General features: G+C 34.1%; 2 protein-coding genes and 3 pseudogenes across 3 annotated transcripts; 1 reads left to right on the top strand and 4 right to left on the bottom strand.

The window, feature by feature from the left end:
• Nucleotides 1–4,831: 4,831 nt before the first annotated feature.
• On the bottom strand, nt 4,832–6,623 carry LOC143582011 (palmitoyl-acyl carrier protein thioesterase, chloroplastic-like; annotated as a pseudogene). The gene is made up of 6 exons (XR_013143912.1): nt 6,303–6,623; nt 6,073–6,206; nt 5,589–5,701; nt 5,342–5,513; nt 5,175–5,243; nt 4,832–5,069 (listed from the first exon to the last, which is right to left on the bottom strand). The product of XR_013143912.1 is annotated as a palmitoyl-acyl carrier protein thioesterase, chloroplastic-like (transcript).
• A 2,897-nt stretch (nt 6,624–9,520) lies between these two features.
• Nucleotides 9,521–12,088, bottom strand: LOC143581999 (palmitoyl-acyl carrier protein thioesterase, chloroplastic-like; annotated as a pseudogene).
• Nucleotides 12,089–24,860: 12,772 nt separating this feature from the next.
• Nucleotides 24,861–30,269, bottom strand: LOC143582000 (palmitoyl-acyl carrier protein thioesterase, chloroplastic-like; annotated as a pseudogene).
• A 7,276-nt stretch (nt 30,270–37,545) lies between these two features.
• Nucleotides 37,546–47,641, bottom strand: LOC143582012 (palmitoyl-acyl carrier protein thioesterase, chloroplastic-like). The gene is made up of 6 exons (XM_077064672.1): nt 47,276–47,641; nt 47,060–47,193; nt 38,274–38,387; nt 38,023–38,185; nt 37,865–37,933; nt 37,546–37,794 (listed from the first exon to the last, which is right to left on the bottom strand). Exons 1-6 carry the CDS (start codon nt 47,639–47,641, stop codon nt 37,546–37,548), a joined length of 1,095 nt encoding a protein of 364 aa, XP_076920787.1.
• A 9,263-nt stretch (nt 47,642–56,904) lies between these two features.
• LOC143582001 (uncharacterized) lies at nt 56,905–57,903 on the top strand. Its single transcript, XM_077064666.1, has one exon. It carries the CDS (start codon nt 56,905–56,907, stop codon nt 57,901–57,903), a length of 999 nt encoding a protein of 332 aa, XP_076920781.1.
• The last annotated feature ends 8,442 nt before the right edge of the window (nt 57,904–66,345 follow it).

Raw genomic sequence — 66,345 nt, forward strand, 5'->3', positions numbered from 1 at the left:
CTGCGGGAATATCAAAACACCAAAAGTGATCAAAAATCATATTTTTTTGACTAATTAAGTAAAAACGAACTTTTCTATAAGAAACCAGGACAATCCGAGTGGATTGTGCGCGTTTCTTCTTAAATCAAACTGAATAAACGGAAACGGGCCTCGTAGCTAATCCGGGACCCCAATATGTGATCTTTCTTTATAACTTATTCATTTTATTAACCAACGCATTTACCCAAGCTTATTTCCCCATAATTTTTTTCTGAACGCGTAAACGAACAACTTGGCCCAGCTGGGAAAACGAGAAACTGAGCCAAGTTTGGTTTTAAGTATTAGACATTGAACAACATCACAACCTAAGCCTATTGCCACATTCTGGGCGTTCCACCTATACCCAGATTAGTTATACAGCCCAGTTTAGTATTGAGATTATAATAATATTAAAATATTAATATTATTATAATATAGATTATAGGAACTACTGATAGTGGACCGAACAAACTACGAGCTTATACAGTATTGATTATCTACTAAACCGTGAGTTTCATGACCCACCCTTTAAACAGTTTTACGAACTTTTGGGGTGAAAAACATGTTTGATTACATATACATACCTGAAACATGTAATAATGTGAATTATCTAACTGCTAACACACGAAAGTCCCCACGATCACAGTGATTAACTTCGAGCCGGTGGCTTGTGAATGGTACTATTGGTTTGACAAACTCAAACGGAATCGGCCTGGTTGCCGTGTCACATAGCGCCGTTTGCACATGACCATATTTATATATACAGGCTATGTAGTGTTAGACATAGCTACCGAGGAATGTTGTGGGCGGAAAGGGGCCATAGTGGTTGATTGAGCGTGGGAAATGGATGCACGCAGCACATACAGTCATGGCTTCACTGTAGCTTAGCATAATTACATCATTTACATACATGCATACATACTTATTTCATGATTACAAGTGTTAACTTGTGAATACTCATTACTGTTTTCTTGAAACTCGTGAAACTCACCAACTTTAGTAGTTGACCCGTTTTAAACTGCTTTTCAGGTGTACCTAAATCGGAATGGTTTGGTGATATGTTACTTGCCCAAGGTGTGTGGTTGATGCTATGTGAATAGAAGCAAGGGTGTTAGTAGTAAGATTGTATAGTTAACGAACTAGTTTTGTTTGTATCGCCTAGACTGTAAAACAATGATAGAACAATGAATTGTAATATATTGTAAATTAGTTTGTAATGTTTCTTTATAAACAATGTGTTGATATCAGAGGTGTCTGTTACATTCCCGTTTTACGCTTCTGCATTGTGCTAGTCGGGGTGTGACACCTTTTAACATATATATAGTTAAATTAATCGAAAAATAAATGGATAGATTTAAAGCACGTAATTTATGATTTATAAATTTATATGACAATTTATAAAAAAAATAATAGATAAATGAATTGATTTATTAAAAAAAGGACAACTATTATGCATATATTTATAACTCAGTGATTAAAAAAATTGCTTCGTAAGCATGTTCGAGTTTTTTTTTAATTTATTTACAATCTTCAACTATATAATATGTTAATGATAATGGCGAAATTATATTCTTTTCAATCTTTAACAAACACAGTTTGTTGTTGATTTTTGAATTTCACAAAGTTAGTTTTGGAATATATTCTAACAGCATATAGTAGTATAATATGTAAATATTTATATTTATAAAAATGTATAAATAAAATATAAATAGAGTTTAAAGGAAATTGAATAATTAAATCATGTTATAGATATAATTAAGTGGAGTGCAAAAGAAAAATGAATAATTATTGATGTATGACAGAGTCATTAGTTTAGGAGGGAAAATAGTTGAGAGGTTTAACCACAAAGCGACATGCGTCTATAATTATTTTCTTTTATTAGAATAGGCAGATAGATTAATCTATTAACTATAAATTGTCTGTAGTTTTTTTTTGGTTACTCCTGAAAATCTCGTCTAAATCCGTCACTGCTCATGAGCAAATATTAAGATACCCATAGGTCCAAAATGTTTTTTAGGATACACTTGAATATTTCTTCTAGATCAGTCTCTGCACCCAAATCACTCATCGTTTCACGGTTGTTTTTTTGTTTATTTTTTAACTTTCGGTTGATTGGTTTCAAGAAAATTAAAACTGTAATGGACGATTTGATTTATGTTAAAAGCCGACCATATAAAACCCGACTTTACCGCACCAATTGACAGTATATTTTAATTTTTTAAATAGTATATATTGGTTATTAATACTTATATTTAACTGTCAATGCAATTAAACTTCATGTATATGTGGCTAGACTTTGGCAAGTTGCTTACTTATATGTTTATTACACCTACAGTCTTACACTACGAATGTTGCTGCTTAAAATGTCATTCATATTGTATACATACAAATGCTTGGACAGTTAACAGTAATTTGTTCTCAGGATTTTTTTTATATATATATTTATAAGTTCATATTTTACATTTGGGCAACTTATATTAAAACCTACTAAACTAAACCGAGAAATCAAACCATAATTAAACCGTTGGAAACGGTTTGGTTTGGTTTGGTTTAGTTTTAAATTTCGAAGGTTAGAGCCAAAAGATATACGATGCAAGGTTTTTAAAAGGTAATTTAAAATTACCAAGCAGAAAAGGAAGATTATTTATATCTTGAAAGGTTTGTATAAGTTATGTTACATTTTTTCCCCAAATTTAACATGTTAAGCGACTTTAAGGTGCAAAAATTTGTTGATGGATTTTAACAAGAAAAAACAGAAAGTATGTTGGTTTTTTATGACATTTGTCTTAAAACATACTAGGACGATATAATTTCTAAATGCAAATAATATCTAATAACTTTCTATTGATATGTAAACGAACATGAAATGCTATAGAAATGCTGATATCTTACTGATACCGTGATGAATTAACCAGTATCGTAACGAATTAAGCGTACTGATCAATCGAATTTCCACCACAATAGGTGAGCTGAATACCACTAGTTTATATAAATAAAGATGGCATATGCTTCACTTTTGGTTACCTTATTCAGTTACTCTCCATGATTGACTTTTAGGGGGGGGTTTTGGGATTGAATTTGAAAAATGCTTATTAGTTTATGGCTTTTTTAAAAAGCTATTTTGAAAAGTCAGGATTTGAGGCTTTTGGAAAACTGTTTTTTAAACATTTCAAAAAACTAAAATAGGAAAAATTTTTGTGATTGCCAAACACATTTTAAACTATTGGCCTTTTGAAAACATCAATAAGGCCAATAAGCATTTTTCAAACTCAATCCCAAACATGTTCTTAATTATTGAATTTTTTTACCAAACTAGTGTTGGTGGAAAAAGTATTTACCATTTTGGTGTTCTATGGAAACTATTTACCAAACTAGTGTTTTCCTTTATTTTTTATTCACCTTTTATTATTAAATCATCATATTAGAGTTTCTTTTTTATTATTTTTATATTAGTTAACCTTTTTTCATATTTTATCAACAAAATTTTTCTTATATTTTTTTTATCTCGTTGCTATTCTTTTTATTTCTTTTTTTTTAAATTGTTTTCAAATGTATTTATTTTTTGCTTTTATGTAAATATATTCATTTTATGAATTTTATTTTTTAGGTTTAGTTTCGAGACTTTGACGAACCTAACCGATACCGATCAAATCCACGTCGAATAATCACTGCAACGTCTGGGTTTTACCAAATTATATTATTTTTTTTAAATATGTTCATTTATGAATTTATTTTTGGGTTAAGTTAAAGTACGGTAACGAACCTAACTGGTACTAATGTTCTGGATTCTTTTCGTTTTAAATATGTTCAGTGTAGCATATTCATTTTATTTTACACATTTTTTTTAAATTTGTTTATAGTTGTAGAGATCGGTAGCGACTCAACTTCATTTGGCATTTTTGCCTTTTTGTTTTTGTTCTTTGAATTTCATATTTTCGTTTATATTTGATATTGAGACTCGTGGCTCGTAGCAGGTTAAGTTTTAATATTTGGTTATCTTTTCATGTTTCTTATTTCATTTTGAATTTATTTAGATGATTTATTTGTTTTTATATTTGACAATAGTAGATAAAAAATAAAAGAAGAAGAAAAGAATTATAACAATTAGTGAAAATACTAAAAAAAAAAAAGAAAGAAAGAAAAGAAAAGCTGACTGATAAGAAATTATATATAGAAAAAGAAGATACTGGATTAATGGATAAAAATATACATAAGCATTATGCTATAAAAAATAAATAATCGATTAACTAAATAAAAAAAATTAAAAGATTCCAATAAAAGAATTTAAAAATAAAGATGAATAGAAAATAAAGAAAAACACTAGTTTGGTAAATAGTTTTCATGAAACACCAAAATGGTAAATACTTTTTCCACCAACACTAGTTTGGTAAAAAATTCCTTAAAATTTGACAGAACTGAGGAAACATTATTTTTGGTCCTGTAGGCACAATAAAATTGGTAAATCCAATCATGTTGATTTTATATGTTGATTGTATGAAGTTTGATGAATTCCATCTCATTAATGTATTCTACCTGGATATAAACAAATAGAGCTCAAATTAATGTCTTACAATAGACTTTTAATCTACAAGACATGTTGTGCATAAGATACATTAGAAATGTACAATAGAGACTAGACAGAAAGGTAACACAAACGATGCACATTTTGCCTTTCTTAATTTAAAAATAAGACGTCTCCCATGGTTTTTAGGGTTTGTGTCTCGATCAATAGAACGTGGAAAAGAATTAAGAATGTGACATTTACCATATTATATGATATTAGTCACTTACAATAACAAAACTAATTATGCTCTCATGTCCTAATTCTTTTTACCATATTTTGGCCGCCATCTAGTTTTACCTTTCATGATCTCACCACCGTCTGCTCCAATCTCAAGTTGAAGCCGATGTTCGCAATCAATATGGTCTCCACTATCGGTCCCTACTACAAAAGTGCGGGATTGTAACACACTATCCTTCCTACACTCTCGACAATACTCTAAAGTCATGCTGGCGAGCTCATAGTTTTCCTTAAGCGGCTCTGGAATACTCTACAATAACAAGTGTCTTAATTGATGCTAGTAACTATATAACAATAAACGATAGCTGTTACACATACTTCATACTTAAACCAGAATGCAAGATCGATAGATTACCTCTAGGACCCATCCGATATATTTCACATTGTTAACATGTTGGTTAATATCCAAATCGCTCCATCTTGGCTAAACATTTGTGTATTCAAAAAATCAAGAAATTGATGTAAAAGAAATCTATGATAGTGTTTCTTTCATATGTATGGAAAAACATTTTTTGGACCAACCGTTAAACCCTTACGAACGTGGTCAACAATGTTCTCATCTTGTTGTGACCATTTTATAGCATCTTGTTCGACTAAAGGTGGTGTATCCAGAAAGTATTGTTCTAATTCAGCTCGAACTTCATATGGGAATTTGGATAACCTTCTTGTCTCTTTGTTCATCATCACCCAAATACTGCAACATTGCACACAAACGTATTAATTGTTGCAATGAAAGATTATATATTTTCTTACATTAGGAGGCTTTTACCTTGAAGCTCTTATTAATATCTCGCCTGTTCTGCAATCGGAAAACATCCAATTACAACACATGCCGGTTTTCCCGGATGCAGCTTTCGATGTTCAATTTGAACAACATCACCCCTGCATTAGATTTGAGAATTTGGCAAGATATATCAAGTTTACAACCTTCTACTAATTAACTGTGTGTGTATATATAATATAAGTTTGAGAATTAAAGATGGGAGTCAACTATACATACACGTCTGACATCTAATCTCACACCTTTCAAACGGTTGTCTAGATCATTCTGACAATTTGACGAATAATTTTCAAAGTTTGATTTTTTTTTTGTAAACGGTCGTCTGAATGTTTTATAGACGGACATTTAATGGTGTGAAATCAGATGAGGGTGGTGTCGCTATAGCATGACCTTTAAAGATGAACGTATGAAAACTTTACAAGTATCGGTTATCAATTATGGACTAGCAAGATAGAGGAAAAGATTATTATACCAGGCTGGAAATCGGTCCACTACCACTTGCATCTTAGCCATCACCCAGATTAGGTTCTTCTTGCACATCTCTGGTGTTAAACCAAAGCCATCTTGCAAGATCCCAATTGTCTTTAAATGATTAAGGGATGTTTCCTATGAATTTGGTTAAAAATTGTCATTAAGAGCATGCATATGCGCATGCAAACATGTATATCACTAACAATCTACTATATACATATATAAATATACCTGCAAATAATTCATAATTGTTTCTATAGAAGTTGTTTGATCTGGACCAACTTCATATGATCTAACATAAACTTTTTGTCGAAAAACTAAGCCATCGTTAACCATTCTCCCTAATTCAAGATCCAAAACCATCTTTTGAGTCGTATTCTTCTGGTTGATCATTGTCATCATCGGCTTTAGGGACATAATTCTAATTGTAGGAAGAAGGATGCTCCGATCTCTAGCGCTAACTCTGGTAGCATTTACCTTTGTTGGATATTTAACTTGCAAGCCCCAAAAAGAAGAAGATGCTGCCTTTATAATAATATCATGCACATCCATGGTCCCTGGTGAAAAGTTATAGATTTTGAAAGCTGAACTACAATAGATGTTGCCTTTTATTATTAATTTAACTATTAATAGAAACCGTATTTTGTAAAATTCTTTATTCTACTCTCAGGCACATATAACACATATGCTTGTGAACTTATAACTAATTATATACCCACATTACAAGATAGCTAGGTGGAATTTTATATATGACATATTGGCATAAGTGAAACTAAACAATATGCCTGTTCTTGTCTATGTGAAGCTAAATGTTAGCTGGATTTTTATTGTCTATGCAAACTAAAAAATGGCAATGCCTATGCGAAACTAAGCGTGAGCGTTAGAATTATAATGCAAATCAAGAATTATTGATATTGATCACTAATGTGTTAACCAGAAACCCTTATCAATTAACTAGCAACAAATAACATGACTTTCATCCATGCATCAATTATCCCTCAATGAAGGTAGAACCCTCAGTGAATTAAGTTACATTAAGAAACCGGGCGTACGGATGACAAAATAGAACTTATATATTAACATTTGATCTTATATTATAAGATGCAATCTGTATATAGTGTTTTTAAAGTACAAGAAATCTTTTAAGGCAACAGGAATTTTAACTTAAAGATTATGAGTGTGCCATGTGTTTTGGTTAACATGAAAGGGAAGGAATATTAAAATTTATCGTATTGAGAAAGAATTATAAATATAATTTTTGAATGATACTAAAAGTATTATATTATTATAATAAAATAATAGTAGTAATTTTTTGACGAAATTAATGTATACTTGTTTTATTCTCATTTAGAGCTTCAGATACGCATTGCAATCCCCGAGGTTTGTATTCACAAACTCCTATGTGGCGGACTTGTTCCCATTATAGAGTTGGTTTAGATGGAAAGTTTGCATTGACAAACCGTGCAACAGACTTCTTGGTGGGACCCCTCTCTCACATCAAATACACACATATACACACATTATATATATAAAATATTTTAATTAGGTTTGTGATGTTTGGTGCTATAGAAGAAAGAAAGTGTTTTTAAGAAAAGTTTGAAACATGATGTTGCGTATCTGTTTCTGGACATTCAATTGGATGCTTGGATCTATTTTAGTGAATTTCAAGGGACCAAATATACTCATTTCATAAAGTTGAGACTTCCTAATTCCTATATATGTGCATAAAGGTAATATTTTGTCTCATCTTTATAATTTGTTGACATGACGATAAAAATAATAAGTGGTAGTTACAAAGTTGACGTCTATGTATAACTGTTTTGTTCGATACTAGTCATTGTATTTCAATTCTATGTTGTTTTAGTCACTATGTATGATATGTTTTTTATATATATTAAAAAAACGCAATATTATAATTATTAGTATCATCCTTATTAGATTCTAATATTCATATATTGTCATAGTAATGTGTTATTATGTGAAGATATTGATTAGAATTAGCGTTGACCTTATTTGTAACCTAGTCTGATATCCAGTAATAATCCTATACACGTCAAACACATGTTATACGATACGTATACGCAATGGTGTTTTTTGAATTAAATGAGCCAAGCCCATGTTATGTTAAGGGGCCGTGCCCAAAGATCCTAGCCCATATCAAGTAATCCAATCACGTGTAGATTATGGTACTGTTTGTTTTTTGAGAGGTAAAATGTCCGCAGTCTGCGGATCATATCTGCAGGCATCTGCAGCAAAAGAGGTGGACCAAATCTCTGCAGTCTGCAACAAGAAGACTGTTTGTTTTTTAACGTCTGCATACTGCTATAATAAATGGAAAATTAAATAAACCAATTTTTTTAAACTTTATTCAACAACAAACTAGTAATAATCGTACAATTTTAACAATAATCAAACAGCAAACATTCATAAACCTTCTATAAATTTTAATCAACAACAAACTAGTAATAATTATACAATTTTAACAAAAAATCAAACAATACATTCATAAATCTAAACCTTCTACAAACTTTATTCAACAACAAACCAGTAATAATAGAACAATTACAATAATGATGAATAGACTGTCAAATCTTGAAGAAATAAGCATGCCAAGGTAGATGATGGTGAAGGTGGCAGCTAGGGCAGGAGGTGGCGGAGCAGTGTGCGACGGCGATGATGTAGGGAGAAAGGAAGGCAGCGACGGTCGGCTGGGGGTAGGTGGAGGAGCAGTGGCGGTCGGCTGGGTTATGTGGAGGAGCAGCGGCGGCGATGGCTATTGCGGCGCCGAAGGTGGAGGTCGCGGTGGTGCGGTGGTGAAGGGGAGGAGATGAAGGGGAGGAGAAGGTAGAATGAAAGGGGGCTATAATTTGGAATAAGGTAGAAGATGTAGAAGATCTGAAAAGAGGAATGTCTATGTCTTCTATGATAAGAGGGCGCGAAGACGTTTTTTAATGAAATGTCTTCAGAAAAACAAACAGTCTGCAAGCCTAAAGGTCTGCGCGACGCAGACATAAAATGCCAGAAAGATTTTCAGACAAAAAACAAACACCCCCTATATTTATCTTTGTGCATCTTCATATATTTATGCATGTATATCATGACGCATATGCACATACCTGTAGTTGTACGATAAAGAAAAGCAGTTTAATCATATTCAACGAAAAAACATATTGATGATTTATGATTGAAAATTTTATTGATTATTCGTGATGGGAGTTTTTATTTTTTTACTTTTTTTTTTGTTTTAACTTTTAAGATCAGTTTAAGAATATGTAGTTGATATTATTATCAAGGCGCACTATATTGACATGAATCTGGACTTTGTCAAACTATTAAAGATTTGTATCGTATTAGTATAGTATCATATTATTATACAACACATATTTTATAAGTTATTACGTACGGGTCAAAGCATAACGAATGTGACCATATACTTAATTACAGAAACTTCACATCAAAGAACTAGCGGCTGTTCCATCACATCCTAATCTTTTACCATGTTTTGACCACCAAGTAGTCCAACCTTTCATGATCTTACCACCTCCAACCTCAAGTCGAAGAACATGCTCACAATCAACATGATCATAATCGACTAATTTGCCATTGTCGGTTCCCGTTACACAAGTGTAGGATTGCAACACATTGTCCTTCCTACACTCTCGGAAGTACTCTAAAGTCATGCCGACAAGCTCATAGTTCTCCAAAATTGAATATGGAACACTCTGCAAACCAAATGTCTCAAAGTATGAATATGACACGTACATAGAATGAAAGATAAGTGAGTTACCTCGAGGATCCACCCAAAATATTTCGCGTTGTTAACATGTTGGTTGATATCTAAATAGCTCCATCTTGGCTATAGGTGTATATATGTGGTATATTAATCAATTGATTAATAAGGCCATGCAAGAATTAAGAAATTAACCTAGGAAATAACTCAATAAGACCCACCTTTATACCATTGCGAGTATAATCCGTGATACTTTCATCTCGTGTTAACAATTTGCTAGTGCCCTCTTTAATCGTCGGTGGTGTAGTATTCGTATAGTATCCATCAAATTCATTTCGAACTTCATCTGGGAATTTTGATAACCTTCTTGTCTCTTCATTCATCATTAACCAAATGCTATGAGATTACACAAGAAAGTTACCACAATTGATGTTAAGTAAAGTAATTCTATGAACATATTTTCTACTTTGTGTAGCAAGATGTTAATACCAAGAAGCTCTTAGTAATTTCTCGCCGGTTTTGGCATCGCAAAACATCCAATTGGAGCACATTCCAATCTTCCCATACGAACCATTCCAATTATCAATTTGAATAACATCATCCCTAAAATAAATCATTTAGGCATGAGAAAGTACATGAACGTCAAACTAGTATACATACATAAATACAAATACGTATGCGCGTATATAGGAGCTGGTAAAAGTTTGACTGATGGGTTAGAGACAAAAAAATTCATCGATGCAATTACATATACAACAAAGTGTAGTGTAATTACAACATAGTGTACGATGTAATTATACAATACATTACTTGTAAACATAATTACACTGTTTGATTCTCGCAGTTAGTACGCTAATTTAATTTGTATGTTAACTTTCCTATGTTATTAATTAGTCATTATTATTTAGCAGAGTTTAGTTGCCTACAATCAGTTACAGATTTGTAAGATTTCTGGTTTTCTACGTATAATTGAGGGTTTCCTCTCCATTGATATATTATTCTTTCTAGTGCCCTGCTTACGGACCGCACATATAAGGTATATATATGTGAACCCTTGGATGGGTAAAAGTGAAATTGCACTAATTTTGACGTTATTTTACTAATCTCGTGAAAATAACATTAAAAGTGGTGGAAGATTAATCAGGCATCATGTGGTGGCGTTGATAGTCGAAAGACAAGGGTACATACACCAATCGGCCGGCGTCCCGATGGTTGAGTGTTATGTGCCTTAGTCCAAGGCTTGATGCAAAACTACTATCGAGTTGGGGGTCTCACCGGAAGCAGCATCTCTATTCCTACGGGATAGAGGTAATGCTGTCTATATCTTACCCTTCTCAGACCCTACCATAGCTTTGCTATTGGTGGCATATACTGAGTACGATGATGATATATTATTCTCTCTCTCTCTCTCTCTCATACAATACTAAAACTTGTTACAAGTAAAAAGATTTCCTACACAAGCTTTTGACCTTTATGAAAGTTTTTATTATTTAAGACATCTATGTGCGTTATTGCTTCAACATCAACTACATATGGATATGAAGAGTGATACCAAATTGGATAACGATCCACTTCCATTTGCAGCTTTGCCATCACCCAAATTAGGTTCTTCTTGCTCCTCTTGTGTTGAACCTAAGCCACCACCCCAAACTCCAGCTGCCTTCACATGATTAATGCATGTTTCCTGACCATGCGCATCATGCCAATTATATACATGAAATTACAATAGCCAATTAAGGGGGGTGTTTGGGATTGCTTACTTTCATCAACTTATAACATTAACTTTTTGAAAAGTTATAAGTTGTTTGGTATTTCTTTTTTTGTGAGAGGAAAAGTTCCATAAGTCACAAGAGGTATAAATAAGGAATCCCAAACACCTCCTAAATCACAAATTTACCATACACGCACACACCTGCATTAGATTAATAAGGGTTTCCGTAGTAATCGTTTGGCCTGCCCCAACTTCATATGATCTGACATGAAAGTTTTGTCGGAATACCAAACCGTCTTTAAGCATTCTGCCCAAACCGAGATCCCCAACCATGTACGGGTAATTATTGTTTTGGTCGAGCATCATCTTCGGTTTCAAGAAAATAGTTCTAATAGCACCATTTTTGGTGGCATGTACCTTTGTAATATCTTTAACAACCAAACCCCAAGAAGAAGCATCTTTGTTCTAAATAATTCCATGTTCATCAACGGGTCCTCGTGGAAGATTGCTGTGAGACATGCAATGATATGAGAAAGAATTCGAAAATAAAAATGCATTGGCAGTCATAACAACCATTGCTAATAATGCATGCTCTTAAAATTGAATCCCAGTGTACAGTAAGCTAAGTTTTATTAACTATTTATAATGACACCATATTTATTGATTTTCTTTGTAACAGTTTTTATGGTGCATTATTTTCATGGTGAAATGCACAATCGCACATATCTAACTTATAGATCCACCTTAGGTGAAGTAGGCTGCATCAAAAGTTGGGTATAAACATCCATCTATTACTCTAGCAGGATTTCTAGGAGCATTCATAATGGGTGTGGTGACGGAGTCAGGAATTTTTTCTTATGAGTTCGGGAATTTTTTGGTGCTTGATTTTTTTTCCAATATCAAAGTTTTCGGGCCCGAATGGGTCGGGTCGGGTCGATCATTGGGTCTGATAAATAAAATACAATATCACTATCATAACAAAAATAATTACACAAATCCCTCTTCACATACAAGCATCATTCATATAATTGTCATCCAAATAATTACGCAAATTCCTGTTCACATGCTTCATTGAAAAAAGAACATTTCGCAAACGATAGACCAACGGATATTTGTTGTTGGCGATCGTTGAAACCTTGAGGCGAACCGGCAAAGGTGATGAGGCAATGGTCGTTTGGTTGACAGAATGAAGCTGATTGGTTGCTGAGGCGATGACCGATGTTTTTGTTTGTTTATTTATTTATTATTTAGGTATTATGTTTAAAAATGTTAATTGGGTTGGGCTTATTGACCCATTCTACGAGTAATTTTGGGCTTTTTAATAATCTATATATGGATTATTATTGGCCCACATATGATGTTTGTTAATAAAATTTATAGTTTTTTAAAAACTTTTTGTATTTTATAAAAAGAATATTCATTACTAAAAGAATATAACTAAATTTTTCACAAACAACGGGTTCGAATATATCTTTTTAGAAAGATACTGGGTTCACTCACTGGAAAAGAATGAGTTCGCTCGTTAGTGCGACACCATAGGTTATATATAAAACCGAAATATACCGGGTTCGGCCGAACCCCGTGAGAATAATGTGGCTCCGCCACTGCTCGTAAGGTTGTATAAATATGTTATGCACTCAAACAAATTAAATCAAATCATTCGTATCAATGTAGTCAGTGACGGAGCCAAAAATTTTTCCTGTAGGTTTGCCATTTTTCGGTGCTCGGTTTTTTTATGGCGTCAAAGTTTTTGGGCCCCAATGGGTCGGGCCTAAGTCATATTTAATAAAAAGGATACTACATATCATAATGTTTCCTGTGCATACTCATGCTTTGTAAACGATTCATAACATCTTCAATCGCGAATCAAAAAAAGATCTCATATTCAATATAACAAATGCACACATCATATATATATATATATATATATATATATATATATAGCTGTCGTGCATCTAATCACGCAAAATCAAAAAAATATTCTTCGTGAGGTCTGGATCGATTGAAGACTCATCAAAGAAAGAGTCAGTCGACCGACCGTTATCTGATTGAACTGCGGCAGGTAAGGCGATGATTGAAGCCTTTGAGGTGAACTGGAAAAGGCGACGAGGCGATGGTCGTTTGGTCGATAGAAACATGATTATCGGTCGCTAAGACGATGGATGCTGTTTTTGTTTTTTGATTTAATTTTCATTTAGGTATTATGTTTTAAAATGTTAATTTGGTTGGTTTACTGGATAATTTTATGAATAATTTGGACATGTTTTCTATAATTTATGTATGGGTTATTATTGGTCCGCTTATAATGTTTGCTAACAATTTTTAAAGTTTTTATAGTTTATAAAAAAAATATTCATTACTAAAAGATTTTAACTAAAATTTTCATAATTAATGAATTCGAATACTTTTTTTAGGATGACACTGGGTTCGCTCTATGTCTCGATACTATAGGTTATATATAAACCGAAAAAAGATCAGGTTTGGCCGAACCCGATGACCATAAGGTGGCTCCCCACTGGGTGCTCATTTCTTTCCATATACCTAATGCACAAGAAAAATGTTACATTTTGTTCAATTTTTTTACTTCTACGAATGGAGTCCTCATCCTTTACCCTATTTTACCCTATGGGAATTTAAAATAATCCCCCATATTTGAGAATTCATTATTCATCCCCCCATTATATATTTTATTGCGGTTGTAACTTAGGAGTAAGTGAAAAAATATACTACTTATTTGATTATGAGCATATATGACTACGAGGAATCAGATAAATGGATAAAGATGATGATTCTATTATGAATGCTCTAATTGCACATATATGGCCTTCATATTCATTATCATTATTTTTTTTTCTATTCTCTCTATGTTATTCAATACATCCTTTTCTATTTAATATGATATATTTTTAAAGAATATACCTATAACTATATCTATTAATACACAACACATTTATTTGCCAATGAGCTAGTGATGAAGTGGTAAGGAAGAGAATTGGTGTTTTATATGACCCAGGTTGAATTCATGCTCCCAGTATCTAGTTTGAGAGGCACCAGGATGGTGATGAGAGACTAGGCAAGTAGTTAGGTGGCTTTCACTAGTTGGATCCTTATCATTGTGTTTTGTGTTTAATTTAGTCATTGATTGTGTCTTTTTTCTTGATATTGTGTTATATTATTCAACATTATATTATATTTTGCGATCTAGTGCGCCTTTTTATTTATTTATTGTTGTGTTTGTTAATTTTCGACATTGTGTCTTTTCGTCGTTTTTTTGTACCTGGAATGACGGGGGAATACTTTGGTTTCTTTTAGTTTTTTATTTATATATTGAGTTTTATTATTATTTTTTTTATTTTTTTAGAAGTTTTTTGTGTATCCTCAAATCCTTCTCACAGTTTTTATTTTTGTCTCCATTTGCATTTTAACTTTACCCATAATCAATATTATTAGAAACCCAATATGATGATACCAATCTTGCACTAGAAAATATAAGCAAATTGCAACTTTTATCTAATACCATAAAAAAAGAAATAAATCAATCAATTGTCTAGATATTTCATTGAGATCATATGATATTAATAATAATCATTAAAATTCAACTTATTATCTACCCAAACGAAATAAAAAATAAATTAAACAAATTAACATATTTATTAAAGAAGTTAAATACTATTTTTTACTGAATTAGGTTTAAACATCCACTAAATATGTGATGATATGCTTTAATGGATATTGCAAGAAAAAGTTTTCGATCTAACGTGGATGTTAGATCACATCTTGATAGGCTATTAGCCTTCATATGGCATTGATACCCAGATATGGTGTGGTCTCCAGAAAATGCAATATATATGCCTCAATTGTTATGTTAATAGCATTGAACAATCCATGGTAACAAACATAGAGTTATTCTTTATTATGATTTTTATCCTATGGTGACAGCAGATGTTTGTAAGTCAATTGATAGCATTCATGATTAATAAATGTAGAACATTCATCTACGACATATAAAACACTACTTCATAGTTCATATGGCTATGCATTAAAACTTAACGGCCGAAGGATAACACTAGTCTTGAATTAAAGTTTTAGCAATTTAATACTTATCTATTATTATTATTGTTTTTTTCTTTTGAAAGGCGGTATGTTATTAAACTGAAAAGAACCAACCAAACGCTAGGACTAACAAACAAAACCAAGACCAAGTAAGGCCATTACAAGAAATCAAAGTTACACCTAACCAGTTTATCAAAATATTCAAGTTTTGCTTCAGATCCAAAGAATTAAAGCCACACACCTTGATCACCACCGCCTTTTTGCCTTCGAGATAGTGTGTTCTGGGAATATTTTTTTCTTCAATTCTAAATGTAATTCTATAAAATATAGTTAGATTATAATATATTAGGACCCAAGGCAGGCCTTTCGGTAGGAAGTTTCAAAATTGTTTTTATTCTTTTAATTTTTAATTCTTCATCCTCCAAAATCTGCTTGCACAATTTTTAGGATTTTATTTTGACGTTATCAAAAGATTCTTTCATGCCTAATAAAACTAAGATCAGTACATATCAAATATCATTATATCATATTATATAATATAGCATGATATTCATGTACATGCACATACGGTGAATATAGTCTAGATTACATATATGACTTGAAATTTCGAATTACTCTACAACTACCTTATTACCTAGACACAATATTTTCATACCCGACCCGGAAGCCTTACCGGGTCAAAGGCCGGACTGATCCGAGAGGGTGGACTGGTGTTTAACCCGGATGACGTCATATGTAATATAAATATAATTTATATAATATGTTTTCCATCTTAATATCAAAACATGATCCATTCTACATAACACCTTATGTTATGGATAAGCCCATTCAAGGCCCAGCAATGATAAGCTAAAAATCAGCCCAAACTAATTACCTTATGAATCTAGGGCTTGGTTTCTTTACAAAAAGAGGCAAACGATTAAAGAGGATACAACGGATCAAACTTTAAATACCTCTTCTCCAGCAAATCTGAATTCCTACCCCTTTCATTTATGGTATTTGATTTCATTTGAGTGTAATCGTTTTACTCAAGCAATAGAATCATCAATTTGACTACATAACACCTTTTATTAGAAGCTCATGTATCAGTCTCGAAGATAAGCAGATGGAGACGAAGGCTATGAAGATGACTTGAAGGTTAAAGACTGCCAGAAGATTAAGCAGAAGAAAGACAGTCGAAGATTTCTAGAAAAAAAATATAAAAAATAGTGCTTTTACCGGCTGAACCGGCGGGTCATCGGGTCCTCTCGGGCCGTCAACCGGCAAACCCGGCCGGGGTTTTAGAAAACGGGCTAAATACCATGAACCGGACCGTCATTTGTAGCGGGTCCCGATTAGACCGGTCGAACCGGCCGGTCTGGTCCAGGTTTCAAAACACTGCCTAGACATTACACACGATAAAATTAAACATATACAATTCGAAATACAACCAACAAAGTACATATATGAACCTACACTGCAAATAAATGATCCTATCTATGACAAAATTTACACATACACAATTCGAAATATCACCACAATACATAGATGTAACATCCAACTTTTGTTAAATAATAAATAACATAAAGTTTTGTTATTAACCGTGTGTCGTTAAGTTAGTCGGGTGTTAAAGTGTTTGGATAAGAATTGGAATTGTGAGTGGGTTGTGGGGCCCATAGCCCCTATATATACAATCCAACCCATCCTTCCTTTCACCACTTTTCTTTCCTTTCATCACACCCACCCACTCAAGAACACACACTTTCTCTCTCAAGACCCGAATCAAAATCCGGGTTAAAGTAAGAAAGATCTTGGTGTTCAAGTGTCTTCAAGTAACAAGAATCACGTCCAGATCCTCGAGTCGTCTCGGATCCGAACCGAACCCGAAGCAAAAGGTAGGTTTCAGTTTAAATGGTTAAGTTTTTAGTCAGTTTCGACATGCAAACTGATAGGATGATAGATTAGGCTGTGAAATGTAAGAAAAACATAAACTTGGTGAGTTATAACCTCACGGGTATGTTATAGGACAAAAAGGTGATGTTCGGACCTCATAAAACACGGGTATACAAAGTTGGTACAACCCAAAACCCATAAAAAGGGTAAAATCAGGTCCTAATAAAGAGTCACAGAGTAAAATAGCTTTAGAATGGCAAAAAAAGAAGAGATGTAAAAAAATGGATTTTTTCCATGAGAAGAGAAATTCTTCCATGAGAAGAGAAATTCTTCCATGCGAAATTCCATGACCCCGTTAGCTGAGGGTTTCATTAGCATAGATATAAGAGATACTAGTAACAGATAATTGACACGCGTAATGTATTGTACAGTTAGCCGTGCACAACTAAGGAAGGGCATTACCATCAACGGCGAGAGAAACCGACTCCAGGTGAGTTTCTAGCCCCTTATCTGTTATGTGTTCGGGGCTATGTGCATACCCAATGTGATAGTTGTTAATACACCTACCTTAAGTGGAGAGTGTATGATACGCGTATGATATATGTATGATTAAGTATTGAATGTTATGATAGAATGTTTATACGAATGAATATGTATGTATGTATGTATGTATGTATGTATGTATGTATGTATGTATGTATGTATATATATATATTTATATACATGATTAGAAGATATGTATAGTATGCACGTATGAAAATGAATGCATGAAAGAGTGAAGAGACATGTATGGTTAGTTGAGACAGAGGGACTAGACCCTAATAATATCTGAGACAGAAGGGACCAGGCCCTAATAATATCTGAGACAGAAGGGACCAGACCTTAAAAATATCTGTGATGGTAGAGATGGTGTAGCCTATGTTATACCATAGGGGATTAAGAAAGAAAGTATGAGAGCACGAATGAATGTATGTATGTATGTAAAGCAAGAATGAAAGAAGTAATAGTAAGTAAAGTCCGAAATACGTATCTCCGGACACGTATGAGTAAGAACATGAATGTATTGTACGTTAATTGATTAACTAGAACTCACTCAGCGTAGCTAACTTTTAGTATGCACGCAGGTGAATAGGATGCGACGGGTTGCTTGAGGGAAGACACGTGGCAACAAAGTGAAGACTGGCATCGAAGAAAAGAAGATTCACGTGTCGTTTACGTTACCTTTTAAGACTTAATGTATTTTGTTTAAAAACAAGCACTTATGTTATGTAAGAATGTTTAATATTATGTATTCCGCGAAAATTTTTTTATTAACTCTGATTTTAGAACTGTGTTTATGAGTAAATCCAACGCCAAAGTAGGGCTTCCGGGAATGGGGCCTTACTATAGATAAACCTACACATGATAAAATTTACACATACATAGTATATATATGAGCCTACACAAAATATAATTTACACATAGACAATTCGAAATACCACCTATACAATACATATATAAGTCTACACACCCAACACACCCTAAACAGTAAAGGTTTTATCTTACATACCCTACTTAGTAAACAAAATTATCATACACATCCAACATATAAAGTATGTTATTCTACATACCATACATAGTAAGCACATTTATTTGACACGCACGCAATATTAGTTACTTGTTGGTGAAAATGAAATGAACTAAAAATCCCTTAACATTGAACTAATCGTTACAAAGTATAATATATGAACCTACACAATACACAATTCGAAATACCATCTTACACCGTAAAAAATAATCCCTACATATAAGACAATACACTACTATATAAACATTTATTCCGCCCCACACATACAAATTTGAATTCAAGTTAACTACACTTTCACAAAACTCCCCGCACGTAACGGTATGTTTATAGTTTTGCTACGTAGGTACCATATGAACAAAATTCATAATATACAACGTAATGTTGATAAAATTATGAGCTTTATAAATAAATCCCAAAACCAATAAACAGTTTACACAATCATAAATTCCAAAAAAAAAACTGTTTTTGCAAAATTTTAATGAGAAAAATTAAATAGTATTAATCATCTTATAAGCATTGTTACGCATAAGAAAAATAACTGCTGAATACATTAATGCCTGGTTTAATGAGGCCTACATCACAAAAAACATGTCTATCCCTTTAATTAAAAATATAACATAAATATGCGTTTTAATTACGTAATGCCATTTCTGTTGTAGATCACTGATTAAATACAATCAACGGTTCGGATTCATTTATCGCACTTCTCACTAGCTATAATATCACTTCTCGCATAAACCATCCCATATATATATATATATGTATGTATGTATGTATGTATATAGGGTAAGAATCATAAGAGAACCCTTTGCAAATTGAGAACTTTGAGAACCATTTTGATCAACTAAAAAAAACCTCTAAAAAAATATTTAAAAAATTATAAAATAAAAAAGAACGCAAATTTTAAAAAAGTAAAAAAAAAAATTCTTATATTTCATTCCGGTTTCATAAAAAAACAAGAAAAAAAATAATTCGTATTATACCTATACACATGTGTATAATTTTATTTAATCTTTAGTTACGTAATGTGCATACATATACATTATCATTTACCTTAAATTATACATATATGTATAAAAAAACAAGTGTGTACACATATGTACATAGTATACATATATGCATAATTTAGCTATAATGAGATTTTTTTTTTGTTTTTGTTTTTTTATGAAACCGGGATGATAAATAAGAATTTTGGTTTTTTTACCTTTTTTGTGTGTTTTTTGTTTTATAATTTTTTTTTTATAATTTTTGGGTTTTTTGTTGTCCAAAATGGTCTCACGGTTCTCAATTCCCAAAAAATTCTCACATGATCCTGATATAATATCTACCTATTCTAATATAGTAAAATAGCTGTGGACACGTGTCAGTTGATGGTTAACCTTATAACTTTTTTCCCTCCAAACTAATAATTATGTCATAGATAAATAATTATTCACTTTCCTTTTACACTCCATTTATATTATATCTATAACATGATTAAATTATTCACTTTCTTTTATACTTTATATTATTATATATACTAACATTTTTATAAAAATAAATATTCTTATAAATTATAAATATATGCTTTAAATATATCCATTTATTTTTTCAGTTAATTTACTAAACTATATATATGTTAAAATGTAAAAATATATAGCATTCACTTTCATATATAATAAATTTTATCATAGTCAGTTTCTTGATTTTTTTTTTAATGATTGTTTTAGGTTTTTTGTGGGACTTAAATTTGATTGTTACAGATCAAAAGTTGGTAAATATATTGTATGGTACAAGTTAACTACATTTGGCTCAAAATTTGCTACGGGTCAAAAATGGGTAATATGAGTGTTTTTAAAAGTTTTAGAATGCAAGTAGACTTATCATCAAATTTGTTACGGGTTCAAAGTTTTGACTTGAAAATGCCAAAAAAATGAAAGTTAGAATTTTAAACGTGATTTAGGTTTTGAATTTATTTTCAATGACATTTTTTGAAATAATAAAAAGTTTCGGGATTTGGCTAATTAACTATTTTTCCCACAACTATTAAAATTTAAGAAAAGATGGCAAACACTTTCGACATGCTACCTTCAGGCCTATCAATGCTTATAACTTTTATCAAATTGAAGCATTTGTGTCAGCATTGACTTTTCTTTAATGGTGATTAAAATATAGTGTGTGAAACATGTCATACAAAATTATGCTCAAGTGAAGCAAAGCATTCACAAAGAACAGGTTAACATGCTATTTTTATGTTTGTCATTATGGCAAAGTCAATAAGCCCCGTCAAAATTATAAAATCATTTTATGTTTGAGACCATTTTGGAGCACAAAAGAAACTCTTTTTAAGAAAAATAAAAAAAAACTATAAAAAAAACGTGAAAATAAAAAAGTGAAAATAAAAAACCAAATTTTTTTTATCTTTCATCCCGGTTTTATAAATAAATAAAAAAATATCGGTTTAGAAAAATTATATATATGTATAATATTCTTTTTAATTTTATACTTGTTATTCTTTATACACATACATACAATTAAGGTAAATGATAATTTAAATATGTATACATTATGCAAATGGTGATTAAATAAAATTACACATATGTGTATAATTAGGGTTTTTTGAAATAGGGATGAAAAGTAATTTTTTTTGGTTTTTTAACTTTTTAAAAATATTTGTTCTTCTTCGTTTTATAAATTTTTAAATATGTTTTTAAAGGGTTTTTTTGTGTTCCAAAATGATTTTTAAAGTTTTCAATTGCAAAAGGTTCTGAAATGATCCTCACCCTTTATATACATATATATATATATATAGGAGATTTCAAATGAGAACCACTTTAAGTATTAAGAACTCGAAAGAACTCAGTGTAACAATTTCTTTAAAATTTTTTTTACACATGCGTAATATATGTAGGTTACATATACGTAAAAAAATTACATAATTTTTTACGCACCGAGTTGACTTTTTACATATGTGTAACGGACGTAAAAGTTAGTGTAACCATTTACATCTTTATTCTCTCTCATACTTTGACTTTTTTGCTAGATTTAATCTCAACCACATATTCCAATCCATTTAAATAAATGTATGGCCTAGAATGGAGTTCTTAAGTTATTAAAACTCAACATGATTCCGAAAATAAAAATTTATTACACTGAGTTCTTTCGAGTTGTTAAAACTCAAAGGGGTTCTCATTTGAAATCTCCCATATATATATATATATATATATATATATATGGGGTGGGTTCTAGTAAAAACTCTTCTTAAAGAGTAAACTTAAAACTCCTAAAAACTTCCAAAAAAACTATTTTTAGATTAAAATTTTTTTTTTTGAAGTTTCTTTTTTTTTTTCCCATTATTTTTATATGTTGTTATTGGTTCAAAAAAAAAATAAAAAATTGTCAGTAACCTCGTCGGTATAGTGCGCATATGTAATAGTGTGTATTGCATATATGCAAAAGTGTTTGTATTGCATAGAATACAACACTATTACACATATTTGATACACACTATTGTATATATGCAATATAAGACTAATACACACATCGAATACACATTAGTACGTATGTGTAATACAACATTAACGCACATGTGCAGCACATCAATTTTTATTTATTTATTATTATTATTTTTCCATATAATAAAACACTACTACACATATACAATACATAAATATTGAATATATGCAATAAAACACTATTAAACTAAAAAATACATAGTAATACACATGTGTAATACAACGGTATCGCACAGTAATACGTATGTGCATTACAACGGTTTTTTTTTTTGTTTTTTTTATATTTTTCAAGTGAAATATAAGAAAATATAAGAATATTGGCTAAAACAGAATTTTAAAAATATTTTTTTATTTTTAATTAAAAATAATTTTTAGGAGTTTTTTAGTTTTTTCTCTAAATGTGAGTTTTCTCTTGATCCTCTCCATATATATATATATATATATATATGCTAAGTATAAAATGAAAACCCACGTAAGTTGTGAAAACTCTAAAAACCCATTCTCAATCACATGTTTTTAATTAATGTTTAAATCTTGTGGTCCACAATTAAAGTGAATAAAAAATGTAAATATAAATATAACTTTTTCTCTCTCCTGAAAACATATATAAAAATTAGTAAAAAAATGTTAAAAAATAGCAAAACATTTTTTTTAATGTTTCGATGTTTTGTATTAAATGTTACAACATATATTACATGTAACAAAAAAAAAAACGATGTTACATAGGGGTTTCGCGGGTTTTCACAACTCAAATGGGTTTTCATTTTAACCTTACCCTATATATATATATATATATATATATATAAAGGATAAAATACAATAATCCTTTATCGTACATTACGTACGCGACACTTCTAACCCTTGATTCCCAAAATCACAATTACACTAATCTGTTCGTTCCTCTCCCTCAATTCGTCTCCACCACCCCTCACCGACATCAGCACACCTCCGATCGTCGGTGCCATCAACACTCTTCGTCACCATCATCGCCGTCGACAATGAACTCATCGGAAAATCGCAAAACTTGTCACAGGTTTGTTTAGTTGAATTGAAATTGAAATTGAAGCCAATTGATCGGTTAATCTTTGAAATCGATTCAATTAATCATCAATTTGAAGCTTCAATCGATCAATTTTGAGTTCTGGATGATGGGTTTTTGACATTGAACGTTTAAGATTTGAACGTATTAGCTGTACGTTTAAATTTTGCTTGTACTTTTAAATGTTTGAATGTATTAGCTGAACGTATTAGCTGAGCGTATTTCGCGTACGTAATGTACGTTAACCTTCCCATATATATATATATATATATAGAAAATTATATGGACAGTTATATTTTTTCTCTCTATTTTTTTATTGAAAGATATTTTCTTTTTCTCAACTTTAATTTTAGATGGTTGTTAGTGTTTTTAAAATAACTTATGTTCTTCATCTCGACCCGACTCAAACAACCAGCCCAAAAATTTTAATATTTGGTTGTGAAAAATTTGAACCCCAAAAAATAAAGACCATATTGAATAAAAATTCTAGATCTGCCACTGCTGTGTCTCAATTGTTTAAGGTATGCCTTTAAAATTATTGTGTGGTCGTGCCAGGATACGAGAAAGAAGAGAGTGGTTAAAGGCTGAGGTGGTTGGTGGGTGACGCACTGACATTCCTCCATCCACAAAACTCAATTTTATACTATTCTCACTTAGCTCTATTTCAATTAGGATAGTATTAAATTATTAGGTAATTTATTATACTACTTCATAAAGATAATGATATTTTTTATACAATTTATAATCTTGTGTAGCAATATTTTTCAAAACAGTTTACAGTTCATTAAATAGCAAGGAAAAACTTAACTAAATACATTGCAACACAACCAGTAAAAATTCACTCATAGCAACATGATTGGTAATGTGTAAGAGTTAGTTAAATATACCAAAAAATCAATAAAAGTTCTTAGTATAATAACTTTGAAAATAATACAAATAGTAGAAATACTTGTCTATTTCATTTTCAATAATATTGCTAAACAGAACAAGGACAATAATACCACGCCTATAGTCTATAGAATCTAATTAAACTCAAGTTTTGCAATGCAAACCAGGATTATGTTTGTCTTTTAACGGTAACAAAAACCCTCAACTAAGTTGATCAATCTTGTTAGAAAACGCAAGCCCTGTTTCACTATTTGATTCACAATTGATATTTTTGAATAATTGAGTCAATTAATAGTGTGTGCCATTCTTGTCATATTTTTATAACTTAATGTTACGGACGGGCCAAAGTATGATAGCCAATGTAAAACTTGAAGATAAGTACGTTATTTTATAACTTATTTTACTATTTGAAACTTCCAGTTAAAGAACTAACAGCTAGCTTTTATTGAGTCTTGACCCATTTCCATTTTTTGACCTCCATGTAGACCAACCTTTCATGATCGCGCCACCTCCAATCTCAAGTTGAAGCATATGCTCGCAATCAACTTGGTCATAACCGTCTAGCTTGCCATTATCGGTTCCCATTACATAAGTACTGGATTGCAACACGTTTTCCTTTTTACACTCTCGGTAGTACTCTAAAGTCATGCTCGCAAGCTCATAGTTCTCCATAATTGAATATGGAACACTCTACAATGTACAATAATCAAATGTCTTTAAGCTTCTTCTTCTGATGCATACTTATACGAATGAAAGATAAGAGAGTTACCTCGGGAATCCACCCAGTATATTTCGCATGGTTTACATGTTGGTTGGTATCTAAGTCGCTCCATCTTGGCTTTAAGAGCATATTTGCACATGAAATGAACAAATAAGATCATGCAAGGATTAAGAAACCTATAGAAAGCGCATTTTAAACATACAAGACTGACCTATTGCAGTGGGCACTATATGGAGGCGTTTGGTTTCTAAGGTGGCTATGAAAGGGGTTGGCAAAGAAATGACCAAATACCTTAATGATTTCCAGTTTAGGGTTGGTGTGTCGGGTGGTGCGGAGGCCATATTACATAGCGCCAACAGGGTATTGAGTGAGCGCCACACTGATGGGTCTCTTGCAATGTTTACAGTTGATTTTTCTAATGCATTTAATATGGTGGATAGATCAGCTTTACTTCATGAGGTAAGGATCAGACGCCCTTCTATTTCTTTGTGGGTGGAATTTTTATATGGGCAGCCATCAAGACTATATCTTGGGGATGATAATATTTGGTCCACCACGGGGGTTCAACAAGGAGACCCATTGGGACCACTTCTTTTTTCCCTTGTTTTACACCCCCTTGTGCATCAGATTCGAGACAATTGCAAGCTTCTTCTTCATGCTTGGTATCTTGATGATGGGACAGTCATTGGAGATTCAATGGAGGTGGCTAAAGTGCTGGATATCATTAAGGTGACATGTCCAACTTTGGGTCTTGAACCGAATATTAAGAAAACTGAGCTATTTTGGCATTCTTGTGATGGTACGAAGTCTCGTGACTGTTTATTTCCTGCTGACATCGGGAGACCATTATTAGGGGTGAAGCTTATTGGGGGAGCTGTTAGTAAAGACACCGGGTTTATTAAGGGTTTGGCAAAGAAGAGAGCTACTAATGCTGTTGATTTGATGCGTCTTCTCCCAAAACTTGGTGACCTGCAGAGTGAGTTACTTTTGCTTCGATCATGTATGGGTATTGCTAAACTTTTCTTCGGTTTGAGAACATGCCAACCTGTACACATGATGGAGGCAGCAGTGTTTTTCGACAAGGGATTGCGTGAGGCGATCGAGGACATTGTAGTTTGTGGAGGTCCTTTCTTTGGAGACCTCCAATGGCGACTTGCTTCCTTACCCATTAAGAATGGGGGTTTGGGGTTGTATTCGGCAGTAGAGGCTTCCTCTTATGCGTTTGTGGCCTCGAGAGCCCAATCGTGGGTGCTTCAGGATCACATTTTGCGAGACAGTGGTATATGTGGGATGGATTCTGATTATTCTTGTGCTCTGGCTTGTCTTCGTGATATGATTCCTTTATTCTTTTTGCTTTTGACACTTTTGGTTTCCTTGCGCCTGAAGCTGTGGAGCTACTTACCCGTGTTCAGCGGGTCATGCATAATAATGTTATGACTCCAAGATCAACAAATATAGTTTTTAAAAGATTGGGTTTTGCGATTCAAAAAGGGGGTAGCGGCGCAGCTTGTTGCCCGCTTGCCTTCTGTTTCGATGTAATTAAAATTTAAGCTTAAAAAAAAAACCGTTAAACCTTTACGGACATACTCAACAATACTTCCATCTCGTGTTAACCATTTTCCAGTGGTAGGCGGTGTAGTATCTGTAACACCCCGGCTTTAAGCGGAATACGCCCAGGTGTAACGTACAGATCATTCAAAGCTCTTAACACTATTAAAGCGACAATAATTATATTTAATGCATTTCATATCATCAAAAGTACACATATTGTTCATAAATAAAAATAAAATATAACACTTCATCGAAAGTAAACAAGTTCTTTATTTTAAATATTCTATGGCAAACTAATGATCTTCGTCCTTAGCACACCATCGGTTCAACCTGTAACACGTTGAAAATAATATATTTTGTCAACAATTAAGTTGGTGAGTTTTCATAAGTTTTTGCGTATACATATATATAGGAAACTCGCGATTCAACAATCGTAATGCAATAAGTATTCAAGCGTAAAGTAAATGAAATCAAATAATGTCGTCCTCCCGTTCATTTTTCCGAAGCCGTTGAAGTCGCGGAAATGAGAACCACCTTACGTAAACAACCGAGGTCGTAATGTTAGACGGCGCTGGTACGTCCCGTCGGACCCTCCCACTATGTGTATGCGTTTGCGTAACTTCCCCCATAAAAACAATAAACACATTGCAAGCAAGTTCACGTATAATCATAAACAATATGCACGAATAATATTAACATGTACGATATAAGTGACTCAGTTTGTAAACAATCACATAACTAACGAAAGAAAACTTGTAACGTGCTACCCCCAAAATATCATAAAACGTTAAAATGGGGTTATGAAGAACTCACATGGAATGAGGAATACGGTAACGAGAAGACAATTAAGATTAGAGCAAACTAGTTGCTTCCGCGAGAATTTCCGACAATTTTCCTAATTATTAAAGCGTAAATATAATAAATACTTGAACGAAATAAACGAACAAGACACAAAAAGATGGGTTTACAACGGGTTTGGGATCGTTAACGTATTAGTTATATTTTATAGAATATCGATAAAAGTGTAATTAAATTCTATTAATTTTAACGAAGGGTTATATTTGTTTATTAAAGAAAAACATTTAAAATATAAATACCGTCTTATCTATGAAAACGTTTTAGGTGATAGTTTAACGAGGTTCCATTTAAAAAGATAAGAAACACATTTATTATTATTGTTATTATTATCGTTGTTATTATTATTATTATTATTATTACCTTTGTTATTGTTTAGGTAAAAATAATTATATAGATATAAAAGATTATATATGTTTATACATATATGAATTTGAAGTTTTATTTTAGAAATTTATCAAAACCGCTGTTTGCTTAACCAGTGTAAACAATATAAGGTTTTTATATAATTTAGTTTAATAATATTAATTAAAACAATAAAACAATTTAACTAAAAAAATAAACAAAACCGGACAAGGGGAAATCGAACCCACGCCCCTAACCGGTTCAGGTGTTTTTGCGTGATCTGCACTGGCCATCTGAGCCAGTGTTTAACTCGTTAATCTTTCAGAAACGACTACATATAACAAGTTGTCGAAACAAATCCCCAAATCATATAAACCCTAATCAAAATAAATCCCAAATCGAAGGTCCTTTACCCTCTGTTGATTAAAATTGACAGAGGGGTTTTAATAACCATAAAAAATCCGACCAAAAACCATGTACTAATTACTTGTTACAAGTAAGAATTGAAGGAGAACAACGAGCTAGGGTTTCGGCTTAATGATGAACTTAAATGAGTCCAAGAACGGGTTCAACGATGCAATTAAGATGGGGCTTAGTTTCGCAGTGTGATAGGGAGTGTGAGGTACAAGTTAAGTGCGTTTTGGGTGAGTATTTATAGGCTAACAAGATCAAGTTCAGTCCGCAGCTCGAGTTAACGAATTTGATTATAATTGATTCGATTAGTTGGCAATCACGCGTTATTTCCATATGGGCGACTGGCGTGGAGGTTAAGCCTTCATAAACTCCTGATTTTACTGGTCAATTGAATCAAAAAGACGGAAGGGGGGGGGGGGTGGTGACAGGAAGAGAAGAAAAGGGGGGAAAAGATTTTTGTTATTTTGCATTAAGGTCCCTTAGGTTTGGTTGTTGGTTAGAAGACGTAAAATCTTTGTTGTAGGGGTTAAATTTGTATATAATAAATACATTGAAAGCCTCGTTAGCAAATGACAAATGCGAGTGACATGTAAAGAAAAAGAGAAAAATAAATAAATAAAAATAAATTCGATGATTCGTATTAATTATGAAAATCTGATTACAAACGGATAATAAAACAAATACATTTATTGAAACGAAAATGACGAATGTCACAGTATCCCTAAATTGTTTCTCTAATTCATCTCGAACTTCATATGAGAATTTGGATAACTTTCTTGTATCTTTGTTCATTAATAACCAAACACTACAAGATTACACAAGAATATACGACCTTTAATGCTTTGAAACGATATTTTATTAACACATTTTTTATACTTGTAGCAAAACGTTGATACCATGAAGCTCTTAGTAATGTCTCGCCTGATTTCCTATCACAAAACGTCCAATTGGAGCAAAGTCCAATTTTCCATATGCACCTTTCCAAGTATCAATTTGAATAACATCATCACTGTACGTAGTGTATTATTTTGGGATGACAAAGTACATCAACTTCAAACTAGTATTCATATAAATACAAAACACCAATGGACTTGTAGCCTAATAGTACCTAATAGTTCCATTTTAGGCAATATGGTGTAGATGAGTTTTCAGTGTTATGTGGGTTCTACCGTTTACATATTTCTTGTGTGTGTGTGTGTGTGTGTGTGTGTGTGTGTTTATTAAGGGCTTTTTATAAGTTTATAGATGTCTAGTAGTAGACTTATAAGAACCCCTTAAAACGAACATAGAACTATTTGGTTGTCAAACATGTCTTCTCGAATAGAGCCCGATTGTTTTATGTAATACAATCGGAGATGAAGAGTGGTACCAAATTGGACAGCGCTCCACCACCACGTGTAGCTTTGACATCACCCAAATTAGGTTCTTCTTACACATCTCTCGTGTTATAACACCTATGCCACCACCCCTGACTCCAGTTGCCTTCACATGATTATGGGTTGTTTCCTGAGCAGGCACTACTAATTATTTGTATGTAATTCTATAATAAGTTCAACTACAAATTTAACACCTATACCTGCAATAGATTTATAAGGCTTTCCAAGGAAACTGCTTGGTCTGGCCCAACTTCAAATGATCTGATACGAAATTTTTGTCGGAATAGAGAACCATCTTTAAGCAATATTCTCCCTAAATCAATATCTTGAACCTTGTACGAATAATATTTGTTTTGGTCGAGCATCATCCTCGTTTTCAAGAAAGTAGTTCTAACTATAGAACCATATCTAGTAGCATTTACCTTTGTAATATCTTTAACAACCAAACACAAAGAAGGAAACTTCTTTTTCCTTGGTAATCCAATGTGCATCTATGGGTCCTGGTGTGACTCGAAGAGTATTGCGTGTCATGTCATGGTACGAGAAAGAATTCGAAACGTTAAAGGCGAAGGCAACCATTGCTATAATAAAACTCCAGAAATTGAATTCCACTATACATTATGCCATTTTAACTATTTAAAGAAACCTATTTTTAAAGTTCTTTATAGCAAGTTATAACAATTATTATGGTGGGATGCACTTGCACATTTCAAACTTATATATCCACTTTAGGTAAAGTAGGCCGGCTGCGCATTTAAGTCGGTTTGGCCTGCATGGTAATTTTTAAAAGAAATGAGAGCATTCAACAAATTACTTACGAGTTTTAATTCCTAAGGGAATTTGATTACAATGTGTTCTGGTTAGATTGAAATTTGTAAAACGTCAGTACAATGGAAGTGTATGTGTTAACTCTGAAAAATGTTAATACCAAAAGTTCTTTGTTGTATTATTCTGATAATCATGCATCATTACAAAGTCATATAAATAAAGAAAAAAACTATCGAGAAAAGGAAACAACCAAGAAAAAGGCTAAACATAAAGATGGTAAAAGGAGATTATTATGGTAGGTCAAAGGAGTGAATTAAGAAAGTAATATATGGTAGAAAATAATCTTCAATACTCTCCCTTAAGTTGGAGCATGCAAGTTTCGTGTGCCCAACTTGACAAGTAGAAACCTGAGTTGTTGAACTCCTAACCCTTTGGTGAATAAATCTGTGATTTGCATCTTGGTGTCGATATGATAAGGTTGAATTTCTTGACTTTCGACTCTTTCACGCACAAAGTAGCAATCCATCTCTACGTGCTTGGTGCGTTCACGAAAAACCGGATTATTTGCAATGTGACGAGCCGCTTGGTTGTCACAAAAGAGAGGGGTCGGTTTGGTTAAGAACACATCAAGGTCTTTCAAAATCCAACATACCCATAGAATCTCACTGACGGTAGAGGCCATTGATCAGTATTCCGCCTCAGCCGATGAACGGGAAACAACAGATTGTTTCTTTGTCTTCCAAGATATCGGAGCTCCACCCAAAAGGAGCAAGTAACCGGTTTGATTTCTACGTGTATACGGGCATCCAAGCCAATCCGAATCACGAGATGCTGTAAGGTTGCATCCTCCCCCTCGAGGGAGAAGAACTCCTTGTCCGGCCGTGGTCTTGAGATGACGTAACACTCGATAAGCTGCATCTAGATGGGGTTGTCTAGGATTGGCAACAAATTGACTTAGAATGTTGACCGAGTAGGCAATATCGGGTGGGGTGGCTTGTAAGTACAACAATCTTCCTATCAATCGACGATATTGCCTGGCATCAACTTTTGGTTCAGTTTCACTTTTATCGAGTTTTAGGTTTTGTTCATAAGGAAAATAACTTGGCCTGCATCCTTGTAAGCCACTATCTTCAAGTATATCTAACACATACTTTCGTTGACTCAATACAAGACCTTCCGCGGTACGAGCAACTTCTATACCAAGGAAGTATTTGAGATTTCCAAGGTCCTTTATGCTAAAGCGCTGGTCAAGTTTGTCTTTGGTATCTTGTATTTTGTCATGATTATTTCCTACTATCACAACATCATCGACATAAATGAGGGCGGCAACAAAAACTGTCCCATTTCGGTAAATGAAGAGGGAGTGGTCAGCCTTAGATTGTGTGTAACCAAAATCAAGGAGTGCATTGGTAAACTTTGGTACCAGTTTCGCGAGGCTTGTTTCAGCCCATAAAGCGATTTTCTTAGCCGACAAACTCTTGTTTCTCCCTCTTTAGCAAAGCCTTGAGGAATTTTCATATACACTTCTTCTTTTAAATCCCCGTGAAGAAAGGCATTGTTCACGTCAAGTTGATGTATGAACCTTTCTTTTAACTGCAATAGCTAAAATAGTTCTAACAGTGACTAGTTTGGCAACCGGAGAAAACGTGTCATGATAGTCAACTCCTTCTATTTGTTTGAAACCTTTGGCGACGAGTCGTGCTTTGTATCTTTTGACATCTCCGTTTGGCTTATACTTCACTTTGTACACCCATTTGGAATCTATGGCTCGTTTTCCTTCTGGCAAATTTTTGATGGTCCACGTGCAATTTTCTTCAAGAGCTCGAATTTCCCTTTTCATGGCCTCCTTCCATTTCTCACTTTTAACTGCCTGGTGAAAAAATTTTGGCTCATCGATAGAGTCGATAGCTGCTAAAAAAGCCTTGTGAGTGTTAGAAAAATTATAGAGACAAAATTGGCTAAGGGGTGTACCGTTGAGGATTCTTGAGTTGGTGCGGTTTGAGCGTGGTCTACTGATGGGGGGAGACGAACTTCGAAGTCTTCAAACCTGTTTGGTTGTGTTTTGATTCGTTTGAGACGAGTAGGATGTTCTTGCAAGCTTTCGTGAGGAGCCTGCTCAACATTTGGTGTTTCAACGGATTGAGTTTGGTCCTGCTCAACATCTGGGTCTTGGTTCGACCCAACTATTTCTCATTGAGGGAGTTGGCTATTTTTAGAATTTAGATTTTGTTCAGGCCCAATAGGCTCTGAATGATCATGTGGACAAAAAGTATGTTGTTCAGCTTCAGTTGCTAGGTTCGTTGGAAGATCAGGTTCAGTTGCATCTTTCTGTTGGGTAGGTACACCATACTTTGCATTTGTATTTTCAACTTAACAGTAGGTTGTATCAATGATTGGATCAAATAACTTGTCATCTTTTATATCAACATCAATTTTATCAAAAAGAAAGCTGCTTTCATGGAATTTGACATGTCTTGAAACAATAATCCTTTTGTTTTGAATATCATAGATTTTACCTTGAGGGTACCCTAAGAATACCCCGGGTCTCCCCCTCTCTTCAAACTTATCACCTTTGGTTTCGTTGCTACTATATAAGTTAAACAACCAAAGGTTTTCATGAAGTCGTAATCCGGTTTTTGATTGAATAGAATTTCATAAGGAGTTTTGTTATCGATTGCCGCGGAAGGCAATCGATTAATGATGTATGTGGCGGTTAAGACACACCCCCCCAAAAAATTTTAGGCAAATTTACTTCGAACCTTAATGCCCGGGCGGTTTCGATGATGTGTCTATGTTTTCGTTCCACAACCCCATTTTGTTGTGGGGTGTGTGGACAAGTCGTTTCAAGGAGAATTCCTTGTTCATCATAAAACTTTAGCATGTCGTTTGATGTGAACTCCCCACCATATATCACTCCTAATTCTTTTTACTAATTTTCCAAATTGAGTGTGAACCATTTTATGAAAGTTCACTAGCAACTTGCTTGCTTGATGTTTAAATTTTAGCAAAAATACCCAAACAGATTTACTAAAATCATCAATGATAGTCAAAAAATACCTTGCCCCCCGAGTAGAATGGGAATCGGTATTTTCCCCAAATGTCGCAATGTAGAAGGTCAAAACAACCATTTGTCTTGGTGCTACTATTTGGAAAGGGAAGTTTAGTGTGTTTTACTCTTGAACAAGAGTCACACATTTCTTTGAAAGAAGTATTGCTAAGGAAATCAATTTGAGATAACCTTTCACCGGAAGCGTGCCCTAATATTTTGTGCCAAGTGTCAATGGTCGTCATCATGGCTCTTCTTTCTTTTCCAATCATCCCGTCCGATATAGACCACTTTTCAATTTACCCGCACCAATCAAGTTCCTCGTGTGAAGTTTCTGCATTACACAAAAATCAGGAAAAAAAGTTATTGCTGATTGAAGGTCGTTACTCAAACTACTAACCGACAATAGATTGCAAGTAAATTTAGGAATGTGTAAAACGTTTTTTATTTTCATTCCTTCTGGTAAAATGCATTCTCCTCTCCCTTCAACGGATATAGCATTCCCGTTAGGAATCACTACCGAGGGTTCAAATCGGTTTTTAGATATGTTTTGGAGGATCTCAGATTTATATGTGATATGATCGGTTGATCCCGAGTCTATCACCCATTCATCACGTTCACCTCTTCTTTCTACCATGGCGGAAATTTGTGATGGTTTATGCAAGCTTGACGGCTAGGGTTTTTTTTGTGATAGAACGGTTTGTGAACCCGCTCTGATACCATCTAAAAAATGATAGTACCAAAAGTTCTTTGTTGTATTATTCTGATAATGATAGTAACAAAAGTTTTTTGTTGTATTATTCTGATAATCATGCATTGATGTGGTCTAAAATATATATATTATTATATAAACATTCCCTACTATTTTGGATATTTTTGAACCAAATTTTTAATGAATACTATTATTTAGTGGTTTATATGTAAGTTTTAATGGTTGCAAGAGACAACAAACTAAAATAATAAAATATGATCAAGTCTCTTATTGGCTAAAATTAATTACCCTTTATTAGTTATTCATTAACTATGTCAATAATATTACTATTATTATAAGTTACTAACGCTACATATTTTTGCTACACAACAACATCATGGGCTTGAGACGGATTGAGATCTTGGGCTGAATTGCCGGGCTGAGAAATTATTTAATCTATGTGATAAAGAGGCCGATGGGTTGGCTTGAGAGACAAGGGTTTTGGTGTCGGCAGTTTTTATATATATATAAAGAAGACCTTTACAGGAGCCGACATATAGGAGCAATTTTGGTTGCAGAACCCCACGTGAACATTGTTGCTATTATTCTCTTTGAAGTTGGAGCCACATTACATCATTATTATTTCTTTCGTGGAGCAGGGTGAAGTCAAAGAATAGGGCTGCCAACATTATTTACACATTTACTATTTGTTTTGAAGTCAACAGAGCAGCCGCAAGTCAGGATTATCTCCGAGGTGTTCGGGTTCGCACCAGCTCATTCGAACACGGTTCTCTTGTTCTCAACTTTATTATTTTTATTATGATCTTGGTTGTTGAACTTAACTATTTTATGTCTTTGAGCATGATTGTTGGCTAAAACCTTTTTAGTTGCCTAGGCTTTGAATGAATATTTGTTGAGTTTTGGATTGATTGTCGGCATTGGGTTATTGGTGTTGGACTAATATTATTGTAATATACTTTTTGATGCTTTTAAGATGAATATGCATGCTTAATATTAATTTACTTTTATTCAATTGTTCCATATGTGTCTTTGTGAATGTCTTTCATGTGTAGACGCATATTAGGTTACCTACTGTGTGTTCGTAACTAGTTTATGGTTTATAGTCGACATAATCCATAGGAACTATTGTTTGAGGGTTTAGAGATTTTAAGTGTTCTACCTATCTTGAGACTGAGAGATAGTAGATAGTTGGGGTTGTCTTAGTCATTAGGTGGTTTGGGCATAGATTACACGAGAGTGGATTTCCCCCTTATTGTCTTTTGATTTTTGCTATCCTAAGTCTTTTTGAGCATCTTTAGGTTACTCCTTACGTCCCTTACACTCCCGAATGTATTGTGATTAGTGAGACTGAGAGGTGATCTAGTCATTAGAGTACTTTAATATTGTTGGAGAGACTGAGAGGTAATCCAACCAACCGGTTTGCGTCATACACCCCTTAGGTAATCCTTTTAGGTGACACCCAGAGAATGATCAAGGATCCACTAGGATGTCTAGGGTGTCGTATCTTTAGATCCCGGTTCCATCACAGTTTCCATAGCCTATAAGCATCCAATATTCACAAATAGGATTTCAAGCCTAGGTAACGCCTTTCTCATTAGTGTTTTCGTTTAAGTCTCAGAATTTTAAGTTTAATTTATTAGTTTAAATTAGTCTAAGTAATAATTAGTTTTATAATACAATAAATAAAAATTCAAAAACAATCTTTTTCTTAATTACTAGTTTATTTAGTGTTTAGAATCTAGTTTCGTTAATTTAAATAAGTGTCTCCAGGGTTCGATATTTCCGGACTTCCCATAGCTATTCTACACCCGATAGGTTCACTTGCCTGTTGCTAGTGGTTTGGTTTAGGGTATTCTAGGTTTTTTTTATTACTCGTTATGCTAGGTTGATTAATTGCAATAGTTTTATATACCACTTTAGGCACATCATGCATCATTACAAAGTCATATAAAAAAAGAAAAAAACTAACAAGAAAAGGAAACAACCAAAAAAAAGGCTAAACATAAGGATGGTAAAAGGTGAATATTATGGTAGGTTAAAGGAGTGAATTAAGAAAGAAATATATGGTAGAAAATAATCTTCAATACCAATTTCTGTAATGTGCTCTAGCTACCATTGCTTTTATGGATGGATGGTTGATTTATTTGCTTATTGCTAGGGGTGAGCATTTCACGGGTCACACCCGTCAAACCCGTGAACCCATCCTGCCAAACCCGTGGAACAAACCCGTATTCCATATACGGTCCGGGTTCCGGGTTTGAAAATTTCATCTAAACGGGAAACGGTCTGGTTCGGGTCGTACCCGGCGGAACAATGATGGAACCCGCGAACCCGCAAAGCAATTTTTCTCTGGTTAAATCTTAATATATAGAAGCAATCTTTCACTTCTTCTCCTCTCATTTGCCTAAAGTTTATGTTGATTAATATTATATGACATAATATTATATTTTCACGTTCAATATCCGCTTATTCATGTGACATAATACTTATTCGTATACAACTTACCATATTAATTAATGTTTAATTCTTTGTAATAGCTTTATGCCTTTGTGGTTTAAACATTTTTTTTGAAACACTGTACTTTGTAATATCATGTAACTATGTAAATTGCATTAGTTTTTTGGTTAAATTGTTTGTAGCCTCCTGTTTGTTAGGATGAATTGTGCATGTTCACATCAACAGGTTTGAGATTTTTGATTTTCAATTTGCAAAGTGCATAAGCTCATATACTGGTGTGATAGTACAAACACTTGTTTATTAAAGCATAAAATCGCATGTTTATGTAGAAAATCACATTTTTTTGACTTGTGCATGACGTCAAGGAACGGGCCAGAAAATCATGCAAAACAGTGTCATGGGTAACCCATTTAGAACCCGTTCCAGAACCCGTTTAAAACCCGGACCGGCCCATGTGTAAATGGTCCGGTTCCGGGGTTTGAAAATCTCTTCTAAACGGTTCCGGGTTTGAACCGGTTCCGGTCAGGGTCGGTCCAGGTCGTACCCGTTACACACCCCTACTTACTGCAATAACTATATCTGGCATTGTTTCCACGTTCACTTATGTTTCTATAAGGGTTTTCCTTTTAAAATATGATTCATATTTTCTATTCACCAAGTTCACTGCAGTATAACGTGCTATATCATTATTTACCCTTTACAGCGTGTCAAAATTCGGTGCTAATTCACTTCTTTCCCCTGGTAGCTTATCATATTTTATAACTTAATATTAGGTACGAGCCAAAGTGTGATAACCAAAGTAAAAGTTGAAGATACACGTTATTTCAACTTATTTTACTATTAGAAACTTCCCATTATAGAACTAACTGCTAGCTTCAATCGAGTCCTGATCCATTTCCACTTTTAGCCCTCCATGTAGTCCAACCTTTCATGATCACACCACCTTCAATCTCAAGTTGAAGCATATGCTCGCAATCAACTTGGTCATAACCATCTAGCTTGCCATTATCGGTTCCCATTACATAAGTGCGGGATTCCAACACGTTTTCCTTTGTGCACTCTCGGCAGTACTCTAAAGTCATGCTCGCAAGCTCATATTTCTCCAGGATCGAATATGGAACACTCTACAATGATAACCAAATGTATTACATCATCTGATGCATACTTAGAATGAAAGATATATAAGAGAGTTACCTCGAGAATCCACCCAGCATATTTCGCATTGTTTACATGTTGGTTGACATCTATATCGCTCCATCTTGGCTATACGCATATGAAATGAATCAATAAGGTCATGCAAGGATTAATAAACCTATAGAAAGCATTTCAAAGGTAAAGAAAATTAGACTGACCGTTAAACCATAGCGAACATACTCAACAACACTTTCATCTCGTGTTGACAATTTTTTAGCGGTAGGCGGTGTAGTATCTCTAAATAGTGCCTCTACTTTATGTCGAACTTCAGCTGGGAATTTGGATAGCCTTCTTGTATCTTCGTTCATTAATAACCAAACACTACTATATCACACAAGAAATATATATATCACCGTTAGCATTAATGCCTCGAAACGTTTTACTTTTTCATAAAACACATTTTCTATACCATGAAGCTCTAAGTAATATCTCGCCTGTTTTGTTATCACAAAACGTCCAATTAGAGCATACTCCGATTTTACGATATGCACCTGTCCAAGTATCAATTTGTATAATATCATCGCTGCATGTACGTATACAGCATATCATTTAGGCATGACAAAGTACATCAACGCCAAAGTAGGGAATGGTTACTTTGAGAACTCACTTTAGTTGTGAGAGCTTGAAAGAACTTCATTTAGCAGTTTTTAATTTTTTTATTAATATATACTCTATGTAAGTTACATAGTTTAAAAAATTTAGAAATTATTTTTACACGAATCAACCAATAACATAGGTGTAACAAACATTTACATTACACTAATATTTGCAAATTTTTACTGTTCACCCTATAATGTAAATGTTTGTTACATCTATTTTAAAAGTCGATCGACATAAAAAAACAATTTTTTTAATAGGTGTAACTTATAGTACATATGAAAAATTTTAAAAAATTGTTAAGTGAAGTTCTTTTGAATTCTCATAACTAAAAGGTGGATTAGATAAAAAATATGAGAAATAAATCTGGGTCATTCATTATATATAATTAATTGAATAAAATAATAGTGACACCTATAAGTAACAAAAAAATTAATTGAACATGATTTTAATGAAAATGATTGTTTAGTCTTATGCTTAACCCCCAGGAGTTAAACTGGAGTTAGAAGGGTTAACGAATGGCCCGTCATGAGTTAAGGGGCTTTAAATGCAATGTGGGCTAAAATGTTAACACACGCGCACACACACAAAACTTAAAATTCAATTTTATATTAAATAATAAAGAGAGATAAAGGGGGGTTTAAACAATTTCCTTATGGTAAGGTGGAATGAAATGGGGTAAAGTATGTGATGTAGTGTCTATGTGAAGTTAAGGAGCATGAATGTATACCTCATAGTCTTAAAAGTATTTCAAAGTCAAAATAAATTATTAATAGAGATCTGAACTGCCATCCATCGCGACACGCGAGCCACATAAGACATATCTCTCGTGATAAGCAAGGGAGTCCTGAAGGTGCCACGACTGTCTTGTCCTTCGCGACACGTGAAGGACTTAGCAGAAATGCTTCGAGACATTCGGAAGAACCAAAAATACGATAAACAAGCCCTGGTAGATATTATGATAGTTTTTCTGCCCCCATTCGATCTATCATTCATTCCAGAGGCCGTAGACCACCTAGACGACGATTTTGCACCATCCCAAAGTTCTCGGATCGTTAAAGCTTCAATGGTTTCATTCTTCCAACCCGTAAGCGAGCTATTCGTCATCAAAAGTAAGGCTAAACCATTTGTGACCACTTTAGGTGTGGGGTTCCTGTGTAAACTGAATTTTTTTGTGATATTTATCTAGAATTGGATTGAAGTTTGGTTAGTCTTGTGGTTAATCTTGCTTTATGTTTGTTTTGAATGATTAAACAGTTTTTCTTTGGGTTCTGGTTTATCATCAATTATTTGGTTTGCGTTCATCAACAAAACACTGACCATTAATCATTGATATATGTGGAGTTTTATATTAATGAGCTGGTAATTACGTAGATCGTGTTCACTTGCGTCAATTCGTCGGATTAGGTTCCGTGAATCATCTCAACCAAACTACAATGCCTAGTAATTATTTATCAATCTTAACTGACGAGTTATGCCTATGCGATTATCCAGTTGATAGAAGTTACAGTTGTTTTGTTTATTGCTTTACTTAAACCTGAAGTGTGTCACCGTTTCTTGAATCGTTTGCAACCAAAAGATAACTGTGTTTTCATTAAACAAATCAATATTTAAACTGCTTGACATTGTTTGCCTATCATAGTATAATTAATTAATAAACTATGAACTTGATTGGCACTTTCAACTGATTTATTGTGAATTCGACACTTAATTACCCTTGCTAGTATAGGTAACTTTATAAATATTTTTGATTTACCTATCGACATCGATAAAATGGTCTTCTACATTTTTTTAATATAAGAAGCGTTTCACTCTAAACATTAACAATTACAAACTTTGGTGGCGCTAAGTGCCGATTGGGCCACTTGATGGCACTGTATTGGTTCTTGAATTTTTTTATTTTTTATTTTATTTTTTAGTTCCGGCACCGTCGAACATAATGGAAACCGAACGAATTCTTGAAGACTCACATCCTCAATGATCGGCCCGACAACGCCCGAGTTTTACCAGTACTAGATTTTACCAACTTGCATGGCCCATTGGTCCACCAATTTTTTTTTACCAATACCAGATTTTTTCCGTCGAATATTTTTGTTTTTTTATATCTTAATTTGACGAATTTCTTTTTCGGGTTTTGACGCTCAGGTTTTTCCAACGGTTTCTATGTCGTAATAAGCGTAATCGATAATGTCATAATTCGTGTCGACTCACCGTTGTAACCTTCGGGTTTTACCAACTCCCAGGTTTCAACACAGCTGCCCTTTAGTGGCGCTAAGCCCCCACTAAGCCACTTGGTAGCACTATAATGGTCCACAACATTTTTTGTTGTTTTTTTACTTCCGTCATCATGACGAAAATCAACCGAATGTCAATTTTATTTGTTTAGTTTTACTTCAGGTATCCAAATGAACGTGACGCAAAACCGACCGAATTCGCGTAGACTTACCGAATTTTGTTTTAATTTATGTACCACAACGAACATAACGAAAACCTACCGAATACCAATTTTGCATTATAGTTCCGGTACCGTAATGAATGTGACGAAAATCGGTCTAATTTGTGTAGATTTATCACCTCAACGTCCAGGATCGACAACGCTCGGATCTTCCCAACGCCCGAGCTTTACCGACCGACGCCACTCAATTGGTTTACCTCAAATTTTTGATCTTTTTCTGTTAATTTGGTTTTTAGTTCCGGTATCATAACACACTTAACCAAAACCGACCAAATTCGTGTCGACTTACCGTCTCAATGCCCAAGACTGACAATAGTTAGGTTTATCATTGTCCGAGTTTTACCAACTTGCCCGACACAACACGCCCTGTAAAACACTAGTTCTGAAAAATATCTTTCACGCTTTATTAGTTTATTTATTTTATATTCTTTGAATTCTCGCTTGGGCCGCCAATTGACAGAAGAAAAAAAAGGCATTATGAAAAATTAATATTAATTACATGATTTTATTTTATATTTTTCATATTTTATGCTTTTTCTATTTTCTTTAACTTTTATTTTATTATCAAACACTTATATTAATTAAAAATTACTGAAATATTAATATTATTAAGTATTCTTGTATTTTAATTAAATGTTTAATATTAAAATTAAAAAGATAAAAAAAAGGAAAAACCAAAGTGGGTGAGGTGGGGTTAAAGGTTAAGGGGGTTAAACAATTTCTTAAGAGAAAATTTATAAAATAGGCCAAATGATAAGAAAGATTCCGATTTTCATCCAAATTTCTAAAACTTTCCAATAATGATCCATTGAAAACTCACGAAATCGTGACGTTTGGGTTCGTGCCGTGAGTTTTTGTTAGCCAATAATATTATGATACGTGTTATATGTTTAACCTCACCTGTGAGATTTCAAGCCAACTCCGCCTGACTCGTGAGTTTTGATACCAAAACATTTTCCTTGAAAACCATCTCCTCTGTGATGTTTCGCCATGCTTTTATCTTCTTCGTGAGATTTGGAAAAAGTTTGAATCCACCTCATTCCACCATTGATTCATCACCACCACCACCTCAATTCTTTGAAATAATCCTGATTCACCATCTTCGTCCTTCAACAGCCAACATCACCATCACTGACCACCGTCGATTACACTATCTCTGACCACCGTCGCATTCATCGTCTCGGCCACCATCTTATTCACCATCCAACATCACCATATCCGGCCACCATCGCATTAGCCATCCAACATCAACATATCCGCCCAGCCATCGCCATCGTCTTTATTCAGATTCACTCGTTTCACATGTGTAAATCGTCTTTGTTCGGATCCACTCATTTTCACCTCTTGTCTCCTACCGATTTTCCGGCGACCCACCATTATTCGCTTAAGATCTGCAGCAACTTCGTTGTTTTCTCTAGTTTCCGGCAAGTGGCGGTGGTGGTGGTGAATCAATGGTCGAATGAGGTTCCAAATCTCACAAGGAGATAAAAGCATGGTGAAACATCATGGAGGAGATGATTTTCAAGGAAAAGATTTTGGTATCGAAACTTACGGGTAAGACGGATTTGGCTTGAAATCTTATGGGTGGGGTCAGACATATAACACGTGGCATAATATTAGTGGTTAGCGAAAACTCACGACACGAACTCAAATGCCACGGCTCCTTGAGTTTTCAATGAATCATTATTGAAAAGTTTTAGAAATTTGGATTAAAATAGGAATTTATCTCCTCATTTAGCATATTTTAGGAATTTGCCCATTTCTTAGTGAGGTGGAGTGAAAGAAAGAAAATTTGGTGATATGATGGAATTTTAAGAGGTTAAATTATACTCAATAACCTTATAATATGTATGAAAAAAGTATAAAAAATTATTAAGTAAAGTTATTTCAAGTTCTCACAACTCAAATGTGAATCACGCGAGAAATAGATTTAGAGCATTCATTATGTTTAAGTAATCGACTAAAATAATAATGACACGCTTTGTAATTAATAAAAGACTTATTGACTGTTATTTTATGAAAATGATAGTTTGGTCTTAAAAGTTTTTAAAAGTCAAAATGAGTTAATAATGACATTTAATTAGTATTTATTACTAACTAATTAAAAAATACAAGTTAGTTTTCTTTTTAAATTTTCTTTTATAAACTTTTTTTTAATAAAAAATATTGTTAATTAATCAAATATTCAATGTTTTAAAAACCGGTTTTTTACTCATAACGGTTTGAGCTGAAAAATAGTATAACCGGTTAAACCGGGTTGTACCGGAAGGTTCAACTGGGTTGAATAATTTACATTATAATTTGATATAATTGCAACTTTAACTCAAAAAGTAACCAAAAAACATATGATTTCATAATAAAATATAATTCAAAAGTTAATTCATAATCAAAAAATAATACAACACTACTTGTTTTTTAAACAATAATCCAAAAGTATACTCGTTTCAATGTTAATCGCTAGGTTAAAATTACTTTTTAAAAAATATAGGCCGCAAAATATCAAAAATCTCTTGGGCTCCAAACCGGTTTAAACCAGTATTTTAGAAAAACGGTCGGTTCAATGTTCTAGCAAACTGTCCACAAATACCGGGATCAAAAATACCAGTATGATACGCAAAACCCGGTATTACTGGTTTAACCGGCCGGTATGAACCGGTATTTAAAACATTGCAAATATCAGAATATCTTCATTTATATTTCGTTAAACGCGTCAAATACCATATTTATGCAATGCCTACACATATTTATTTAATTGGATAATAAACATTTTGAACAAGATAAAGAAATTTAAAAAATAAAATAAAAAAATATATTTTGTAACTTTCTAAAAAATTTAATAGTTACCTGATAAAATAAATAAAAATTTTACAAATGCACCCTTTAAAATAATTAGACAAAAAGTAAAAAAGGAAATTTGTAGTTACTTGGTTAGAATGACTTCTAACACTGAATAATTTCTAGTATTAACTTAACTTAATAATTAATAATTTTGTATATATAAATATACAAATATGATGTGAATAACAATACGAACATCATGCGAAAACCAAAAACACCAATATTAACACTTAAAACAACTCTGTTGTATTATTTACAAGGGTAAAAGTATTTTTTATTCTTTTTTTCTGTTAATTTCCTTAAGGTATTTTTGATAGGGAGCTTTTAACAGCTTTTAGTTTCAAGTTTTTAAAAAAAAACTCATACTTAATAAAAAGCTTTGTTTGGTTGAAGGTGCTTAAAGCTTTTAGATTAGAAGAAAAAACTTCATATTTAAACGCCACTACTACTAGCGTGTGAGAAATCGCTACAATCTTTTATATTTGAATTTACAAGTTTGGTACTTGAACTTACATCAATTTTTGTTAATTTATATAATAGTTACACATTTAACCCTTATTCAAAATTAACTACATCCATGACTTTTTAAGAGACAATAATTTTTCATTCGTTAATATATATATTTTTAAATACATTATAAAAACGATCATTTTATTCTTTTTAATTTGAGTATGATATTGCTATACTTCATTAACTTTAAAAAATTAACATATTACGTGATTACCGGTTAGGATTGGCAACAAGTTGAGCCAGGCGAGCTCAAGTCATGTGTAAAACCAAATTAGGGTCGGAACGAGTCGATACAAAAATGGTTAATTTAGTTCGGTTCGTGTCGGTACGGTTTTGAGTCGAAAAGGGTTGGTCAGAACATGTTTTAGATTAGAACAATGTCGGGTCGAAAAGGGATTAAGATCAAAACAAGTTGGTTTAAAAAATTATATATTTGAAACTACTGTATATTTCATATTTGCTTCTTGATTTTCGCCACCGGTTACACGATTACTACCTTTGCATGAATTACACATCTACATTCAGGTTATGTGTGCATTGTCATTAGGTGAATCATGTACCGACACTGATTATGCGGTTGATGTCAGGTTGCGTGCCCACTCCATTGCACCGTGCGGGCACCCAGCTAGTTTTATTAAAAGCTCCAGCTACTCTGCCAAACGCCTAAATATATCTAAAAAATTACAGTTAACAGCTACCAACTATAGCTATCAGTTACCAGCTTACAGCCACCAGTTAGTTTGTCAAACATACCCTTAATCTACTCCCTTCCCTTTTTCATCATTTAAAACCTTTTTACACAATGCTATTGTTTTTTTATAATTTACACCATTATTTAAAAAGTTTTTTGTATTTAGTTGTATTATAGTCTTGTTATATATTAAGAAAAAACTTAAGCTTCTGTTATTTCATACGTGTACTAAACAATGACATATACTTAATATGATGAACATGTGACTGTTGTAAAAAAGAAATACATAATGTAATTACCTTGCTCGCTACCATTTGTAATATGTGTATGGGTGTGAGAGTATTACTTAATTTATATTTATTTATTTCTTAATTTATTTATTATATGTTAATTTATTTACGATATGGATATGTAATGAGTTTTCTATATATCGATATCTCCAATTTTCAGTCCAATAAAAAAAAGAACTTAATTTGTGCACTATTTTGTACAAAAAATATGTCAATTTGGAGTAATCTAAAATAGACATATTTTCAATGAATTGAAATTTTTTTTTTTCAATTTATGAAATTAGATAAACCATAAAGAATGACAAAAAAAGTAAATAAAATTAAATAAAATGAAACTAATGAACCTTCAAATTGACTTTTGAACTCATTTTTTTATCATTTACTTATGAAGAGTTGTTTTTATGAGGAGGAGAGGGAAAAAGAAGTTAAATTACCTTGTTGCCATTTACATATTAATTCTGAGCAACATATAAAGTCCAGATTAATTAAAAATCACAAATTAAATTATGCAAAAAGAGATGAAAAGAGATGTAAGATCATATATAGATATACTGGGGAATGGTGAAGTACAAATTAAATTAACGTGCTAACTGTGAGAATCAAGTAGTATATATATATATATATATATATATATATTATATATATATATATATATATATATATATATATATATATATGCAACATAACTCTATGTTGAATATATAATTACACTACTTGATTATCATAATAAGCACGTACGTTAATTTAATTTGTATTTGATCCAAACCCTAGATATATAATATGTACATGGATCGCAGAACATATATGTAAATGCTCAATTAATCTTGTCTTCAAACTTGAATATATGCTGTGAATATAGTCTTTTGTGACGAGTAATAAGCCGTATGTACTACAGCTTGTTTTTAAGTATGTTCTTCCAAACGAGTAATAAGATCTATTTGATTGTTAAATAGGCCTTCTCGAAATAGAGCCCATGATGCATGTTTTATTGTGTTATATACTTATATACTAGCTTTAGAACCCCGTGTATTACACGATATAAGTTAATGTATAAATTATAATGACTAATTTACTAAATAATTTTATAGAAATAAAATAAAAGATAATTAATGTAAAAAACAATACCACTGGAAGCAGCATTTAAAACAATAAGGCATTTAGATCTGAAAAATGTAGTTAAAGCCTTTTACAAAAATGTTTTTCACTCCATATCCTAACTAAATCATAAACAAACAAAGACATCAAATTTTCATTTTTGAACAGCTTTCATGATATCTTTCTAAACACACTATTGTTCAACTGTCACAATAGTCTTATACTAAATATAAAAAATAGAAAATTTGTCTATGATTTTTAAGACTTATTAAATATTGGATATTTGTAAAAAAGTAAAAAGAATTATTATAGTTTTATTCAATATGAAGATGTCTCAAAAATTAAATATTAGTGTATTCTTTAAATACAAATTCTTTTATATACATTTTAATTTTAAAGAAAATATCTTTATGACATGTAATTATTATATATATTAATATTTTTTTTATATTAACTATGTTTGCAATATAATTTATAGCATTAATAATTCAATTAATAGAGATTGACCAATTAATACAGTATGCTGAATTTATAATTAATACTATATTTAGAACAAAGATATTTTTTTTTGTTTTCCATCAATAGAAAAGAATTGATTTAGACGAGAATTTGATAGTAAGAATCAACCTCAGAATGTCATATGTCTAGATTATTTTCTTTTATTAGTATATAGGTAGATTAATCTTACACAGTTACTATTAGGAGATGAAGAGCGGTACCAAATTGGATAGTGGTCCACTGCCAGCTGTAACTTCGCCATCACCCAAATTAGGTTCTTCTTGCGCATCTCTCTTGTTAAACCTAAGCGGTCACTCCACACTTCACTTGCCTTCATATAATTATTGCTTGTTTCCTGTGCATGCACATGCTAACTTATATGTAATTTAAATTTAAATTATAATTAAAATCACAAGTTTATATATCTCATACTATACCTGCAATAGATTCATAATAGTTTCTATGGAAAGTGTTCGGTCCAGCCCAACTTCATATGATCTGATACGAAAGTTTTGTTGGAATACAGAACCATCTTTAAGAATTCCTAAACCAAGATCTGTAACCTTGTACAAATCATTTTCGTTTTGCTCGAGCATCATATTTGGTTTCAAGAAAGTAGTTTTAGTAGCCCCATATCTAGTAGCATTTACCTTTGCAATATTTTTAACAGCCAAACCACAAAAAGTACCTTCCTTTTTCTTGGCATCTATGGAACCTAGTGTGGCTCTAAGATTATTGTGTGTGATGCCATGGTATGAGAAGGAATTCAAAAGGAAAAAGGTATTGGCAGCCATAACAACCATCCCTAATAAAACTCTCAACAATTGAATTCCACTATACATTATGTCGATCATTTTCAATTATTTATAGATACCATATAGCCAAATTTATTAAAGGACTAAACAGAAATTTATAGCAATTATTATAGTGTAAACCGTGTGATGCACCATAAAGGCACCATCTTACATTTCAACCTTGAATTACCAGTTTAGGTAAAGTAGTCTCCATCATGTTGTATATTTGTAGTAAAAAATCCCATAAATCAATCAATCAATTAAGCAAATGTGGAACTTGTATGCAATCAGGGTCGGCCCGAGGTGTGTGCGACCCGCACTGCGGCTGGGTACGTAAGTTTCGGGGGCCCAAACATTTTTATGCATATTATATATGTTTAATATATAAAAGATTTTGAGTCAAACGGTATCCTCAATTGGTCGAATCGGTCGTTAATTTTGGTGTTTAAAAGTCACCGGAAAAATAGGTTCACCGAATAACTTTGCCGGAAAGTCTTGGTGGAGAAGATGACAACAAAATCAAGTTTTAAGTAATGACAAAAATAGCTCATGCTCTTTATTTCACAAATAAATATATTATTTACATACTCACCCCTTTTAGTTTTGTTTTAGTTATACTTCACCTTTAACTTTTATTTCAACATACCATTTAAAATCCTTTAAACAATTTTAAAAAATTGTGTATATATTAAAATAACTATATTAATTTTAATAAATACTGTATTAATAACTTGTATAAGTTTTAAGTTTTAGGGTTTCGAAAGTTTAGGTATTATATTCATATATTATATTTATTGTTATAACATTAATCGTCGTTTATAAAAATTAGCTTATATATTATTTCGGATCGACCAAAGCATTTTAATTCTCGGAGACGGCCCTGCATGCAATTGTAGATGAAGAAATTGAAACCTGAACCAATCTCTGAATCGTAAATCACTTTCGGTTAAATCTATTTGTGGGTCACACACAATGATTTATCGGACAAGAAATAGATTTCTTTTACAAGGAATTTCAGATTTGATAGTTTCTATTTATTATTGAAAAACCATTAACCAGTATGTGTAAGAGAGAGGGAGAGAGGGAGAGAGAGAGTGAGAGCCCCAGCGAAAACATCAATCAATCTATATGATCGATTGCCACACATGAACCCAAAATAACCAATTACAAGCCCACTTAATATTATACTTAAGCCCAAGTAAAATTTGTCACACCCCAACCTAAAGCGGAAATGTCGGGGCATGATCTGATTACTCACAGCTCGAAGATACTATCATATATAAAATATTACAATATCTAATTAATTATTTTATTCAAATAATACACACATTATCCAATTATAACAAACAATTTACAAATATGAATATAAGTTCAAATAATGTTTATCTTGATTATATCCTAAGGTCTTGTCTACGTGTCCAAACTTCAATCTTCAATACAAGCAACCTGCATATGCGTATAAAATGGAGTTTGTCAACATAAAGTTGAGTGAGAATATCACCAGTATTGACACAACAATATAAATAAGCATGACGCGATAAGTGCGGCAAATAAAATCAAACCATAAACAAGTATGTAAACCGTTGCCAAGTAAATCGGGCATTGGTCACAGCAGGAACACCCGCTATGCGATTGATTGAATAGTAATTCCAATATGCGATTGATTGAATGGTAACACAAGTAAGCAAGTAGCACGTATGTTTGATTAAATCACTCACAATAACACGTATGCATTTGTTTGAATATATATATATATATATATATATATATATATATTATGAAACACGGATACGTACGAATATTTCCCTAAAACGTTTAGAAAATTGAGTAAAATAGGGGAATGATAAACTCACCTTAGATTAACGACAAACGAGTATAAATACGAATAAGCGAGCTAACAAATAAGCGAGTCGTCCACTACACGCCAAATGATATATACGATTCAGAATCTGAGATTTTAGGATATGATAATAGAGTAAAAATGAACTTGTTGCCGCTGGAATTAACCCAAACGGATGTTTAGAACTCAAGTTATGTTTGTTTTAAGATTTAAGCGAGCTGGTACTGACCAGAATCCGAACAGCGAGTCAGAAGTCGGGTTTTGGTCAGTAGCCTTAAAATTTCGTTACGAGAATAAAAGTCTAATGGACCGAACGTTGAATCCAACCAGAAGTATGAGAAAATGTAAAGTCAAACTTGTTGACTGTTTTTCCCGCTAACGAGTTTTAAACGAATTGACCAGTCAACACCCTTCAACCACCGAAATTGATTGAAGATTATTGACTAGGGAATGTATATGAATAATTCCTATGTTTACAAATTACCCAGAAAGTGAAAGAATCAAGAGATATGATGAGTCAAAGGTCCATACGAATGCAAAGTCAAACGAACAAGCATTGTATCTTCAACGAATAAGCAAAAACCGAAGGATTTGATGATGATCAGAGGTAGAACGGCTGATAAGGCTCCGCTAGGGTTTGTGTAAAGTGTTATGGAAGGATATTAGGAGTTGTTTATATAGGAATAGCAATAACGAACCATATTTGGAAGATTTACTCGTTTAAGTAACAAAATACGATTCTAATGAGAATATCGATGTAATAAATCAAAGATTTCGTGATTTATCAGTAATTTAATAATATGCACTTGTATTTTAGTTATAGTCCTTTTCTTGGACCTTAATTTACTCGATTTATGCAAAAAATAAACGATTTGGATGCTAAAAATAAACTAGGAAACAAAATAAGTTATTTAATGAGAAAATCTAGTACAATAACTAACAAAATTTGGCTTGGACACCAAGAAAACGAAATTGGACCGGCTATAACATTTCTTGGAGTTTAAGTTTCGTTAATTTAATCGAAAATAGTAAAGAATTGGCAAAACTAGTCCCTGTAGTTCCCGAAAATGCAATTTTTAGCCTTTTTAAGCGATTTTAAAGGTTTCTAAGGGCTATTTGGCATAATTGAAAGTTATTAAATTATTAAATAAGTTAAACCAAGTTAAATACCAATAAATACAAGTTTTAAATAGTTCGGAAGATCCAAATTACGATCCCGGAATACGGGTTTGAAAAATCCAAGATGTTACAAAATTTTTACACAAACCCAAAGATAAAACCCAGTAACAAAGCCAAAATAACAATAGAATTTAATCTGGTCGGCACTCTCACGTCATCAAACTCGCTTTCTCATGTACAGGTTTAAAGTCGTGCAGCCGAACCAACACACAGTCGCACAAACAAATCAAATCGTTTAACATGGTTCGGTTTCTACATGAATCGTACGTCCATGGGTTGGAACTATGTATTTTTTATGATGCTCGGTACAAGATTACGTATATTTACATAATGTTAGCTCTAATATGATAATTATATTATCAATTAAACAATTGTGTTAGATACTTAGATTTATGTTGTTGTGATGGTTGGGTTTGGATAACTTAGGCTAATCATGAAACAACAATCGCAGATGCCAAGGTCCCTTTCGTGGCACAGCACAAGACGCAACCGCAGTCAGTTCTCTTGGGAAACCTCTTAGAACATGGTTTACGACTCCTGCAACCGTTGCGACGTAGATCATATCGCATGCGATTGTCCAAATAGTGACCTGTTACTTCTCTATGCTAATCCATTTATCCAACAACTAATTTTGCTGATACGGGTTCTACTGTTGGCACTACCTGGTACCTTGACACAGGATTTAATAGCCATGTAACATAAGATTTATTAAGTATTGACACTTGATGTATAATAATCTATACATCTTTTTGGTACTAAAATGTCTCCAAATAAGTGCAATATCGGTAATTTTATTAGAATAAATAACCACTAATGTTTATAGTTTCTATCTATAGACAATATAGCCTTAGAGAATAAAATGAGCTGATATACGAAGAAAAAGGAGAACAACGGTGAAAACAGACTTAACATACCCCATGGTGAATCAAGGCATGGCCATGTCTAGAACATACGAAGTAAAGACAAAATTTAGGAAGACAAAACATGACCATATTAACCTCAACACACTCATGTTAACAAGAACAAGAGGAAAAGACAAAATAGAAGGTTCGGAAACTTAACATGGTCATGCTTTACCAAAACACACCCCACGTTGAAAGTACAAGAAAAAAAGACAATTTTGGATTGTTGTGGACTCACCACGGCCGTACCCAACTCAACACGGCTGTGCTCACTCTTGTTGTGCGACCTGACAATGAGCATTAAATACAACAAGACTAAAAAGGTCACTCGTGTTTTGGCACCTAGATCAGCCTATAAATTGAATTCTCATCTTCCACATTTAATACACCTAAGAACACCTTACAACACCATTAAATTCTCTCTAACCACTTCATTTCTCCACCATTAATAAGGGAATTATCCCATCCATCCAATCTTTGAAGATTAAGGAAATTAAGCTTGTGAAAGAAGTCATTAGCATCAAAGATTAGCCATCTAAATTGGTTAAGATTTCTTTAATATGATCACTTTTTTATCTATTACTTTGATGGATAACTTCATGTTTACTATTGTCTAAACTTTCATAGTATCATCTTGGTTTATAATGAGTCTTAATTGAAGTTTAATAATATTGGTTAAACATGTGATCGGTTTTTAATAAGTAAAGGTTATGTTGCAATTATCTCTTTATGAAGAATGTTAAAATACTCTTAAAAAGATACCTCTAATGCCAAACTTGACGATAAGCCGAAAATTGCTAGTCTTGTAAAGCTTTGGATTACTTTAAACTAGACACCAAGTTTTGAGCTTAAGGATAAGCTAAGGAATTGCCACTCTTGTAAAGGTTTGGTTGATAAATTAAACACTTTAAAAGAGACACCAAGTTCAGAGCCTGAAGATAAGCCGAGGAATTGCCACTTTTGTAAGGGCTTGGTTGAGAAAAAAAACATAAATCCTAATATTGACATTGATTAAGTGAAGTATTAATGGTAACTGATCATCTTAAAATGGGGAATGATTGGCAATGTTGTGAAAATGGATTATCGATGTTCTTCTACTAAAATCGGTCAATTACTTTTCAAGTAAGTGTGCAACATAACCTATTTTAATAATTCTTGGATAGTTATTACATGAGTTCTATAATTGTTCAAGAGTTGTGTGGGCTAATTATTGATAATTAAGGTTAATCCTTTATAATTTAACTAATCTTAATTGGTATTTTAAGTATAATATAAATGTTATTTTTAATAAAATATCAAGGGCAATTCACATAGTAATTTAAGGGATTGTCTCATCTTTAAAATAAGTTATCTTATAGATACTTATTAGAAACCATTTGCTTACATAAAAAATGTTTTAGTGGAGGTCATGCAGTTCTTTATTTAATTATCATAGAATAACATGACTTAGAAATAAGATATTATTCCCACATTTAATCACCATAACAAGCTTATATCACATGTTTGCCAAATAATTATTAAGCCAATTTAAGAGGAGTTTTAATTAAGATAATACACTTTTATCCTTAATCATTGATGTGTCTAAAATATACATATTATTATATAAATATTTCCTATACTTTTAGTGTATTTGAGCCAAGTTTTTATTGAATATTATTATTATTTGGTTCATGTGTGAGTTTAATGGTTTCAAGAGACAACGAGCTAAAATGAAACAATTTTACTAAACTTGAGACCGACGAATGACGAGTCGAGCATATGATTTATTATACTAATTATTATTGTTACAATTATATGTAATATTTAATAAGAAAAAAAAATAAAAATAAAATACCCTAGAAAGTTAACGTAGTAGTATAATAATAATAATATTAATATGCTAGAATATTAATTAAAGAAGAAAAAAAAATAAAATAAAGAGAGTTAGTGGGCTCATGAAGACTTGGAACCCTAGACCCGTGTGAACATCATTATTAATATTTTTTTTTGTGACTAGGAAAGAGGGAGGCGAGAAAACGGAGAGCCGCCATCTTGAGCCATTCATTGATTGACGGTGGAGCAGATTAGAGAAATAAGGAGCCAACCACACTCTATACAAAAACATTATTATTCTTGGAGATGTGTGTCAACCAAGAGAAGCAACTGTCAATTATTAGCCTTGGGAGCAGATAAGGAAGAAAAGGACACCAGCAAGTCAAAAGCTTTTTTTTGTGGTGTTTGGTTTCACATATACTCATCTATACACGGTTCTTTTGTTTTTTTTAATTTTATTATTATGAAACTAGTTGAACCAAATTATTTTATTTTTCTTTTGAACATGACAATTGGCTAAAACCTTTTTAGTTATCTAGGCTTGGATTGATGTTTTGTGATTGATTAAGGGTTTAAACGGTTTTCAGGAATTATTTATTGGGTTTTGATTAATTAAAAGTTTTGATCAGATTTGTTGGATGTTATTTATGCTTATTTACTTTTGATTTGTGATTGAATGAATGTTTCACATGTCGCTTGATTGAATGTCTTTCGATTATAGGTGCATGTTAGGGTTGTTTACTGTGTGTCTGCAACTTGTTTATGGTTTATTGAGCTCATTCACCATAGAAACTGATTTTTAGCATATTATTAGAAGTTTATATTCTTACTTGCTTAGATATCCGACGGGTGATAAGTTGTCGGGTTTGTCTTTGTTATTAGGGTTTTAGATTAAACTGTCTGACAGGAAGTTTGCCTAGTTTTCCTTAATTTCACTGTTTACCCGTGTCCTTTAGATCTCTTCTAGACTACCCCGTGTACTTAGGTGCATTGAGATAGTGAAACCGACGGGTTAGCTATTTTTTTAGGGTAATTAATCATAATTGGTGAACTGACAGGTGAGCCAATAAGCCGGTGCTTTTACATCATCTTTATGATTTTCTCTTAGGAGACACCTTGAGAGTGATTAGGGATCCATTAGGTTTCCTAGGGTTCATATTTTTAGATTCCCGTTTCCAGTAGCATTTTCCCGTAACCGATAAAAGCCCGAGTCATCACAATTCAGATTCCTTGCCTAGGTAACACCTTTCTCATTAATGTTTTCATCTAAGTTTTAGAATTTTAAGTTTAATTTATTAGTTTAAATTAGTCTAAGTAATAATTAGTTTTATAATAAAATAAATAAAAATCCAAAAAGAATCTTTTTCTTAATTATTAGTTTATTTAGCTTTTAGAATGTAAGTTCGTTAATTTAATTAGTGTATCTAGGGTTCGATATTCTCGGACTTCCCATAGCTATTCTACACCCGATAGGTTCACTTGCCTGTTGCTAGTGGTTTGGTTTAGGGTAATCTAGGTTTTTATTACTCGTTGTGCTAGGTTATTAATTGCAATATTTTTTATACCACTTTTAGGCACATCAAGTTTTTGGCGCCGTTACTGGGGACACTTGGTAATTGGCGAATTAGATTCTATTTGCTTTTTCTTTGTTTTGTTTTTTTTTAGTTTTAGTTTAATTAATTAGGTTTATTTTATTTTAATATTAATTGCTCTTAATTGTTATCTGTGCCTTGTGTGCTTTAGGGATAAGTTTGGGTACTCACTATTTTATTTGTTTTTCAGCGTATGAGACGTACCCGTTCGCTAGGACCACCAGAGTTCACTGTGTTCGACGAACCCGAGAGAGATTTTCGTGAGCGCCGCAGGGAGCTTTGGGAGATTACATGTGCTCTACGCAAAAGCAAGGTACACGTTTCAGATTCCACGTTAGATATGGGTGACGCTATTCCCCCTAGGCGTACGGTTCACTCGAGAGCGAATGAGGGAGTTATGGGGAGACCATCTGCTAATCACACGTCCGGCAATGCCCGATGCTAGTAACTGGCATATTCCGCCCAACGTCATGAATTTTATCACTAATTCTTCCCCGTTTCACGGACTTGACGATGAGGACGCGCCTGGCCATCTGAGCAAATTCACTCGTATCTGCGACACTTTTCATATTGCCAACGCCACTCGTGCTTCTATCTACCTGCATCTTTTTCCATTTTCTCTAGAGGGGCAAGCTTCATCTTGGTTGGAAAACCTTCCCCTGGGTCCATCACTACCTGGGATGATCTTCAAGATAAATTCCTAAAGAAGTATTTTCCGCCATCTAAAGCCTTGCGACTTCGTGATCAGATCTATTCCTTCCGCATGGACCCTGACGAGTCATACCCTTTGGCTTGGGAAAGGTTCCATAATCTGCTTAGTAGATGCCCCCAGCATGGTCTGTCCGAATGGGCCGTAGTTGAGAAATTCTATAACGGGCTGACCTTTGAGATGAAACAGAGATTCAACACGTCAGCTGGAGAGGACATGTTAGAGAAGTTGGATATAGATGAGTGCGATTCGATGTTTGAGAGCTTCGCCCTAGCCGAGCAGCAGGGGTTGTCCGCCCGAGGTACTTCTAAGGCCACCACTTCTTCCGCTCAAGGCGTCCATCAAGTTTCAAATGATACTAGCATTACGGCTGCCTTAGAGGCAATTCAGAGAGAAATTAAGGACTTGAAGAAGGTTGTTAATAGGTGCGAGATCTGTTGAGGAGGGCACGACACAGTTTATTCGCCGGTCGATCAGCAGGAGCAGGTGGACTACTTGGGAAATCAGAATAGAGGACAGAATGCCTACGGGAACCCCGGATGGAGGAATAGCTCAAACTATGGTTGGAGGTCGGGAGGTAATGCTCAGGGCTTTCAGCCGAGGCAAGAGCAAAGTCAGGTTAGAGATACAGAGGTGGCAGGGAGTTCGAGTGCGGGGAAGAGTAGTGGTATGGATCCGGATCTTAAGGAGTTTCTAACTAAGCAATCTACCATGCTTTCCCAACTTATTGACAGAGATAATAACACACAGAATAGACTGGCTGAGCACGACACCTTATTGAAAAACCAGCAGTCGTCAATTTTGGAGATGTCTCAAAAGGTGGATGAGATGATGAAGCATATGCTACCTAATAAGCAGGTCGGAGCATTTCAGGGCAGCACCGAGCTTAACCCGAAGGCACAATTAAAGGCGGTGACTACCCGAAGTGGTAGAGGAGGCGATAGAGAGCAGCCGCCGGCAGATGATGAGGAGCCGGTGGATGAGGAGAGAGAGATGGAGGCTCTTGTGAGGACGCACGAGAGGCGAGCCCCAGGAAGTACCGCGTCAAATAGCGAGTCTCCAGCGAAGAAGGTTGCTTAGATAAGATTGAAGAGAAGAAGAGTCCCGAAATCGATCTTACTTGAGTTCCGTATCATGCTCGTCTTCAGCGGAAGAAGTATGTGGATGAATATGGATATTTCTTGGACATATTCAAACAGTTAAAAATCAATCTTCCGTTTGTCGAAGCACTCCAGCATATGCCCAAATATGCTAAATTCTTAAAAGATATTCTTTCGAACAAGAAGAAGCTAGAGGGGCTTTCGACGGTATGTCTAAATGAAGGATGCTCTGTGGTAGTCCAGAACAAGCTGCCGGAGAAATTAGCAAACCTGGGGCACTTCACGATTCCGTGTTTGTTTGGCAGCTCGACTGAGAGCTACGCGTTGGCCGATTTAGGTGGTAGCATAAATCTGATGCCATATTTTCTTTATAAAAAACTAGACCTTGGCGAGCCGGTCCCAATGCGCATGAGTTTATCCTTGGCCGATCATTCGGTCAAATATCCGCTGGGAATCGTGGAAAACGTACTCGTTAAAGTCGATAAATTCGTTTTCCCCGTGGATTTTGTTATTCTTGACATGGAGGCTGACGATCAGGTCCAGCTCATTTTGGGACGACCCTTCTTGCGTACTGCTAAAGCGCTTATTGACGTGTTCGACGGCAAAATTACACTTCGTGTAGGGGAGGAGAACGTCACCTTCGATGTCGTCAAATCGATAAGGAACTCCAGTAGTCAAGACGATTCTGTTTACTTCCTTGACACGTTCATATCTCAGTTCGAGCGATGTCTTGACTACATCTCTGGAGCAGATTTGCTCAATCAGGAGGACGAGGTTGATGTTCCCCCGGAGCATGACCTGAGCATTCCTGCTAGCTCACATCCTGAATACCCCGAGGTGTTCACAGTTGCCGATAGCACCGAGGGACCGAAGGAGAGACCATCGATTGAGGCACCACCGTCCCTTGAGCTTAAAGAGCTACCTCCTCATATGGAGTATGCTTTCTTGAACGGTGAAGTTGATTTGCCCGTCATCATTTCTTCTCGGTTGACGGATGATGAGAAGTCGAGGTTGGTTGATGTGCTCAAGGCACACAAACAGGCTATTGCGTGGAAACTCATGGAAATTCAGGGCATCAGCCCGAACTTTTGCAAGCACAGGATACTCATGGAGGATGAGTACAAGCATGTAATCTAATCTCAAAGGAGGCTCAACCCTAACATGTCGGAGGTGGTCAAGAAGGAGGTTATCAAACTTCTCGACGCTGGTTTGATTTATCCCATCTCTGATTCTTCATGGGTGAGTCCCGTTCAGGTCGTCCCTAAGAAGGGAGGGATGGCAGTGGTTACTAACGAACGTAACGAGCTTATTCTGACTAGGACAGTCACAGGTTGGCGGGTTTGCATCGACTACATGAGGCTTAATGACGCTACTAGGAAAGACCATTTTCCTCTTCCGTTCATTGATCAGATGTTGGAGCGTTTGTCGGGACGACAGTTCTACTGTTTTCTTGATGGATTTTCAGGTTATTTCTAGATCCCAGTTATGCATGAGGATCAGGAAAAGACCACCTTTACATGCCCATACGGTACCTTTGCGTACAAACGTATGCCTTTCGGGTTATGTAATGCTCCAGCTACTTTCCAGCGTTGCATGGTAACGATATTCCAGGACATGATCGAGAGTTCCATGGAGGTTTTTATGGACGATTTTTCGGTATATGGGGACTCTTTTGATCAATGTCTTTCTAATCTTGAGAGGATGATGAAGCGGTGCATAGAGACGAAGTTGATGCTGAACTGGAGAAGTGTCACTTCATGGTGACTGAAGGCATTGTGCTCGGGCACAAGATTTCGTGAGGCGGTACACCATCAGTACACTTCCTCCACCGACTAGTGTGAAATCCGTTCATAGTTTTCTCAGGCATGCGGGTTTTTATCGTAGGTTCATCAAAGATTTTTTTAAGATCACCCGGCCCATGACTCGCCTTCTAGAGAAGGACATCACATTCGACTTTGATGCTGATTTTCTGAAGGCGTTTGAGTTTCTCAAGGGGCAGCTGGTTAACGCCCCTATCTTAGTAGCACCCGACTGAAGCTTACCCTTCGAGCTCATGTGCGACGCTAGTGATTTTGCAGTCGGTGTTGTTTTAGGTCAGCAGAAGAACAAGCACTTCCATCCTATCTATTACGCGAGTAAGACCCTCAATGATGCTTAGGAGAATTACACGACTACCGAGAAGGAGCTTCTAGCAGTGGTCTTCGCGTTCGACAATTTCCGTTCTTATCTTGTGCTGTCCAAAACCATCGTTTATACTAATCATGCGGCATTGCGATACCTGTTCGCCAAGAAAGATGCCAAACCTCGTCTGATACGATGGATTCTCTTGCTTTCTGAGTTCGATATTGAGATTAGAGATAAAAAGGGAGCGGAGAATGTTGCTGAGGATCAGTTATCACGTCTGGAGGATCCGAAGAGAGAGGAGATTAGAGAGGACACCATTGGGGATAGGTTTCCCCACGAGTCATTGATGATGGTGAGAGTGAGATTTGAGAGTGAGCCAGTCTTGTACGTTAGTGCTGAAGAGGAGGGTCTGCCATGGTTCTCCGACATTGCGAATTATCTAACCGAAGGAGTGGTGGTCAAGGGCATGAGTTATTAGCAGAGGAGGAAGTTTTTCGCAGATGCCAGCCACTATATATGGGATGCACCGTATTTGTTTCGTGTAGGCGCCGATCGAGTGTTGAGGAGTGTGTGAGTAGGGAAGAGGCCGTGAGATTCTTAGACATTGTCATGAGGGTTTGACTAGAGGCCACCATGGTCCGTCTTCCACTGCTAGGAAAGTTCTAGATTCCGGCTTTTATTGGCCATCGATTTTCAAAGACTCGCACGTGTTTGTCAGACAGTGTGACGCATGTCAACGCACTAGAAACATCTCATCCCGTAATGAGATGCCCTAAAACCCTATTCAGGTTTGTGAGGTTTTCGATGTTTGGGGCATTGATTTCATGGGTCCGTTCCCTTCTTCTCGAGGGAACCGATACATTCTCGTGGCTATCGACTACGTTTCTAAGTGGGTTGAGGCTTAAGCCTTACCCACTAATGACGCCAGAGTTGTAGTGGGATTCTTGAAGAGGTTGTTATGCCGGTTTGGTACTCCCAAGGCCTTGATCAGTGATAGGGGCACACACTTTCGCAATGCCCAGATGGAGAAGACGTTGGCACGGTATGGGGTCACCCATCGGTTGTCCACCGCCTATCACCCACAGATGAGCGGGCAAGTGGAGAACGCAAACCGTGGCGTTAAGCGTATTTTGGAGAAAACTGTCGGCAAGAACCGAAAGGATTGGTCCGATAAGTTGGATGACGCGCTTTGGGCTTTCCGCACAGCTTTTAAAACGCCTATTGGGACCACACCCTTTAGGATGGTTTATGGGAAAGCGTGTCATCTACCGGTTGAGTTAGAGCATAGAGCGTATTGGGCGTTGAGATCCCTTAATCTTGACCTAATCCAAGCGGCGAAGAACCGGTATCTCCAAATTCATGAGGTAGAGGAACTGAGAGATGATGCATACGCGCGATCGTGGAGTTATAAAAAACGTACGGAGGCATTGCATGATAGGAAGTTGAAAAAGGTGAAAGAGTTCAAGTGTGGGGATCAGGTGTTAATTTATAATTCCCGTCTGAAGTTATTTCCAGGTAAGCTTAGATCGAGATGGGTAGGTCCCTATACGGTGAAGGCGGCATTCCCACACGGTGCGGTTGAGTTAGTTGATCAGGAGGGAAGAGCATGGAAGGTGAACGGCCATAGGTTGAAGCATTATATTAGTGGGCCGGTTGATTCGGTCGAGGAAGACGTGTTTCTCCTCGACATCCCTAGGTTGACTGCTTGATAAGGATAGGACTCGGGTAATGCCGAGTGTAGAGTTTGTATATGTTTGTATTTATTTTCTTTTATTTTTGTATTTTGAGTCGGTTTTTAAGTTTTAGAGTCTGTTTGATGTCTGCTTTGGGTGCTCTGAGCTTTGTTTTGCAGGTTTGGATGCTTTCGTTCATACTCAATCTCCATTCGGACGCAGGTGTTCTGAACTATTTGATGGTAGAGGGGACCCAAAAGCTGCGGCCGCGAATGAAATGCTATACGGTCGCTTTAATGGAACATTATTCATGAAGATCACTGCCTTATTACTAGGGGAGTCTGTTCCATTTTCTTTATTTTTTGTTTTATTTTATTTATGCTTTATTTTTGTCTTTTTTTTTGTCTCACATTGAGGACAATGTGAAATTTTAGTGTAGGGATAGGAAACTGACGTTTTTTTAGGTAGTTAAAAAAATAATAAAAAAAACAAAAACAAAAAATAAAAAAAAATTAAAAAAATTAAAAAAAATGATAAAAAAAGAAATAAAATTAAAAAAAAATTGTGTCCCTTGCATTGTATATTTTGCGACAAAATAGAAAATGATAGAAAATTTGGGGATTGATTTTTAAAACTACTAATATATATGAGATATAGAAAGCGTACTTAATTTGGGATGTGTCGGTAGGCCCAACTAGCCTTGAAAGGTTTCCCCTGATTATTATTAATTTACCTAATAATCATAAACCTTGTGGGTTCTCATCTTGAGGGGGGATAGTGAAGCTGAAAATTCGATAAGGCATAGCGAGTATTACCTTAATATTTAAGCCTTGAAGTAGTGAGAATTACATGCGCTTAAAATTAGCATGCCACTCTGTTTTATGAAAATAAATAACGAGTGGTGGCGCCTGACCATGTCCATCATTTATACGAGCTTAGAAAATAGTTATATATTTAGGTAAAAGATGCCTAAGAGCACAAAGTTTTGTTGAACGAACGTCAAATATGTGAAAATATTTTGAAAGTAAAGTGAATGAGAAAGTATTGCAAATGCCAAAGAAGCATTCACAAAAAATTAAAAAAAAAATCAAGTAATAGAAAAAGAGGCCAAAAGGCACATACTAGACGGGGCCGAGAGCTTACGTGTTACCAAGGGGATGGTGACTCTGAGGATACACTATTGGGGCTCGAAGGTTTTTAGTCAATAAATATTTTTAGGAAATACTAAGGCTGGAGGCCTAAGGCCGTCATATACTGGGTTGTAGCTCGAGTGAAACAATGTTGGGTCGAAATCCGCTAATATAGTTTTAGGTTTAGGTATTGCTCGTACGACCTCATTTGACCATTCATCCATCTAAAGTCCATCTAAGTGCATTTTCTTCTTACCATTAAAGGGTTTTTAGCTTACGGTGATAGATTGAACCAGTCTGCTTCAACCCGGTTTTAAATTGTCTTGATTATGCTTGAGATGGGGGTAAGCAGATCTCTAACTCCTTAGGTGTGAGACCCATAGGTTTATTGATATCACTTGAACTTAATCATTGAATATGATGGGGGGCTTGATAGGTTGGTGGCTGGGTTTAAGTGAACAACAATATCGGCAATCGCGGTTTTTGCGTTTATCTATTATTAATTAAAGTAGCTTAAATGTTTTGAAAATCATTTTTCCGATTATGATTCCATTGCAAATAGCTTTTTCAGGGACGAAAAAGATTTAAGTGTGGGGATATTTGATGTGTCTAAAATATACATATTATTATGTAAATATTTCCTATACTTTTAGTGTATTTGAGACAAGTTTTTATTGAATATTATTATTATTTGGTTTATGTGTGAGTTTAATGGTTTCAAGAGACAACGGGCTAAAATGAAACATTTTTACTAAACTTGAGACCGACGAATGACGAGTCGAGCATATGATTTATTATACTAATTATTATTGTTACAACTATATGTAATATTTAATAAGAAAAAAAAATAAAAATAAAATACCCAAGAAAGTTAACATAGTAGTATTATAATAATAATAATAATATGCTAGAATATTAATTAAAGAAGAAAAATAAAATAAAATAAAGAGAGTTAGTGGGCCCATGAAGACTTGGAACCCTAGACCCGTGTGAACATCATTATTAATATATTTTTTTTGTGACTAGGAAAGTGGGAGGCGAGAAAACGGAGAGCCGCCATCTTGAGCCATTCTTTGATTGACGGTGGAGCAGATTAGAGAAATAAGGAGCCAACCACACTTTATACAAAAACATTATTATTCTTGGAGAGGTGTGTCAACAAGGAGAAGCAACTGTCAATTATTAGCCTTGGGAGCAGAGAAGGAATAAAAGGACAGCAGCAATTCAAAAGCTTTTTTTTTTTGTGGTGTTTGGCTTCACATCTACTCATCTATACATGGTTCTTTTGTTTTTTTAATTTTATTACTATAAAACTAGTTGAACCAAATTATTTTATTTTTCTTTTTGAACATGACAATTGGCTAAAACCTTTTTAGTTATCTAGACTTGGATTGATGTTTTGTGATTGATTAAGGGTTTAAACGGTTTTCGGGAATTATTTATTGGGTTTTGATTAATTAAAAGTTTTAATCAGATTTGTTGGATGTTATTTATGCGTATTTACTTTTGATTTGTGCTTGAATGAATGTTTCACATGTCGCTTGATTGAATGTCTTTCGATTATAGGTGCATGTTAGGGTTGTTTACTGTGTGTTTGCAACTTGTTTATGGTTTATTGAGCTCATTCACCATAGAAAATGATTTTTAGCATATTATTAGAAGTTTATATTCTTACTTGCTTAGATATCCGACGGGTGATAAGTTGTCGGGTTTGTCTTTGTTATTAGGGTTTTAGGTTAAACTGTCTGACAGGAAGTTTGCCTAGTTTTCCTTAGTTTCACTGTTTACCCGTGTCCTTTAGATCTCTTCTAGACCACCCCGTGTACTTAGGTGCATTGAGATAGTGAAACCGACGGGTTAGCTATTTTTTTAGGGTAATTAATCATAATTGATGAACTGACAGGTGAGCCAATAAGCCGGTGCTTTTACATCATCTTTAGGATTTCCTCTTAGGTGACACCTTGAGAGTGATTAGGGATCCATTAGGTTTCCTAGGGTTCATATTTTTGGATTCTCGGTTCCAGTAGCATTTTTCCGTAACCGATAAAAGCTCGAGTGTGACATCCGTGGCAAAACCGAGTACACCTTAGTACTTACAAACTCGAATAAGCGTTTAACCGCTTATTGCGTAACGAACAAACGAATAACCAAACGGGTCTGGTTATGGTCCGGATATCCCGTGGTGCCATCTATAAGTGATATACGATCTATATAAGCTAAAACATTAGAAATATGGCCTTAGTTTGATAGCAAACAAGTTAAACAAAAATATGCTCGTTTAACTACCCGCTATAGATTTAAACGCAAAATATAGTTACAAACCAAGCATTGTATCATCCATTAAGCCGAAAAAGACTTACCAAACACTTATTTGAAATGTTTTAAGCGATCCATGAAAATATTTTTGATTTTTACAAACATATAGTATGTTTTTATAATTTTACACAAAACTAGCCGAAAAAGACTCTTTTTCGCGCTGTTTAACGCACCCGATAAGTTTTTCGCACCAAAAACCGAACCCAAACTAAATTTGGACTGGGCTTTTCGTTTTTGGGCTTGAGAAACCAGATTATTGGGCCAAAACAGCCCAAGGGGGAGGCCCATGGGGTTCCGATCGGACAGCCCACCCCCATTCTTTTTATAAAACTTGTTTTGGAAGCTTGGTTATTCATTTGGTTTATAAAAACTGAGGCCCAAGCAACTGCAAGCTAATTTTCCAGAAAACCTTCAAACCCTAAGGTAAGGAACTTAAATAAGTAGCTTTTGTACTTGTTTAACCTTAATTAATACCATAAAAACATGTCTTGGTTACTAAAAATCATTCCTAACCGTGTAAAAATCCTAAAAATGGTCCATAAACATGTTTTGATCATAAACACGGTAAGGAACCTGTTTTAATAGTTTTTTTGGCCATAAACACGGATTAAAGGGTTGAAACGGCGTTTTTACGGTTCAAAAGTTCGTTTTTGTGCACTAGCCGAAACCCTAAGTTAAGGGCTGTTATGTTGATAAAAAATTGCTTGGTTTGTGATATAGGGCTTGTATCTAGCTTGCATAGAAGCACAGGAACCTGAAAACTTGGTTAGAAAGTTGGAAACGAGCCAAACCCGCTAAGGTAATGCCGAAACACTCGCTTACGGGCTGTTTAGGTTAAGGTTGTGATGTGCATATTTTTAGGCCTTGAAATTTTTCAGGAACATCAGGGACCATGTCAATAAGTCCCTGTTTAAATTTGGTAATTTTTCGACAATCCGAGAATATTTGGCGAATTTATTACCAAATTGGGACATTTATTTTGGAAAAATAGCTAAAATACTTCAAAAATTATGAAATTTTTCTGAGAACTCAGATTTGATGTATTTTGATCACATATGAATTTTGGGATCATTTGGAGAAGTCTAAAGGTGTTTTGTGTATATGCGTTCATGTGAATTTTTATAGCCGAATTTGGGTCGAAAAGAATATCGCACGAGCTTTTTACATTTTGGAATTGATACATGTTGATTTGGGACATGATTTTAGGATTCAGGAATTTTTGTGGAATTTTTGGACATTGTTTGGGGTAAACGGACGATTTTCAGGCGAAATATAGCTGACAAAATGAATTTTTATAAATTAATAAATCAGTAAATAATTCCAGAAATATTTTATAAAAATCTACATATTTTAATTGATAAGTGGTTAAATTTTCATAATTTATTGATTAACGGTTAATTAATTATGTTAATTTAAAGATTAAACAAATTCAGTTTTTATAAAAACCGGCACGTTCGCGACTAGCGAACCTGCGAGAATATCAAAACACCAAGAGTGATCAAAATTCATATTTTCGGATTAATTAAGTAAAAACGAACTTTTCTATGAGAAACCTGAACAATCGGGGTGGATTGTGCGCGTTTCTTCTCAAATCAAACTGAATAAACGGAAACGGGCCCCGTGGCTAATCCGAGACCCCAATATGTAATCCTTCTTTATAACTTAATCATTTTATTAACCAATACATTTACCCAAGCTTATTTTCCCATAACTGTTTTCTGAACGCGTAAACGAACAACTTGGCCCAGCTGGGGAAACGGGAATCTAAACCAAGTTCAGTTTTAAGTATTAGACATTGAACAACATCACAACTGATGTGCTAAAAGTAGTTATATAAAAACACGCTAATCTAGACACTAAGTAATAAATTCTAGACTCTTAAACTTAACTAAACTACTAACCGGCAAGTGAACCGGTCGACTCTAGTACAGCTAAGTAAGTTCGGTTATCGAACCCATGAGACTCTTTAAATTACGTTTACTAGCTAATTAGACTCGACTACAAAACATGACTTATTATTTATATTTGTTTAAGGGGGTTTTTATTTAAAATACTAAATTAATACTATAATTAAAACTAATTAAGAAAACAAATAAATTAAACGAAAACAAAGTTTGTTATGAAAATAAGATGATGATGAGAAAACTACCTAGGCTAGACTCCCCTAAATTTTGGTAATGAATTGACTCGGGAAAATATTTAGTTATGGACTGGGATCGTCAAATAGACACTTAAAAGAAAAACCAAATAGGACCCCTGACCCTTCTCAAGAGAAAGCCTATGGATTTCTAACAAGTTTTAATGCACACCAGTATTAAAAATCAAGTTCGCTTACG

Source organism: Bidens hawaiensis, unplaced genomic scaffold (assembly GCF_021521415.1).
Source record: "Bidens hawaiensis isolate Kalapana, Puna unplaced genomic scaffold, B.hawaiensis_p1.1 tig00031396_1, whole genome shotgun sequence".
NCBI classification, from domain to species: domain Eukaryota; kingdom Viridiplantae; phylum Streptophyta; class Magnoliopsida; order Asterales; family Asteraceae; genus Bidens; species Bidens hawaiensis.

Bases quoted from the DNA above. Each gene is read 5' to 3' on its own strand.
- LOC143582001 (XM_077064666.1), top strand. From the start codon at position 56,905: ATGCCCAAATATGCTAAATTCTTAAAAGATATTCTTTCGAACAAGAAG.
- LOC143582012 (XM_077064672.1), bottom strand. From the start codon at position 47,641: ATGGTTGTTATGGCTGCCAATACCTTTTTCCTTTTGAATTCCTTCTCA. The intron at 38,186-38,273 runs GTATAGAAAATG...GTGATATAGTAG, and splicing joins ATATTACTTAGAGCTTCATG to TGTTTGGTTATTAATGAACG. The intron at 37,934-38,022 runs GTCAGTCTAATT...ATATGCGTATAG, and splicing joins ATGTTCGCTATGGTTTAACG to CCAAGATGGAGCGATATAGA.